The following is a 72,089-nucleotide window of genomic DNA, read 5'->3' on the forward strand; positions in this document are numbered from 1 at the left end:
GGAGCTGGCATCGGTAGTCATGGCAGGTAAGTGGTGGAGTTGATTGTAGCTGTGGGGAAGGAGGTAGCTAGATACCTGAGGCTAGGAATAGAATTAGCATGGCATGGTGGCAGGGGAGGTCACCGATCTTAGCTTGTAGGCATGGCCTTCCTCCTGAACCTACGTTGTACCAACTCCATTTCACTAGTACAGACCACACATTCAATCGAACATCGTTTGACATAGTTTAGCGTTTATTTAGAAGAGAGGAGGAACATGAAAAGGAATGATAGAAATGAGGTGCATGATGACATGCGTGCATATTGATATGCGTAGGATGGCCTTGGACTGTCCGTGGGGATGAGGGGGGAAGGGAGGAGGACGAGGGGTTGGGAATAGGGGAGGAAGGGGGGAGTGAGGACGAAGGGTAGTTTCCGAGGGGCTGGGTGACGGGTGAAAGGGGGGGGGGGGGAGGTTCGAGGGGTGAGGAAGACATGGATGATTTGGCGTTACAGGAGGGGGGAGGGGGTGAGGGGGAGGGATGAAGGAAGAGCCAGCTCGTTGCGAAGCTCTGTGAAGACTAAGCCCCTGGGGGAGGTGAAGGAAGAGCCAGCTCGTTGCGAAGCTCTGTGGGGGGGGGAGGTGGTGGACGAAGGCCGGGTTCCAGGGGGGGTAGGATACCCTGGGTGTTTGGCATGGGGTCTGAGTAGCGGGCGTCCTGATCGTACGAGGACACGCCCCCAATCCGAGACCCCAAAAGGATAGATGAGATCGAGAATCGATCGTGGAGCATTTACTGGACCGGAGATCCGTGAGCGGCTCTGAGGTCCTGAACGCTCGTTCGGAAGTAAGCGCGGTACGCTTGAGATGACCAGCGCCCTAGGAGTTGGGCGGTGTGGTCAGTGATACCTTGTCTGGAGGCCGTGGAGGCGGCGCCGATCCGGAATGAGTGGCCGGGGAAGTCGGATGCTGAGTATCCGGCCTTGGTCGGGATCTGGCGGAGATGGTAGAGGAACCTGCGTCTGGTGGCTGAGGTTCCGGTATCTGTAGTAAACGGAGGATCGAGAGGAGAGGCGCGGGAAGAGCGCCTGCTATGTAGACTCGGATGGTGGATGGAAGCATGACCCGTGATGAATGGCAGTGGCTAGCTGCTTGAATTATGAAGTTATGGGTGACCGAAATCCGTGTGAGGCGTCTGAGGAGAGCCATGGGGGGGTAGTGAGGTGGAGTGACCTTTATTGATTATTTGGACAGTGGCTTGGTTGTCTGAGTGGATGAGGACTGGGCGGCTGGTCCAATCGTGACCCCAAAAGAGGCCGCGACTATAACGGGGTACAATTCAAGACGGGATTTCGAGGAAGTTGGAGGTGAGGAGTGAAGTGCGGTCTAGTTTCTCTGGGGTAGTGAGGCTTGGAAGGTGGCTGAGTCTAGATTGGTGCCCAGGAATTCTATTTTTGTCAGAGGCCCCATGGTTTTTTAATTGGCGAGGGGGATGCCGAGCGCTGAGGAGGTAGCCTTGAGGCGTGTTAGGCTGCGAGCGGGGGGGGGGGGGGGGGGGGGGGCTGATGGCGAGGAATCATCCGGGAGGTGGACTAGGTGGGGGATGTGGTTGGTGATGGGGAGGAACCAGCATTGGCTATTTTGGGGGGGTTGTGGGGGCAGCTGGGCCGATTATGTGCTCCGCCGCAATAGGAGCAAACGTGTAGCATTTTGCAGTTGTTCATGCTGCAACCCAGCGCATTAAAATTGTTGCAGAGCATGCGGGAGCCGATAAACATTATTTTTCGGCCCCGTTTGTCCAGGGCTTGGGAGGAAGAGGGGAAGGTGGTCGGGCCGGTGGGGTGGTTGGTTTTTTGCTTTTTTGCGGGGGATTGTTGGGAGTGCGGCGTGTACGTGTGAGCTGGGGCGGATGAGGCGGGTTTGGGTGGTGGTTTGGTGGCTGAGAGGACGCACTCGGTGGTGGGGTGGGAGGGGCAACCGCAGATGGTGCAGGCGAGAGCTCTACTGCCGGCGAAGAGCCGGCAGTAGAGCTCTACGTCGAGGGCGCCCCAGTACGTGGAGACATTCCATTGCTGGAGGCGGGCTGCTGCTCTCGCCGCAAACTGTCGGTGGTATTCGTAGAATAGAGATCCGCTGAAGCGCGCTGCGAGGTCCGTGATGAGGTAGAGATAATGATTTAACTCTTGCCTCCTGTGTGGGTACTGGGAACATATGACGTCAGTGAATATGGAAAATGCTAGGGTGAATTCTGTGTGGGTGAGGGGTGAGTGGGCTGATGAGGAGGATGTGAGATCGCGGAGGGTTATTGAAAACCCTCCGCAGTCAATAGCTCGTGGCTGGAAGGAGTGAGAGGAGGGTTTGAGGATGGAGGAGAGGTCAATATCGTTACCCAGTAGGATCTGCTGACGGAGGTGGGTTGACACGGGAGGTGGGTTGAGGGCGAGTGCGTTTGGAGGCATTACGGCAGCGGCTGCGGAGGAGAGAGAAAAGGGGGGGGGGAGAGACATGGGGGAGGGGGGGGGAGGGAGGGGGAGGGAGGGGGGAAGGGTGCTCTGGGGCAGCTGGGCACCCAGAGGTGGGGGAGGTGCTAGCCAGCTTGGGTCGGTGGCCCTGGGAGCGTGGGGCTGGCTAGCGGCCTGGGGGACTGAGGGGGAGAAGGAGAGAGCTGGGGGGGGGGGTGAGAGAAGTGTGCAGGGGGGTTGGATGACAGTGCAGCCTGCAGAGACGGGGATGTAAGCCTTCAGAGGAAGGCTTGGGAGGGGGGGGGGGGGGTTGAAAGAGGGGAAAGAGGGGGGAGCAGGCACGGGGGGGTGAGAGGTATGCTGGGGGGGAGGCAAAGGTAGTCTGACCTGGGTGGCTGGAGGTCCGAGGCGGCTTTGGATAGACCGGCCTGGAGGTACAGGTGGGAGGTGTTGACCGGTGATGATGTGATAAGCAGTATTGTGATTATCATCATTATTAATATTATTGCGGATGGTTTGCTCACCTAGAGAGTAATGGACAGGCAGCGCAGGGACCTCTCTCCTGGTGACGCGTCGTCTGGTGGAAGGACCCGGGATGACGTCATCGGGACGCGCCGCTGTTGTTGTTGCTGGTCGTGCTGGAGTGGAGCACTGGATGAGTAAAGTAAAAAGCTGGCCTTTGTTGGCCTTTCTACAATGGGGCTCGTTCCGCTCGAGGAGAGCCCTTCTGAGCCCGGCGATGGTCCACTCATTAAATGGGCGGATGGTCGGCCTGGTTGGCGTGGCGGAGGAAGGTAGAGCCGAAGCGGCGGCCGCTGTCAGGGACTCGAGACGAGGAGGGGGTGGAGGTGGGGGATCGATGCGAGACCGGCGTTGGTGAGGCGGAGGGAGAGGGGGGAAGACGCGGCGGCGAGAAGACGAGTACCGGGGGGGGCTTGGTTCCAGCCGGGTTGCCTCCGATGCCCTGAGGAAGCTGGGGGCGGACCGAAGCGGGACGCCGGCAGGCAGGAACCTCTGGACGGGCGGCGCCGGCGTCTCGGGAAGGTCCTGGAAGTCATCGTCAGAGTCGGGGGGATGGAGGTCGAGACGATCCATTGCGAGTAACGAGTTGCTGCAGCGAGTCGTTAGTTGTGCTGTGTATGGTACGAGTTGTACGAGATACGGTGCACGAGTGACAAGTGGAACAGGCTGGCATATATACTCTTCCCTTTAATGGAGCGAGGGTGGTGATAGGGCAGAGCGCCAGAAAGTTGCCATGGCAGCAGGGCCTCGGTGAGTGGCGAGGGTGGAGCTGGCATCGGTAGTCATGGCAGGTAAGTGGTGGAGTTGATTGTAGCTGTGGGGAAGGAGGTAGCTAGATACCTGAGGCTAGGAATAGAATTAGCATGGCATGGTGGCAGGGGAGGTCACCGATCTTAGCTTGTAGGCATGGCCTTCCTCCTGAACCTACGTTGTACCAACTCCATTTAAAGGTCACTTACTAGCAGTGTGTAGTGGCCTTTTTCACACACTACCCCCACGATGAGCTCCCATTCCAGGGCATCAATCTGCAAGTGATCATTTAATTTGTTAACATGGTGTGATTGTAAGCAACACTTTTAAAAGCAACCATTATCCTTACTTTTTTCACCCCTTTGATGGAACTGTTCCACATTGTTGTGGTCTCCTCCACCGACAGGACCTTTATTGGCCTGTTGGCCATTCGGGCCACCCACAGCAGATAAGCGTTCACAATCTACAAAAAACAAACAAAGAAACAATCACTTTAATATTACTTTAATATCAAAGAGAGCACTTTGCAAAACAAGACTTACTTCACTGTGCAATCTCTCTCCAGGTGGCAGGCTGTTTAGATCCAAGGTCAGGACCTTGAAGCTGGTGAATTTGGCCCACAAAATTTGGCCCGTTGTCCTCCCCGTTCATATCGCTGTGAGTACTGGAAATATAGAACATTTCAGTCATTCAAAGTTGTACATTGGGCATCATTATTCTTGATGTTGCATTATTAAATGGGATTTAACATCCCCATGGCCCAATTTGGAAGGGGGGGGGGGTAAGTGGAGGGGCCTGCGGCTGGTGGGTGGTGTAGGGCAGGTGGGGGGGGGGTCAGTGGAGGGGCCTGCGGCTGGTGGGTGGTGTAGGGCAGGTGGGGGGGGTCAGTGGAGGGGCCTGCGGCTGGTGGGTGGTGTAGGGCAGGTGGGGGGTCAGTGGAGGGGCCTGCGGCTGGTGGGTGGTGTAGGGCAGGTGGGGGGGGGGTCAGTGGAGGGGCCTGCGGCTGGTGTAGGGCAGGAGGGGGGTCAGTCGAGGGGCCTGCGGCTGGTGGGTGGTGTAGGGCAGGTGGGGGGGGTCAGTCGAGGGGCCTGCGGCTGGTGGAGGGCAGGAGGAGGCCCAGAGGGGCTGAATGAAGGCTGTGCAGGGCCCAGGTCAGGAAGAGGGCTGGAGGGACTGGGTGACAGTTGGGGAGGGTGAGGACCAGGAGGAGGAGATAAAGGACAAAGTGGTGGAGGGGGGCGAGCCAGAGGAAAGGTTCCAGCTGGCTTTAGCATTGCTGGAATAATTAGCAAATTGCTTCTCTCCTTTGTTCCCAACCAAGTACACCGCTTTCCCCTTTATCTCAGTGATGGTGTATGGCCCCAGCATCTCTGGGGCCATTTTCCCACCCTTCCTCTGATCCTCCCTCATGTTCTTTTTGAGGACCCTATCCCCAACTGCCATGTCGTCATCCCAGCCCTGCTCCAGCTTCCTCTTCCTGACCTTGTCCTGTTGCTTTTGGACATATGCCCTGCACAGCCTCATAAATAGCAGGTTGCTTTTTCAGCCCCTCCGAGACCTCCTCTCGCATCATGAGGCCCTCCACTTCTTCTGGACTCACCTATAGTACAAAAATCACACCCGTGTGAACTGAGTGGTGTAAGGTCTGTCTGACGTAATGAAATCATGTCTGACGTAATGAAATCACACCCGGGTGTGATTTCATTACCTGGCTTTGTTTGTGCAGAAAAAATGAGCATGGTTGCTATGTTCACCCTGTTCACCCGGGTGTGATTTCATTACGTCATTACAACAGGGTGAACATAGCAACCATGCTCATTTTTTCTGCACAAAAAAGCCAGTTGTAGGAGTGGTTTACACCACTCAAAAACACCAGGTGGGGTTATTGACAGTATATGTTCAACATATTTGCATTTAAGTTCATAAAGTTAAGTATAACTAAATGCATTTGAAATAAAATAAGTTACTTTTCAGGATTCCAATTAAATAGCAAAAAAATAATTCAGGATTTAAATTCAAATATAGCAAAATAGCTGGCCTCCCTGCCAAACATCAGAAAGTATGGGGAGAAGTTTGTGGTCAGTTGCTTTTTTGTCCTCAGGGCGAACATGGTGGCCTTTAAATGTTTGTCCCACAGTGTGGGGTGCTGGTTGCACAGTGCTGTCAGAGACCTGAAAATATCCACATAACATAAGAGCAGACATTCAGACGCTTCTAATGTACACCAGTCATGTTGTGGAGGTGTATCTGACAAGTTGACAGTATGCAACGTACCTCTGGATGGTCCCATTCATTTTTTCCACCAGCCCATTGGTTTGGGGGTGGTATGGGGCAGAAAAGCTCCTCTTGATTTTTAGGGCTTCGCACAGCCCATAATTCACCTTAAATTACATTTCCCATTAAAGGACCACTTCACCACTTTTCAACTTCTCTTCCTATAATTGGTCCTCACTAATGTTCATGATAAAACACCACCATTTTTTCCTACTCAGTCTGTGTCTCATAGGAGGGTTTTGGGCAGTTCGGACACCTGTCCACCAGTGACATCATCATTAGGCAGATTTTTTTTTAAACAAGATTTGTTTTAAAATATATTTAGATTTTTAATATCATGAGAATGATGGCTTCAACTTTTGCATTGCAACTTTTCAGGAAAAGAAAGCCTGCCGTTTCTATTAGCTTGGATTCACCATCGATGATGTCACTGGTGGACGGGTTTCTGAACTGCCCACAGCCTTCCTATGAGACACAGACTGAGTAGAAAAAAATTGTGGTATTTTATCATGAACATTAGTTAGGACCAATTATAGGAAGATAAGTTGAAAAGTGGTGAAGTGGTCCTTTAAGAATAAATGGGGATTCGCATTTGACACAATATTTAAATACATAACACTGAAATTAACAACATTCCGATCAACGGTTTGAGTCCCTCCCCAACTATACACAGAATTTTTTTTATAGTTTACCAATACAAATGTAAAGTAGCTATAAACATTTTGATGCCATTTTATTTTTAGTATTCAGACAGCGAGCAATGGATGAGCAATGGATTAACGCAGGCACTAGGATGGCATCACAATAATAGAAACTGTAATAGTGGAATAGTGAAATAGTGTAATAAGTGCAATAGTGTAATAGTGTAATTAGTAGAATAGTGTAATAGCCCCAATAGCGTAATGTGCCAAATTTGGCACATACCTAAATTTATATCTATTGTTTGTGCTAAATTGCTTTAATGCTTTGATTGTTGTACCTGGTTCCGGAATTCGGTCCCCTGGTCTGTTAACAGCCGCTGGGGGGCCCCAAACTTGTAAAACCAGTCTAATATGCAGTCTGTCACCACCTGATTGATAGAAAATTGGATTAACAGTTTGTAGAATGGGTGCAGTTCAACAAAAGTACAGGAGAGACAGAGACTCCGAGATACAATTGCCGACTGACATGGTTGGTTAGGTCAGGGATTTTTCTCTTTTAACATGCTAGTAGCCTACAGCAGCAACTGAAAATGCCCTAACCCTTGTCCACAACACAGCTTTCTCCACAAAATAGAGAAATGCCACCTTCTTTAAGCCTTTCCCACAAATGTCGAAACATTAAAAACAGTTTGAACACTTATTCTGCATACCATCCGATGGCAATTGGATCTCGCCCCTCCTGGAGAACAGGTCAATACGACATTTGCTAAGACGATAAGAGTAGTAAGACTTGTTTACATAAGAGTCCTCCATTTTCAATTCATCAGAACATTTAAAGACATACAGAAGCAGATACTTGGGGAAAGAAAAAATAAAAAACATTTTATTTATGCATTTATTTTACCTCAGCCTTTTTTTTTGGAAGGGGATAAGCCTCCGACCACTTGGTGAAGTAGTCCACCATGACACAAATGTATGTGTTGCCCGATGTTGTGGTCTTCAGCTTTATGAGGTCCATACCGACCAGCTCAAATGGCTCCTTAACCTGAAAAATAAAGGCAATTAGACATATGTTGGTAGCCCATCTCAGCAAATGTAGATGCATGCTATATTCAGTTGAACACTCACAGAGATTTGCTGGTATTGCACCTTCTCTTTAAGGTTCCCCCGCTTGACCTGGCACTCCTTGATCTTAAATCAAATGATATGAACATTAATGTATATCACAGGCCATATTGGTCAAGCACAAACTTTAAGTGAAGGTGATCTACAAGCACATGAATTTGACATTGTTTTCCTAAATTGGCCAGCATGTACAAAGAATATTAATTTGGATGAACCTTGACCCTTCCAACTTACCCATTTGCGGATGTCATTTTGCATCCCAGGCCAGTAATATCGGCGGATCACTGCGTCATGGGTCTTCTCCACACCGCAGTGACCACCGATATCACTGGCATGGAACTCCCTAAATATGTGACCAGATTTGACTGAGAGACTGCCATCGCGCAAATTACAGCTTTTCACCAGAGGAGAAAAACTTTTTTTTTTTTCCAAAAATGAGTTAATATCACAGGCAGACTCTTCACATACTAGAGCATGTCTGAAATAAGTGTCAGAGCTGAAATCGACATGTAAATATGAAATAAATGCTTAAACATGTAGCTAGGTGTAATGTTAGAGACCACAGAAGTGAACGCGAATCGCGTATCAATACGTTATCAATTAATCAAACGTCGGGTGCGAATCACGTATCAATACGTTTCAATCACTTTTTTATAGCATACTTTCATTCATCTTTTTACCCACCCGGACAATGAAGAACCATCACCCTATCATTGCTGCTTAGTCCCGCTCACGTGATCAGAAAAAAAAAAAAAAAAAAACCCTCCCCTCCTGAAAACAGGAGGTCGGGCCGCTTTACGTGTAGAAGCCATTGTAAAATGGACGCGCCCATGCCGATCTAGTCTGTGTGTGAAAAGAATCAAATTTCACCTAACCTCGCCTCACCAGGCTTTCCTCCACCTATTGGCTTTTACCCAACACTATAGTACTCGATTCCCCCCTCCCCTCCTGTTTCTCCAGAAGGAGGATCTTGCGAGATGGCTCTCTGAAAAAAACATAATCAACGGAACGCTGCCCTAAACACATATGCACCGGATCCGATCGGCATTGCATTGCATATCGTCTGCAACACACATGGACAGATGCATGTTTCCTTCTTCATACTGTAGCGACCAAACGATCCCCGAGCCTACAATACTACGAACTAACAAACAAACTACAGTATCGAGAGGGGCCGCCATGACAAAAGACAGTCTACCGTTGGTGGATCACGTATCGCCATGCAGAGCCGTCATAATCGGAGATCGCTCGGACGTGTGGTTGTAACGCTTTTTTATTCATTATAATTGTAGTGATAAGACCGCAATGAACGCATCGGGGACGTAATCGACCCGGGTGTAATGTATAACGAACTTTTCCGCGTCCTAAACCGTGGTGTTGTGATCCGAAGCTTTTTTTTCTCCATCGCCCCCAACGTGCATGCCCAGGCATGTTTCCCTATACTAGCTTGAAAAACAAAATCAGCTGATGACAACGCGTCTCACCGTTAGACTTTTTATAGCCGTACGGATCAAGACTTTTGCTGCCCAATGTGCCCATGAACCCCCCCCCCCCCCCCCCAATGTTTTGCGATCAAGACAATGAGGCAATCATCATCATCATCTAAAAGCAGAGTTATGAAGGTTTATAGTCAGACATTGACAGGCAGATATAACAATAAACACAATAAATATGCTATACATCCTATACACCGAATGAAAGCCCTGAATGTGTACTTTTACGAGGAAAAGAGTAAACATTGATCCCATGTACAGTTTGTCATAAATTGGTTACATTGCACATTGCGCCCACCAGATATAACTGCAGAGAAGACATGGACCCGAACTCAATATTCACAAAATAAGGCCTATAGCGACATATAAATACTATATACCGTATGAAACAGAAGACTCTCTGCTTTCATAAGAAAAAAACTTCTACTGTAGTAATAATAAAAATCACACCCATGTGAAGTGAGTGGTGCAACTCTGTCCCATATTCTGTTCTCTGCTTATTCAATACAGCTCGCTATATACGGACTGAGGCAGAAAGTCATGTAAACATTTTATTTACAGTTTGGTCTGTAAACTTCTACTGTAATAATAAAAATCACACCCCTGTGAAGTGAGCGTTGCAACTGTTCTGTACTTATTCACTACAGCTCGCTATATACGGACTGAGACAGAAAGTCATGTAAACCTTTTATTTACAGTTTGGTCTGTAAACTTCTACTGTAATAATAAAAATCACACCCCTGTGAAGTGAGCGGTGCAACTGTTCTCTACCATTGCACCACTCACTTCACAGGGGTGTGATTTTTATTATTACAGTAGAAGTTTACAGACCAAACTGTAAATAAAAGGTTTACATGACTTTCTGTCTCAGTCCGTATATAGCGAGCTGTAGTGAATAAGTACAGAACAGTTGCAACGCTCACTTCACAGGGGTGTGATTTTTATTATTACAGTAGAAGTTTACAGACCAAACTGTAAATAAAAGGTTTACATGACTTTCTGCCTCAGTCCGTATATAGCGAGCTGTATTGAATAAGCAGAGAACAGAATATGGGACAGAGTTGCACCACTCACTTCACATGGGTGTGATTTTTATTATTACTACAGTAGAAGTTTTTTTCTTATGAAAGCAGAGAGTCTTCTGTTTCATACGGTATATAGTATTTATATGTCGCTATAGGCCTTATTTTGTGAATATTGAGGAGTTCACGTCCATGTCTTCTCTGAAGTTATCTGGTGGGCACAAGCTGCATTCAATAACCAATTACTGTCTAACTGTACATGGGATCAATGTTTACTCTTTTCCTCGTAAAAGTACACATTCAGGGCTTTCATTCGGTGTATAGGATGTATAGGATATTTATTGGGTTCAATTTTATATCTGCCTGTCAATGTCTCTGACTTTAAACCATCCATAACTCTGCTCGCTGTTCAAGATAACCACTTCCAGGCAAATGCAGGTGTTGCAAAAAGGTCAATATCTCCAGAATGGAACATGGTAAAATCAAAATGTATTTTTTAAATTGAAGTGGACAAGTTCAGCTTTCTTTTGATGTATGCGTGTGATTCTCGCTATAAGAGAACATTTTGCTGTGGGCCCCCGAACAAGGCCTTTGTGCAATGTTAAACGGTAGCAACATCCAAATAGGCCTGTTGAGATCTTGTAGCAATCAAAGGGTTAACCGTCCTGCCGCCGGGCACGAGGAAAACGAGAATCTACTTTATTGTCCTTTTACGCCAAGTACGAGAAAGCTGTGAACTAGCTTTTAAATTAATTATAGCTTAATTAAACTCTTGCGCACCTTCTGTGTTAATCCCAGACTCTCTCGGTCACACACCGACCTACGGTGAACTATATAACTCATTTCGGTCACACACTGCAGTAAGGTCGAAGCATAGTTCTGTTTCAAAGGGGCTAGAAACACCCCTCTCCACCCCTCTCCTCGGCGAGATGAAACAGCCTCAGGCAGCATGCAATCCACATTCCAATCCACATTCCACACTCGAGAGTGCACGACACACACACACACACACACAGTGACACACACACACACCTCTCTCTCACCGTCGTATCTCTATTTCTAAAGAAACGAAACACTCACAGCTGCGATCCACGCAAGCACACACGCAAGCACACACCACACACACACAGAGAGAGAGAGAAACAACAGAGCTTACAGTTTGGCTAGTAGCCTAAGATGGGGGCCGATCCCCCCCCCCCCCCCCCCACACACACACACACACACACACACACACACACACACAGAGAGAGAGAGAGACGGAGCTTACAGTTTGGCTAGTAGCCTACGATGGGAGCCTACGATCCCCCCCCCTCCCCACACACGTTCCGACCTACCTGATACATCTTGTAAACAAGTAAAACAACAGTCCAATGTATTATGTCCATCATAATGTCCTGCAGCATTCTCCACTGGGAAAAGTATGCATTGTATTCTCCAGCATTCTCCCTTGCGACAATAATCGATCGATCTAGACGACATCTCCAAGCGACAAACATAAGGGAATTAACTAACTGGACGCGCAGCTCAAAGCCACAAAGACTCATCAATTAGGAGCCTGGTATGTAGTGGACACTGGACATCGAATTTAAAAGCTGTATAGGAAAACAGCAATAGCTATTGGAGTTATTTTATTTTCGTGTTTTTCCACTGCTTAACTTTTATTGGTGACTTGTTTTGCTGGCCATTTGCTGCACTGCCGTCTGTTATTATTCTTGTTTTTGTCACTGCCGGACTTTTACTAGTGACACACCTGTTGTTTTTGCACTGCCTTTATTTATTTGGGCATTTGCGCTGCTGCACTTTCTTGGAAGTTTACACTGCACTGCACTTTTACGTGTGGCAAAAAAGGGAATTACAATGTCTGACTCGGATGTCACGAGAGCAGTGAGTGATGTTGCTCTACAACCTGTAGAAGACTGGTGGGAAGACCCTCCAGAGCTCAGTCGTAAGGAGATTGAAATTATCGTGCAAAAGTGGATGGCACGAGAGATGGAGAGGGAGCACAGAGAAAGCATATTGGCCACATACGACGTGGTGGAAGAAGATACACCCCCAGGAGAGGATGGCAGAGAGACATGGCATGAAGGAGAGGAGGTGACCAGTGTCTCCGAGCCAAATATCCCTCAGGCTCTGGAGGAGAACATTCTGCAGCTGAAATATTTCCAACAGGAACAGCTGACTGACCCTGCAGAAGAGGATGGAGAGGACGGCGGTGAGATGGCTGTGGAGACGGGCGGCTCCTCAGCTCTCAACGTCACATCTGAAGCTGGAGATCACTATGGACAGATGTGTGAGGGAGATGAAAACGGCAAGCAGGATGCCATGATCAGCAGCGCCAGCTTGGTTGAATCAGCTGACACAAAGAGGCTGAACAGATTTGTCTCAGTGGTGAAAGAGCCATGGATCCGTGGAGAAGGGCATCCTTCACCATCACAGAAAACCAGTGGTGGAAAGAAAAATGGGGCCATAAATGAAACTACATTTGAACATGAACAAGGTGACATAGGAACCGAAAGGAGGACAAAGGGCCTGTCCAGGAGAAGAGGGAGCAGAAGGAGAACGAGGAGGGTGATGTGCCGGAGGAAAGGGACAACCACCTGCTCCGCTTCCTGTGGTGGCTTGAGGGCTACATCAAGCCTTCTCCAGACCACTGAGAGCTTTAACTTTTCTTTTCTCCGTCTTTCCCTTTCTTTTTTTTTTGCAGTTTCGACCAAAAGAAGATTCAGTCAAGCCTAAATACAACACACATACCACATACCTTTTTGAATAATGTTTTTTGTGTTTATGTATGGCTTCTTGAAATGTGTTTTGTAATTGTGTCCATACTGTGCACAATTAGGGGGGAGTGTAGAAGCCATCCTCACTGTTTTGTATGTCTATTTAGTATTATCACAATTGTTGTAGTTATCATGTGGCATTATTGGGTATTGGTTTGGTGGGTTATTATGTAATTGAATCACTGTTTGGACACCAGGGGCACGCCTCCCCAGGCCTAATTGATTGATGGAGAGCATATGTAGGCCTGGGTGATTGGGGAGCGGCATGCACCTGGTGGACAAACCAGTTTTTACCAGACAGACAACACAGAAGAGACAAATGCCAGAAGGAGCTGTTTGTAATGTACCATCACTGCACTTTAAAGGAAAGTAAATACAAACAAAAATGACATTGAACCTGTGGACAATCTGTTTCTATGATCTGCGTACATCCATAGTCCCTAGGTGCATCAGTGGGTTTGTTGGCTATAAGGTAGAAATGTTTGGAACCAACAAAGAGCCACAACACATGCCATATATCAAATGAAACCTTAGGATGTTAAGTGTAATTTAGAAAAATAAAAATGTTTCTAGCATGTACCATTGTGAAAATATTAGGCTCTGAAAGCAGCACTGTCTTTGTGACACCAATCTGGTTTGACCGCTTATATTTATGATTATATAATATATTGGTACATGCTAGAAACTTATTTTCTTTTTTAAAGTTGACAAAATTATCTTGAATTTTATATATGGCAAGGGTATGTAGCCATAATATAACCTAGCCTATATAGCTAACTGAAACTAACTGAAACTTCAAACGCCTGTAACTTGAAAAGTACATTTTAATTGAATTAAAAATATATTTTTTGTTTAGTACACTTTAACAAATGTGCTACATGACAACTTAATTTATGTTGACATTCAATGTACTTTCTAGAAATATATATTGAATGCACTCTGATTATATTTGGGGAAAAAAAGTATTGGAAAAAAATGTACTGTTAACATGCTTTGACAAAAGTACCAACATACTTTTAGTACAAAAGTATACCTTCAGTATAATAAATGTACTAAAAGTATACTTATAAGCTATAAGCTATACTTAATATATTAAAATACATTACTTTTTCACCTGGATTGAAACATAAAATTGGCCCTAAGCAGCTGTACTTTTATTCATAAACTCCTTTATGAACATAATCAGTGTGTGCTGTAGCCTCTGCCTCAGCTCACAGCTTCACGTTGCGGCGTTCAGAGTATGAGTCTTATGCCGTTCAGACTATGGGTTTTATGGGTAAGTCTCCTATTGGCTTAGGTAGCCAATGATAGACATCCAATGATGAAAAAGTGTGTAGTATGGTCGCTAGTAGAGATAAGTGTCCAGACGCTTTTCAAGCAGCTGGCAAAAAAGAACATCAACCAACCAACACCTCTGTACACAACAGTTACACAGGCATCCGATGTGCTTTTGTTACATTTTACTGTGTGTGTGTGTGTGTGTGTGTGTGTGTGTGTGTGTGTGTGTGTGTGTGTGTGTGTGTGTGTGTGTGTGTGTGTGTGTGTGTGTGTGTGTGTGTGTGTGTGTGTGTGTGTGTGTGTGTGTGTGTGTGTGTGTGTGTGTGTGTGACCACAGGAGGAGATCTCACGCCATCAGGAGAGATGGCCTCCAAAAGATATTTAGCACGGTCAGAGGAACAGCGGGAGATGGACCAGGGACATGGACTGTTTGATGCAACGCTGCAACCCGTAGTAAAGTTGTACAGGATGGGTATGTACCGTTTTATTTACAACTAGTTAAAACATGTGCTCCTCTGTGACTGTCCTGTTGTACCTTGGATTCAAAAAGTGCTGAAATCTTTGCCGCTGAGCTAATAGGGCCTGGCAACGTGATGTCAGCAAGGGGGGCGTGTGATATGGTAGTTGTTGTTGAAATAAAAAAGCTTCATATAACTCTAATCTCTCAAGCCAATGGGTTCCCAGACCTAGCGCGCCGCCTTCAGCACACCCCTGCTTGTAGATCTGCTATTTGCGACATGCGGCCGTGTCCTACGACTAGTATACATTCGGCTGTAACACATGTGCCAGTTTCAGGTTACTTACTGTCAGAGGCATCTGGGAGAAATGCGAGGCCCTGTGCGATATGTGGGAGGGAACACCCGAACAATTTTTTTTAATTAATTAATTGATGAATCCTTACTTTTGCCTTCAATTTCCTACGAATATTAAGCCAGGTTCTCATCTCCAATGAGTAAGAAATTGACATGCACTGCCCAGTGTGAATGCAGAGATTGTGGTCCACATTATGTTAAAAAAAGGCTTAATGTGAAGAAATAATATATATACTGCACGTTTCACACTTTTAGTTTATGTTTGATCATTATTATAAATAATGAAGCCTTAACATGACATGAGTTTTTATAGTAATGCTTGTTTATTATACAACATCGTTCACACGCAATAATCACCCATTGTCATTCCACACAAAAAAAAGAAGATAATTATGTGAGGATGTTCGTCCTCGCTTTCCTTGCCGCAAATTCTGAAATAATGTCTTTATATTCTAGTGTAGCGACAACGTCCTTCTCTATTGCTATGATGGAAAGTCCACACAGGCGCTCCTGGGACATTGTGGTGCGCAAATAGTTCTTTATTAGTTTTAACTTGCTGAAGCTCTCCCCAGATGCCACTGTGACAGGGGTTGTTAACAAGATACGAAGGGCAACTTCGCAGTTAGGGAATGTCTCGTTCCTTTTTTTTTTAGATACTGCAGCATTTCCAACGCAGTCTTGGCTTCTTTGGGCCAAATATTCCGTTTCGAATAGGCGCTCTGCAGATAGTGGGATACCAAGCGCGTCTCTTTTTCGCGCACATGTCTCCCTGAAAACTGCCTCAACATTCATCTCTGCAGCAATCTCTTTTGCTGTTACTTTTGCAGAGGTAAATCCAGTTGCTTTGTATTTCGTCATGAATTGAATCAGTCCCTTAATATCAGACAAAGCCACGTCCTGCATATCCTTCGACTGCATATTCTTACTCGCAGTGCTTACAGCAAACAAAATGTCATACCATATAATCATGCCAAGAATGAATTCTTGCAGCTCATAGTTAATCAGCGACTGGGCCTCACTTTTAATTTTAGGGTCATTAGAGCTCTCTGCCACTTCAAGCAACGCAGCCTTAATGTCATTAAGTTGGTACTGTATTGCTTTCACGCTCTGAACCCGACATTCCCACCTAGTTTCGGATAACTTTTTAACGCTGAAAGAAACATGCTTGTTCAATATTTCCCAACGTTTAACCGAAGCGGAAAATAATGTATATACACGTTGTTGGCTACAGTACCAAATAATGTCATTGCTTTTGCACAACATTTTGCCATGTCTCCAAGCATCAAGTTCAAGCTGTGACCACCGCAGGGCATGAAATAAGCACGGGGGTTGAGACAGAGTATGTGAGCCTGGATGCCATTATTCTGACCTTTCATATTTTAACCATTTTCATAGCCCTGTCCTCTGCAGTCGCTTATATTGAGACCAAGCTGCTGTAGTTTAGCCAGGATAGAATTTGTCAGTCCTTGTCCAGTTCTGTCAGTTGTCACAAAAAAATCAACAAAATGTTCCTCCACAGTCACTTCATGTGCATATTAACAAAACGCAATACCAGCGACATCCGCTCTCGGCTCATATCTGGTGTGCAGTCTAGAATCATGGAAAAATATGTGTCTTTCTTTGTATCATTAAGGATGGAGTTTTTAACGTTTGCAGCCATGATACCAATTATTTCGTTTTGGATTTCCGATCCCAAATAATGTTGATGTGTTACTTTGTTTTAAATTTGTCTGACATGTTCTTGTATAGTTGGATCAAATTTGGCGAACATTTCTATGAGGCCTAAAAAGTTACCATTGCTTTGTTCATAAAGCTTATTATTCATTCCTCTAAATGCCAAATTATGCTTGCCAGAAATTTAACTGCTGCGACAATACGGGTTAACACGGCCTGCCAATGCGCTTTCTCTCTGTCCATTTCCCTTTGTTGCAACGCATCTATGCCGTATTTGTTTCCAGTCGCGTTTTTGCTTCTCTCCATTTGAATGCGCTTGAGATATGATCTGGGGATGTTTCATGTGATTTCAGTTTACCAGTTATATGAACCCAATCGTTGACGCCCTTATCAGCTAGTTGTGATTTTATTGCACTCTTCTTCAAGCCGAAGAGTTTGCAGCAAAAGCAAAATGCTTTGTCCAATTTCTGAGAGTAGGCAAGCCACTTTCTGTCATATTCTTTCTCCATTTGGCAGTTCTCGGATATACAAAGCCTCACTAGTGTCTTTTGTTGTCTTTGTTTTTCGGATAACAAAATCCTGGTTTCATCTTTTGAGGACCTTCTAATAATCATAATGTCGACCTTTAGTGTCCAAATATTCTGGCCAATTACCAACATCATACATTGCGTCTGACACAACCTCGACTTGCCTTGCTTCATCATCATTATCATCATCGACACCACCTGCTGTGTCTGTGTGACTGTCCATCTTTTTCACGACACCCGTGAGAAAGTAGAGGCCAAAGAAGTTCTTGAGCTTGTGCACTGTAGTGCTTTTCCATGCTCTTGCTCTTGAATGTGGAGGGAGATGATCCTCGCCGACCTAGATAGATAAGTGTAATCAATTCGGTTTTTTTTAGTGTCATCAATTTGGAGAAAAAAAATGTCTTTTTTTACAGTGTCATCAATTTGGAAAGAAAATGTCATTATTTTTGCAGTGCAATCAATTTGGGAAAACATTGTCAGTTTTTTTACAGTGTCATCAATTTGGAAAGAAAATGTATTGAGTTCTAATGGAACTCTTATAACCCGCAGCGCTACGGTTTTGGCTATCAGAGGGTGCAAATCTATACCCGCGACCCGACGGGTCCGGCTTTAAGAGTGTTAATTGCATCTTCGTCCTGTAATGTACGGTAATTGTATTAATAAAGTGTCTTTCAAAACAATTGCTAACTAAGGTGCAATTGTCGTCTGCAGGTGCACTGAAAATGTCTGACGAGCCGAAATCATTTCGGCACTACAGCGCCGAAATAGCGGTAAAATAGGAGTATGAATCGGCCCTTAGGCTACTGGCTACCTGAGAGGGGGCGGCCTCACCTTCCTCCTCATTTTCACTGCTGCTCGTCGTTCTGACCGGGCGGCCGTGGGCAGCTCTGCTTGTGCTGCTGCCGGCGGCGGAGCTGCTGCTACCTTCCCCTGCCTCCAAAACATAATTGTCGACGTGAGGCCCCACGGCTGGTTGGGGCTCGGTCGGGGTGATTTTGGTGATGAATCTGTCAAATGAACCTCTCAGCGAGGCATTGAATGCTTCCTTTTTCTTAGCTTTTTTCTCTTTTTCGGATCCTGAGGCGGATTTCCTCCATTTATCGCGTTCTCTCGACATTATTTGTGTGTTAACTGTTCCCTCCAAACTGGCACACCGCAATGAACCATGGTACATCGGTACCACCTGACATGATATCATGTGCCTGATTGATCACTAAGGCCAAACGGAATCTGCAGGCTTTTTTCTGTTTTTCTGCGGTGACTCCGGAGGAAAATCTGCGGGATTCTGCAGAGTGTTTTTTTTTCTTTTAAGGTTTTGGACTGTTATCCAGGACTATAATCAATGTGTTTAGAGCAAAAATAACTCTAAATATGCTAAATAAACCTTAAAGTACCACAACAAAGTAATTAAGATCTATTAGTCATCTATTTTTATTCAATAATAATTCACTCCTTCATGAACATTCTTTAGTACAATTCAAATAACAAATGTGAAATGAAATTACAATGGGTCCAACATGAACATACAAGCCAGCCAGCCAGCCAGTGGCTTTCCGCCAGTCAGCCAGCCAGTCCGTTAGCCAGTCAGTCTGTCAGCCAGCCAGTCAGTCCATTAGCCAGCCAGCCAGCCAGCCAGCAACTCAGTCCGTTAACCAGCCAGCCAGCCAGCCAGTCAGTTAGCCAGTCAGTTATAGCCAGCTATTCAGTCAGTCAGTCAGTCAGCCTGCCTGCCTGCCTGCCTGCCAGCCAGATAGCCAGGGGCCAGCTTGGGGGCTTCCTCGAGAGGAATATCTGCCTCAACCAGAGCCTTTGTAATCCAACCCAAACTTCTTCCTCTCAGCAGTACATGGGTCTTGGAGAGGCAGGCAGCCAGGGTTTCAGTCCTAGATCGTACTGCAAAACAAAGACAATGTGTTAAAACCCTAGCATCCCTATTCTGAGGGTAACATTAGTCGAAAATAGCAGATCTACAAGTTCCCAAACGATGCCTCATGCTGCGACTAAGTGGGTGTCTAAAAATACTGAACATGGATCCAACACAACACTGCACTGTTTGACATGGTGCTGTCAAACAAATCTATGAAGGCACTAGGGAGGGCACCAAAACAGACCGGTGGGAACGGTGGCAAGACTGGGCAAAAGGCATAGGTGGGCACCAAAACGGAGTGGGCACTAGGGAACGGTGGGCAGACTGGGCACCAGGGATAGGTGGGCACCAAAACAGAGTGGGCACTAGGGAACGGTGGGCAGACTGGGCACCAGGGATAGGTGGGCACCAAAACAGAGTAGGCACCAGGGATAGGTGGGCACCAAAACAGATTGGGCACTAGGGAAAGGTGGGCAGACTGGGCAGTGGGCACCAGGGAAAGGTGGGCATCAAAATAGAGTGGGCACTAGGGAAAGGTGGGCATCAAAACAGAATTGGCACTAGGGAAAGGTGGGCATCAAACAGAGTGGGCAGCAGGGAAAGGTGGGCATCAAAACAGTTGGCACTAGGGAAAGGTGGGCATCAAAACAGAGTGGGCACCAGGGAAAGGTGGGCAGACTGGGCACCAGGGAAAGCTGGGCAGACTGGGCACCAGGGAAAGGTGGGCACCAAAACAGAGTGGGCACTAGGGAAAGGTGGGCAGACTGGGCACCAGGGAAAGCTAGGCACCAAAACAGAGTGGGCAAGCTATCTATGAAATTGCAACATAGGTATAGCAATGACTTGGGCACCAGAAGGGAAATGAAGAAAATAAAGACCAAAGATGTGCACAGCGGTGCAGGTACGTTCCTCCTCTTGCTGTTTAAACGATCATCTGCATTTCCAATCCAATCCAATCCACTTTATTTAAATATAGCACATTTCACAAAGTGCTGTACAGAAAGTTAAAAGCTAAATAGCCTACACTATCAAGCTGAAACAAAAGACACCAACAAACCACACAGTAGAAAAAGGACACATTATTATTTATTTATTTATTTTTGTTTTTGTTCTTGAACTTGACCGACTCTTGTCTCTTTAGCCTCGGGGCTACTGACTCGACCTACTCACTCCTTTTGGAGCCCGGTGTTGGCATGCGGTGACACTTCACCACGCCACACAGGTATGTTGACAGCCCTCCTTATCCACAGTACCTGTTCATTTGGTGTCTTTGACGCCACAGGCATATAAATAGTTCTCTCCTTACCTGGTCTACCGCTGTGGGCATCACGACGGTGCGTGTCACACTAATTAAAGCGGTATAGGTCTCACTGTACACCTTTTGTTTTTGCCTACATTGAAATGATAGTTTAACATGGCCACCTGTGCTTTCAGGGCCGGCAGTACACTGCTGCTTTGCGGGGTGGTTACCCTTTGGATCAAAGAACATGTCTATACTGTGTAGCCCACACTCTTCTCCATCTACAACCCGACCACCGCCTGTGTGCAAGTGCAACCATATGACCACGGGTTGTTTCCACTGTTTGGCCGATTGTCGCCTTAGCCTGGGGTTATTGTGAAGCAGTATTGGTTTCATTCATAGTCCTGTTAGTCAACCTTCACCATGTATATAGGCCCTTAGACTGGCCCCTGGTAATCTGAAGAGAATACTATTTTAATATATCCCATTGGACAGCCTATATGCATTCTACTGGTTGACGGTTGTATTATATTCATGGTGGTATTAACCCCCTTTTATTCCCCTTTCATATGCATCTATTCGTATTGTGGAATCTAAATTGTCTTGATGATCATCGATTAAATGTTTTAACTAAATAATTGCCAATTAAACCTTTTTCGTATTTTTGGTAAACACGTTTCTGCCTGCCTTTTATCTATCGTATGACGAATCTGTGTTGGGGAGTCATTAAGTGCTCCGGGTGTTATTTCTTACTAAAAATATATCCTGGGGTGCAATTCCCCAGGTGGCGTAGTTGGCTATAGAGTAATCCATATCACCCTGTCACATATGCATATAACACAGAGTAGGACACAAATATGTATGTAGTTAAAGTTAAAGATAAAAATACGATAATAATTAAAAGTTTGACTAGATGCTAATGATAATATTTTCTCCATTCTAGAACCTGTGTCCACGTCTCCACCACTAACGCCGGGGCTCCACCAGGCGTGTCAGCGTTGCGTCTCCGTCACAGTCAGGGAATATTCCCTTTTTAATCAATGAAGGGTGGCTCCACTGCCCGCGTTGCTTGACTGCATTAAAATTGCCCCGGTTCGTTTTTTGACGCACGCACGCGTGACACGGTGAAGCCCCGGCGTAAGGCACCAAAGCTCTTAATTTATCCCATCAGACCAAAGCACTTCATGCATCCCATCAGACCAAAGCACTTCAGTTTCAAGCATATCAAACTAGGGGGTTTTCATGATGCTGAATCCATTCCAAGCATTAGTTTTGCATAAAAACACTCATTGGGCTAAATTTGGCCATAGCAACTTGCCCAAATATGCTGACCTCATTACATTTTGGCAAGTTGCTATGGCCAAATTTAGCCCAATGAGTGTTTTTATGCAAAACTAATGCTTGGAATGGCTTCAGCATCATGACAACAACCTAGTTTGATATGTCACATGCTACTTAAAGCATAAGGAAATTTAGAATATATTGCCTTATAATAGGATGTCAATGGTGGCCATACTGTACAGGCCATTTTCAACACTTTCCCCTCAGACAATTCCAGGCAACTTTCTCTCTGTTATTCAGGATATATTGAAGATGCAAAATCAGTTGAGTTTGTTTTTTTTGCAATTAGTTAGAGGTCAAATTACATTATTACTGGACTACCTCCAGCATCATCTAATTTGCCATTGCGTACAACTGGCCTGAGAATTTTAAAGTAAATTGGGACAACATGCCCCCCAAACTATGCACAGCCCTCCAGAATGGAAAAAGGCCTGATCCAGCAGATCAGCGACAAATGGTCCGTATAATAAGATGGCATGCAAAAAATTGCAGTGAATCCATGCAGAGCTGAGTGCCTCATCATTGCAAAGAACACAGTGAACCAGTATCCCCAGTCATTTATTGATTTGCTGGATGACATAACAAAAAAGAAAATAAATCTGAAGGAAGCTGCTTACGAAACTCTTACAACTCAACACACGCTCACAGCATTTGGTCAGAAACAACACTCTTGCTCGTCACAGAAGGTCAAAGATAAATGCGACTAAACCATCACGAGGACCTGCAGACACTTACGGATGCACACAATGGAAACCTGAGCTTCCAACTGAGGAGACTGAAGAATCTCTGGAAGATAAGCATCCAGTAGGGTTCTTATTTACTAGCCGCAACACTAAACACAATCAAATAATTCAAGTGACACAAACCTGTCAGTAAATGATCGTATTGTTTTCAGTTTGACGGTTTTATTTTTTACCAGATAGGCTACTGTATGTGTGTATCATATACAAGTAACATCATTGTATCATACAGACTGAACTGTACGATGTCTTATTGTTTTAAGCATAAAGACATTTAATATCTGTAATGCAGGAAAAAATAACTGCAGCGGGAATTTTGTATCCTTTTAAATATCCATTTAGGTGGCCCCATGCAGTTGTACCTATTAGAGCATACAGTACTACAGTCATTGCCAGTATGCCACGTAACACAGGACGTCCAATCGACTTTGAAGTGCGTTATGCATACAACTTTTGGGATCCGCCGCCCTCCCATCATGAATTTTGGGATTGGTGTTATGGTGCCGAGTGTCACAAATTAGAGAAGGCAATTAGAGAACGTAGGCTAAAAATGTTCAGTTCATTTTTATATTATTATTTTTTGCCTTTACATAGTATGTTGCTGTGTGTGTGTGTGTGTGTGTGTGTGTGTGTGTGTGTGTGTGTGTGTGTGTGTGTGTGTGTGTGTGTGTGTGTGTGTGTGTGTGTGTGTGTGTGTGTGTGTGTGTGTGTGTGTGTGTGTGTGTGTGTGTGTGTGTGTGTGTGTGTGTGTGTGTGTGTGTGTGTGTGTGTGTGTGTGTGTGTGTGTGTGTGTGTGTGTGTGTGTGTGTGTGTGTGTGTGTGTGTGTGTGTGTGTGTGTGTGTGTGTGTGTGTGTGTGTGTGTGTGTGTGTGTGTGTGTGGCTGGAATAACAACCCCAATACCAGCCACTTAAAGTACATATTCCGTAAACTGATGTTGAGTTGTATAACCAAGCACGACACAGAGTCCTTACCAGCTGTACCAGTGTCATCTGCTGCCCAGTCCCACTCCTACATTATAAACACCTCATCGACAAGCCTGTCTGCCTGGCTGTAGAGCTGTCCTCCGCACAAGAAGATCTCCATCTCCGTTCGCTGATATTCCTGCCTTCGTCCATGACTACAGCTACCTTCCCACCCGCTACGATGGCCTTGTTGACAACGCTCTCGTGTACATTTCAGGTAGAGGTCGACTGATATTTTGATTATTGTGCATATAACCGATAACATATAAATCTGATGACAGATTAATCAGACAATGGTACAAAAAATAAATATCCACCTAATTTCCACAATCTTATTTGTGAAAAGGGCTCCTCCATTGGCTGTTGATTTTGTTAAATTTAGGTTAAAAAGATGATAAAAACACATAAAAACATGAAAATGTCGCACGCACGAGCGCTATGGGGGCCCTGCAAATATTACCGGCCCAGGGGCCCTCGTGGGGGTTAATCCGTACCTGCTCATATCCCCGGGTTCAAGAGCACCAGCATTCTATATACATGTGTTGCAGTAATTAAGTGTCTGAGTATCACCGCTCCAGTTTGGGGTTTGTTTTGATTTATAGAAATCTGGCTCCATGTATTATTTTGTGTACATTCTGAACGGAGTGTTGAAATGGTTTTGGGGAAATGGTTTTTCACCATGAATGTAAATAGATGAATTGGGTTCTGTTACTGTTTGTCCTTATGATGCTTTTTATATAAAATGCACTTTAGATGCAGGTTACAGTATTAGTCCAAAAACGGATTTGAAGTGGTAATGCAAATAAGAGTAACACTGTGACATAGGCCTATAGATGTGAAATGGTGTTTCTTTTGGAATGTATCTAGAACAGAATGATTAAAGACAATGGTTTATTGTATTTTCTTTTGATTCTGAATGTAATGTGGAATGTTCTATAAACAACAGTGAATCCTACCACTATAGGCTATAGCCTACCATAGACGGACACAAAATGAGCAGAAATTGTTTATGCTGAGTAAAACATGCAGTTGAGTAGGCCTATTATGCTGGGTAAATAATAACAAAATGGACAATTTATTGTGAACTGTGAATAAACATAACCAAGACGAAGTGGTGAACGAACGAATAATAGCAATTCAAAGCAGTTGTCCTCAAAACCACACCTACATTCGCTGTCAAGACTGTGAGGTGCGCTCATGATCACGGCAGCAGAGCCTGTTTGTCCATGGCTGCACGCGCACCTGCAGCCCATCAAGTATCATTTATGCTTCGTCCCGCGACGGTGTCGCGCACGCAGACCTCTACGCTCACAACAGTTGCATCCGCGATGCAATGATGCGAGTGAGCTTGTAGCTGTTTTCTGTGCGCAATACTGTTGCGCTTTGAAGTATAAATGTCTTCTATGGTGCACCTCACTAGCCAACACACAAGAGAGGTTGAAATTGAATGAATTGAAACCAGCGCTCCCCAAAACAACAGGTTTGGAGTCATCCGTGCGCCCATGCAGTCTCAATGTTGTTAAACAAATTGGTCTATAGTACAATTCCTAACGCTGCATAGTATTACACTGTACCATGGCTCCCCCTAGTGACCGGTTATGCTACGTGCACGCTCCAGCAGCAGCGCTAGTGCGCATGTGTACAACAACCCTATGTGTGTTCGCCGGTCCGTCCATTCCAAGTGAACAGACGTTTTGTATCTAAAGTTAAAGTTGAACCTGAACCAGTTGGTCGTTTTGAGGGACAGTCTGTCCTTTTCAACCTGAAGACACAAAGAGCCTGGACAACCCAGATAGAGCTTTGAGCAACCAGGGCTTCACTCAAACTTCTTATTTCTCTCACACAATCTGGCAACACTGTTCACAATCACAACAACAGTTGTGCTACTGTAGCTCTCTGTAGTGATGGGCCAAAGAAGCTTTTATGAACCTCTGAACCAGTTGAACCAATTGGTTCAAAAATGTGTTAAGCTTTGAAGCTTCAGTGAATAGTGACATCTGCTGGCGAAATGTTAGACTGCAGTCAAATATTAGTCAAATATTGTTCTTTATACAAATAAAGATGGATGTGTATTGTGTCATTATATAAATAAAATATACAAAGAGTGAATATCTTGTTCTTTATACAAATAAAGATGGATGTGTATTGTGTTATGGCAAAGTGTGCTTGGGAAACAGGATGTGGTGGGGGAACAAATGGCATAGGGTATGCTTGTGTAAGTCAAAGATTTTTATTTAGAAAAATATTTTTTTCAACAGTTTTTGGCTTTAGCCGTTTTTTTTTTTTTTCCTCCACATTTTGAGAAGACACGCTCACTGGGTACAGATGTGGCTGGAATGCACAGATATCTCATTGCCAGTACATATAAGTTCGGATACACATTTTTATGGCCAGTCCAGTAAACCATGGGATCGTCTTTTCTTTCCAGTGGTGGATCTGTCATGTATCTTTGCACCTCGACTGTTGCATCTGCTGTGACATTCCTCGACATCCTTGCTTCAGAAGCATCCCGGTCCATAAGTGCCCACAGGTCCACATCTGAAAGACAAAACATAACACTAATTACTGACTGAAAGTTTACAATGTCTACATTTTATCAATACCTATTCATGAGTCTGCTAATAAAGTTGAATTGAATATTACCTGTGGCTGCGGATGATGGATTTCCTGCATCTGCTGGTTGTGTTGATGTAGATGGCTGTTCTTCTGTGGTGGTGCTGCTGATGCTCCCCTTATGACGGATGCACATTCTCCTGTCAGTTTTCTGACTGCTTGCTGGGCAAGACCCTGACTAATGAACCCTAGGGATTTGAACCTAGGGTCCAGCAGTGTAGCCAGGGTCGTTTGTGATTGAGTCTCCAGGCCTTCAAACTTGGATTTCATCTTAAGCATCAGGTTGTCTCCCAGTTGTTTTGCTGTGACCTGCTGTGGTCTGCTGAAGTCCACAGCTGAAGTGATTTGAAACAGATTGTGAAGCAACATTTTTACCATTGGGATTATCATTGATCCGGAGACTCTCTTTTCTGTAGACATTTGAACTGTTGCCATATAAAATGGGGCAAGGACTTTGATGCATGCAGCCATGTTTTCGTAATCATCCGAGGACAGCGGTGGCACATCATTTGGGATAGTGGAAAGAGTTGCCCCCACTGCCTGCCTCTCATTATACAGACGCTGGAACATGAGGTAGGTGCTGTTCCAGCGAGTGTCCACCTCCTGCATCAGCTTCATGACTGGTTTGTTATTTGTCTTCTGCACAAGTTCCAGCATCTCTTTAGCTCTAGTGCTGGTCTTGAAGTAAGTAACCACTCTTCGTGACCTTGTGCGCAGGTCTTCCAGGCCAGGCGTTGTCACTAGTGCCTTCTTCACAACTAAGTTCAGTCCATGTGCAAAGCAAATAGTATTCCGTTTCCCTAACAGTCTGACAGCTGCAACCATGTTAGACCCTGCATCTGTCACAATGGCTGTCACCTTATCAAAGATGCCCCATTCCATCATGAGAATCCTGAACTCACTGCAGATATTCTCATGTGTATGAGCTTCTGGGAATGGCACCACTCCCAAAACCACTGTGGCCAGCTTAGCAGAGTCATCCACATAATGGGCTGTCACTGCCAGATAGGCATCCAGATTCATGGAGGTCCACATGTCACTGGTCAGGCTCACAGCCGCTACGCTCTTCATCACAGCCGTGGCCTTGGCCTTCTCCTCCTCATATATGGCCACCACCATCTGCTTCAGAGCCTTTCTGGATGGAAGAATATATGTGGGATCAAGCAATCCCACAAACTCCTTGAATCCAGAGTCCTCCACGATGGAAAAAGGCTGGGAGTCTTTCACCACCATGTTCACAAGAGCCTCATCCAGCTCTTGCTTCCGGTTAGTTACTAAGACAGAAATAAATATATATTACAATATGTAAAAGGATTTATCAGAAATTTCATTTAAATGAAGCAGGGCTTGTGTCATGGAATATAGTCAATGTATAACAAGTGCAGTGTGATAAATCAATTATAATATAATAGCCTACCTCGACTACCCTCCTGGTTAACAGGAGCTCCATGATTCGCATGCTTCACAGTGAAGTGCCTCTTCATGGAGGAAGTACTCCCATGATACTTCAGCTCCATAGCACACACCAAGCACCGAACCTGAAGAGAAAGGCATTTGATACAAATTAAACCCAATCCATAGTTACTGGCTGTTCACCATTTAACAACTTTACTTCTATGCTTGCATAGCTCTGCTGTCAGGAAGATACCACCTAACTCCAAAATGTCCATAGTTCAGGAAATGAAAAATAAACATGCAGGAAATTAAGAAAACCTTATATTTTTTGAAAAACACACATACCAGACTTAAGGGTGTTCAATAGCACTGATTTTTGCAAAAAGTAATAATCAAAAACCTCAAAAATGAAGCTAGATGGTTTCCTCCAAACAGCAACGATATTACACAGCCATGATGAGTATGAGTAATAATAACACACTATAGCGGCGCCTACCTTATCCTGAGAGATAATATCAAAATGTTGCCACATGTCAGATCGAGCAGAAGCTGGCTTCTTCCTCGCTGGCTGAGCTGGCTCCATGACGACGATGACGATGATGATGATCAATACAAGCAAACGCAATGTAATGATATAACAACAACTCAACAACTACTATGCAAACACCTACTACTGCAACCCACAAATTGTGCATAGTTTGAGGCGGTTATAAAGACAGAAAGGCGCTAAAAATCAAACTGTCTCGACCTGTCAGAATCGAGAGGTGGGCTCAGACCCATCAGGTGATTCATTCACAGAACGAAACGGTATGACGTGGGCGTGAACCATGCATGAACCCGTGAACCAGTCTGCTGATTCGGTGGGAGGAGTGAAACAGTTACTGGTTCGGACGTCATGGTCACGTGATTTTTTCCCCCAGTGAAGCAAGCTCCGAAGCACTGGTTCATATGCAAATTAAGTTCCGTTTCGAAGCGTGTGCCGACGCTTCAGTGCCAGACGCCCATCACTAGCTCTCTGCTAAATTAAGTTATACTTTTGTATAGTAGCCTAAAACTAACGTAAGATCTGTTTAAATGCACACTGTCACGTGACAGTGGTCAACATGCTAATTGTGTGGATTGTCGTTTTTTATCAGTTGTGTCAGACTTTAGTTTTACCGTTTGACCGTATTTTGTAACGCAGATCAATGTCATGTTTACTTAGACGTCTGAAAAGCCAGCGCAGAACACTGACTACATGTAGGCCTATAGTATGTCCTGAACTGATCATTGCAGGCAATGTTTGATACATAGGCCTACACTACACGTTTTGAATGCTCAGTCTGCTGAGCGTTGTACTGTAGCCTATGTACAATAGACAGCAAAGCAAAACATACCAGCACATCAGTAACAACAGTGGGCTATATGCAGCATCATTGATCTATTGATTGATTGAAATGATATTGAATTGTGTGGTTATTATTGAATTCCGGAATATGCTAACATGCTGTCTCTAGTTATAGTTATAGTTAATTTCCAAAGTGATCAAATTATTTTGTGCAATTAAATGGTCAGCTAGATGGTGATAAAAAGGTGAGTATGTGAATACCAATGATAAGTAGGCCTACCATTTCAAGAATTGTTTACTAATGAATTAGCCTACATTGTTTCGGTACTTTGGTGTTTAAACTTTTAGCATTCCACCAAACCTAATATATGGACTACCAAACCTAAAATAGCTGATCTACAAGCTCCCAATACGTCACAACTTGATGTGTTGTGAGCTTGTGGATCTGCTATTTTTTGGAATGTTGTCACTTTAGCTCCAGTGGACACGTTCTTGAAACATCAAATTGGCTCTAAGCTGTACTATTTATTCATAAACTCTCCTTTATGAACATGTATAATCAGTGTGTGTGCTGCAGCCTCTGCCTCAGCTCCACGTTGCAGTGTTCAGAGTATGGGTTTTATGGGTAAGTCTCCTATTGGCTTAGGCAGCCAATGATGAAAAAGTGTCTAGTATGGTCGCTAGTAGAGGTAAGCGAACATGTTGTCCACACACTTTACAAGCAGCTGGCAAAAAAGAACCTCATCAACTAGGGATGCCAAACGACTCATATTTGGCAAATCGATAAGTCGAGGCCGCAAATCGACGTGTCGATCGTTTTTTCCCCATTTTTTTTGTTGCTGCGCAGCATTTGAGGACAGCGCAACTAACTGTGCATTCCTTTAAAGCGCCACAACTTCTTCAGCTGTATTATTATCATTAGTATTTAGAATGTGCATCAAATCAATCAATACAAATTAAACTTTATTTTGTAACCAATAAACATGTGTTTATTAAACACGGAACAGTAATCCGTAGGCAGCAGCAGCCTATAAGAAAGCCGACGATTGACAAAATAATTTGAATAATGTCAGACTCTGGGTGCCAATTAACAACAGTCAGTAAACATGGCAAATTAAACAATATATTGTAGCTATTGTGGTGTTAGCTGTAATGCCTTTACTCTGATACTCGGGTAGCTATAACAGGATGTGGTCCAACCGGATGTAACCAGATTATGCTTGCCATCATAACACAGCAGTTGTACTACACGGAGATCTTATCTGAATAAATATATTGCATTGCCATAAACCGTCTGCATCTTATTACCCATACTTCCACATGGTGCCAGAAGTTGGGCAGCGGTAAAGAGCAACTTTTGGAGCGGAAAAAAAGGAGAGTTTAACGTCAGCGAGGGACGAGATGTCTCAAGGCGGCGGCGGCGGCGAGGCTGCACATGCAGCACAGCAGCAACAACCTCCACAGCTACCGGCTAATGCTAACGCTCCTCCGGGCGCTACGTTCTCCATACAACCACCTGAAGCGTTCGACTTTTCAAAGCCTCAGGATTGGGAACGGTGGATACGCAGGTTCGAGAGATTCCGACTGGCCAGCAACCTCAATCTTAGCACAGAAGCTAACCAGGCGAACACTCTTATCTACTGCATGGGGGATGAAGCAGACGACATCCTGCGCGGTCATGATTTAACCGACGCACAAAGACAGCAGTACACCTCGGTAAGAGCCACCTTGGAAACATACTTTGTGCCCAGAAAGAACGTGATATATGAGAGAGCAAGATTTAATCAGAGAGTGCAGCAACCAAACGAGGCCGTTGATGTTTTTATTACTGCATTGCATGCCCTGGCTGAACATTGCACATATGGAGCACTCCACGACGAGTTAATAAGAGATTGCATCGTGGTGGGGCTGAGAGACAACAGTCTAGCTGAGAGGATGGAGTTAGACAGGGATTTGACGCTGGAAAAAGCAGTCAACATGGCAAGGCAGTCAGACAGACCTCAGAGGAGGGGGTAGAATGGACATTGATGCTATAACAAAAGGCAGAAGACAAAAGCCATTCACACCAAAGACCCCTCATTACCAAAAGCACTCATCAGCAAAGCCACATCCATCATCTGACCGCAAGACATGCTACAGATGTGGAAAGTCCCCTGGTCATGCCATAGCACAGTGCCCAGCCAGAGATGTCACATGTCACACATGTGGAAAGAGAGGCCATTACAGTAAAGTATGTAGATCTACCAAAACAGTACATGTTGTAGAGACAGAACGTAATGCTGACGCTCCCTTGTTCCTAGGCTCAGTAGATGCAGGCTTAGACCCATGGTATGCTGATTTGACTGTGAGAAACCATATAGTCAGATTTAAGATCGACACAGGAGCCGATGTCTCAGTTATCCCAGCCCAGATCTACTATGCCATTACAGAGGGCGACACACAGTTAGCCAAACCTGACAGACCACTGTTTGGCCCAGGTCGCATGCCTCTATCTGTTTTAGGCAGGTACAGAGAGTCACTATGCAAAGGAGAGCAAGTGATACAGGAAGATATTTATGTTGTCAATGACTTAAATGTAGCCTTGTTAAGCAGACCAGCAAGTGTTAAGCTTAAACTAGTCTACAGAGCAGACAGCATAGACAAGTCTGACATGCAAGAGTCCTACCCAAAATTGTGTCAGGGTTTAGGAATGATGCAGCAGCCATACACTATTAAGCTCAGGCCAGACGCCAATCCTTATTCCCTGGCCACACCAAGACGAGTCCCCATCCCTTTACTAGGCAAAGTAAAAGAGGAACTCAAGAAAATGGAGGACATGGGAGTCATATCCAGAGTGGAAGAGCCAACTGACTGGTGTTCAGGCATGGTTCCAGTGCCTACAAAAAACGGCTCAGTACGCATCTGCGTCGACCTCACCCGCCTCAACGAAGCGGTCTGCAGAGAGAAATACATACTGCCTTCAGTGGAGCAGACAATTGGTTCTCTGGCAGGGGCGAAGATCTTCAGCAAGTTAGATGCTAACAGAGGATTTTGGCAGATCCCATTGTCCCCTGAGTCGTCACTGTACACCACGTTCATAACCCCATTTGGGGTTATGAACCTTTTACTTTAACAGACTGCCCTTCGGCATAGCGTCGGCCCCAGAACATTTTCAGCGGTGCATGTCTATGATTATCGATGGGCTGCAGGGAGTCGTATGCCACATGGATGATGTTCTTATATGGGGAGGAGACCAACTCGAGCACGACATCAGACTACATACTGTCCTCAACAAACTCCAGGAAGCCGGGGTCACACTAAACATGGAGAAGTGTGAGCTGGGCAAAAGTGAAGTCAAGTTCTTAGGCCACATTCTGTCAGCTGACGGTGTGCAGCCAGACCCAGACAAGGTCAAGGCTGTCATGTCCATGAGAGAGCCGTCTGACACAGGAGAAGTTTGCAGTTTCCTGGGAATGTTAAACCAGCTGGGAAAGTACATTCCAGGTCTAGCTGAGAAAGACAAGCCGTTGAGAGACCTTCTCTCGAAGAAGTATCAGTGGGTCTGGGGATGTGCACAACAGAGAGCATTTGATCAGCTGAAAAATGATCTCACATCTCCTCCAGTGCTGACACTGTACGACCCCAACAAAGAGCTGAAACTGTCGGCGGATGCCTCTTCATACGGATTGGGCGCAGTCCTCCTACAGAAGGAGGGAGAGCGGTGGAAACCAGTCGCGTACGCATCACGCTCCATGACAGAGACAGAACAGAGATACGCCCAGGTGGAGAAGGAGGCGCTAGGATTGACATGGGGGTGCGAGCGTTTCCGGGACTTCCTTATTGGGAGACATTTTGCCATGGAGACTGACCACAAGCCGCTTATCAGCCTGCTAGGTCACAAGGCACTCACAGAGCTTCCTCCCAGAATCCAGCGGTTTCTACTCAGACTTATGAGGTACAGTTACACTATCTCACACACCCCTGGCAAAGAACTGTTTACAGCCGACACACTCTCACGCTCACCTGTCAGTCAAAACCCAAGTTCGAAACTGACAGACAGAGACTTGATGGAAGACACAAACATCTACGTGGATGAAGTTGTCACAAGCATGCCTGCCAGCTCAACATACATGGCACAACTGAGAGATCAACTGCAGGAAGACAGCGTCTGCTCAGAGGTCATGTCATACTGTCAGAAAAGATGGCCTGACCGCAGCAAGCTCACAGGTCCAGTGAAGGCTTACTGGCCTAATAGAGCCATACTTACAGTACACAATGGACTACTGCTCAAGGGCTCCAGACTAGTTATTCCCACAGCAATGCGCAACTCTGTCCTCGACGCACTACACGAGGGACATCAGGGGATGACCAGATGCCGAGAGCGGGCCAGAGAGGCTGTATGGTGGCCTGGCTTGAGCGGCCAACTGAACGAGCTGGTGAGAAATTGCAACACATGCATCAAGGAACGTGCCAACCCTGTGGAGCCATTAATGTCCACAGAGCTCCCAGAGAGACCATGGCAAAAAGTAGGTTCCGATTTATTCTCACTCAACCAAGACACCTACCTACTAGTAGTGGACTACTACTCTAGGTTTGTAGAGATTGCCAAGCTAACTCCCACACGATCTCAGGATGTTATTGTGCATCTCAAATCATTCTTCTCTAGGCACGGAGTCCCGGACAACTTTTTTAGCGATAACGCCCCTCAGTACTCCAGTCAAGAGTTTAAGGACTTTGCAGCAGCTTACGGGTTCACTCATACCACTAGCAGCCCTAGGTTCGCTCAGAGTAACGGAGAGGCGGAACGTCACGTGCAGACTGTGAAAAGGCTGCTAAAGAAGGCTAAGGATCCATATCTGGCTCTGTTGGCCTATAGAGCTACACCACTCGCAAATGGCTACAGTCCTGCTCAACTCCTCATGGGCAGGAGACTGCGCACTCCGGTGCCCCAGCATCCATCTCTTCTCACTCCAGAGCTTCCAGACAGCACCGTCGTTGCAACTAGGGAAAGGGAGAGGAGAGAAAAGGACACTGCAAGTTTCAACAACAGACACCATGTGAGAGATCTGAGTCAACTCACTCCAGGTCAACCAGTGTGGATTACAGATACAAAGTCTCAAGGCACAGTGGTTTCGTCCCACTCAGCTCCACGTTCATACATTGTGGACGGCCCTACCGGCACTATTCGGAGGAATAGACACCATCTTGTCCCTTTTACAGAGACTGTTCCACACACACCTCACACACCAACACCAGGCACACCACCCCGACCAGGTGAGCCTACACTGGATTATCCAGACCGCCCCGAGTCACCTCAAACACAGGCTCCCAAGGCACACACACCCGTCCATACACACACACATGGTCCTACCACTAGGTGTGGCAGAAGGGTGAGAAAACCTCACAGACTGGACTTGTGAACTGTGTGAAAAAAAGAAAGAAAAAAAAAGAAAAGAGAAACTAACCTGATAAATGTGAAATGTGAAAAAGAGAGAAAATAACCTGAAAAGAAGATGTGAAAAAGAAGATGAAAGTTGAATGTTTTGTGTTCTGATGTTCACACTATTTGCCTCCACAGATATTGCCTGACAGTGTTTATTTTTGTTATTTTTCTTGAGAAGCCTTAGGAGTGCATTATTCTATTTTGAGTGAATATATATATGTGTTCAGTTTCATGCAAGGGTTTTCAGAGGATTCCAGATTCTGCATTATCTGAGTTAGAGCTGTAATTGTTACAGTCTGTTATAGCTTGCTAGAAAGGGAGATGTGGTGTTAGCTGTAATGCCTTTACTCTGATACTCGGGTAACAGGATGTGGTCCAACCGGATGTAACCAGATTATGCTTGCCATCATAACACAGCAGTTGTACTACACGGAGATCTTATCTGAATAAATATATTGCATTGCCATAAACCGTCTGCATCTTATTACCCATACTTCCACAGCTATGGCCTGGAACATTTATTACAAAAGTAAGTAAGTACACTTGCAGCTGTTCCAAAATACATGGACACATAGCGCCCTAAAATAGGCCTATTAGGCTTAAAATAAAATAGCAGGCATGTAAAATATGCCGTGGAACTATAGGCCTATTCGTAACGAACTTGTAGCAGCAAAACATTACAATTTTAAACCCAAAACCTTATTATTCTAGGCCTAACAGTTAAAAAAAAAAAATACAAAAAAATCATTTGGCCATCATTAGCCCTAAATCCCGGACATAAAACAAATAGCCTTCAAAATATAAAATAAATCATTAGACCAATAGGTAGACTACTAAACTACACAAACAGTAACACTGTACAAAAAAAATGAAATGATTCAGTCATCCCTAAGGCCAACACTTGTTTACATTTAACAATTTAAATGAACATATATGGCCTGGAGATTAACAAATTAAAACAAATAGCAGCTTTGTTGTGTCAAACTCAAAATAATATCCTAGGCATTCCACATTTTAGAGTAGACTAGCTTAAACCACTGACTTACTCTTGTTCAAAAACACAAGCTTGTTTTTTTTTTCGGTGGGTGCAGCAGCGACCAACTCCGCCACATCTTCGTCCGACTCCCCCTCAGCAGTAGTAGCTGGCCCAGCAGCATGGTCCGTGTATTTTACGGCCATTTGAATTCTAATTTCGTATTTGATAAACAGTATTCAGAATACGGTTTGGTGTTCTGAATACTGTTTGTCAAATATAGAAATGGTAAATTAAAACACAGAATACGGTTCGTTTTCTGAATACTGTTTAGAAATGGTTCACTAAAAACTTAGAAATAGGTATTTAAAACGAAAATATAACCCGATTCTAGATTTTCGTTGGTGTCGTTCGAAACAGAACTCGAATTCAGAACAAGACGCATCGGGATGCTGTACGGAATACTGTGATTCATTTCTTGCTCTGTAACCCGGAAGTCCCGCCCTCCTCCCCGATAAAAACAGAGCGGGTGCACTGCCCTGGGCGGCGCCATCTTTCTTTCGTCACTGAGTCAGAAGCACAGCAGTTAGCGGCAGCAGTTAGAATGGAAGAGTATTACGGTAACGGTGGTTTAAGCTACGTCCTTTTCAGGGGGGACATCAGGCGTACAGTAATGGACATGGACATGTGCGTGGAGAATATAGGCATGATCTTCAAGGTACTGTAATGTTTAATTAATACGTTTGAGCGTACTGTTTACCTGTGTAGCATGTAGCTATTTACCTGTGTAGCATGTAGCTAGATAGGTACTAGGTCAGTGGTTCCCAAACTATTTCATGTCAAGGACCCCCAAAATGACACTTAACAGCCCGCGGACCCCCATTTAAAAACATATGCCAGGGACCCCCATAAGAAGATTTCTACGGCTCTATAGCAGAGATTCTCAACCTGTTTAATTTCAAGGACCCCCAGTTTGACATGCATATTAGTCTAGTACGGACCCCCATTTAATGCCATTTATATCTCAGGGACCCCCAATTTATATTGTAAAATCAATGTTAATTTAACTCTGAGTGTACAAATGGAACCAAATGGAACCGGTCTGCTGAGTTACAGACCCACAAGGGTCCATTTGGTTCCTAATGGTCATTTAGCTGGGGACCCCCTGGAACTCCCTCAGGTACCCCTGGGGGTCCCCGGTCCCCATGGTAGCAAGTGATTCCATCATATTTACAACGATGCTTTGCGTTGTGAGGTCGTAGATTGGCTTTATCAGAAGACAGAACTCATGCAGGATACACAAGTGATATTGGAAGCGATGACAAAGAAATGAGCAGACAAAATTGGACATGAGTTTTAAGCTAATACATGGAGGAATTTGTCAACAATGAATATATTTTTTCCACTAATTGTATTGATGATAACGTGCATGTTATTGCATCTTTAGAGATTCTTTAAACACTTATGGTATTTTTCATTCTGTCCACTTAAACAGGTCAGCTCCAGGAATCTGTACATTACAGATGAGGCAGACGCTGTAATATTTCCAGTGTCATCAGGATATTTTGCCACCATCCATCTTGCAAATCGTGGTCACTACGAGGTCCATGGCGATCCAGATCAGAGTCCGCTCCCTGCAAGCAGAGTCACACCCACACCAAACTCTTCGGTTGGAACTCCACGAGCCAGGGCCAAGTTCCCAGTGAAAGCCTCCCATAGGTTAGTTTTTTTTTATGCTGTAAAATCTTATCTCTCATTCATATAAGCTTTATGTGTAACTGTAATTCTAAATTTATGATTTGATGTCCAGGTCAATCACTGTGACCGAGGTCAAGGTTCAAGGTTCAAGGTCACGGAACATTACCTTTGTGGAGGCTGATGCAAATGTCAAAGGAATGACGGCAAAGGCGATGGCTGCGTTAGGCAGCAATGCGCCACTTACTCTATTGGAGTGCAAAGGAAATAAAATCCTGGACTCTGAGTACTCAAGAGGCAAGTTGTATGATCAGACACTTGCTTATAATTTGTGGTTTCAAATTAAAATTAATGCTGTTTTTTTTTAAATCGAGGTCAATAAATACTTTCTTGACCCCCAAAGGGCTGGCGTAATCTATGCCATGCCTGATGAGGACTTTGTAGAGTTCCAGAATGGCAGAAGAGCTAATCCTAAAAGGTAATACATTTGATGTTAAGGCAAAAACATATGAATACATGTTTAGTTTAAAAAATTGAGTTTAATTTGTGTAAATTAACTTTTTGTTCTGATTTGGTTTTCTCAGCATAATTATGCAGAGAAAAAAAACGGATTCTAAACAAAGTTGTTCAGGTGCACTAATTTGAAAAATCTTGAATCCTTTCTTAATCTTTTCCCCTCATGTCTTACAGTGCAACCGTCCAAGCCATCATTGGTGAAATTGGCCAACTGAAACAAGCAGCGGAGGGACTCCAAGAAATCACCTCAACATTAAACCAGCTGTCTGATCTTGCGAACATCAAAAGCACAGCAGCCAGTCTGCAGGACCCTATGCAGGAAGCCTTTGCCTGTCTCATTTGTAAAGGTATGTAACGGTATACACTATGTGACAAAACGGATTTAAGTTTTCTTTATGATTAAAGTTGTGATTATTGTTTTTCTGAAACCATGTATTTTAATCCTTGCAGATACAATGGAAGTGCCCATGTATTCTACATGCTGCTATTCTCTGCTTGGATGCCAAGCATGTGTGCGACAGTGGCAGTTAACTTCAGATCGGTGTCTGAAATGCAGAGCAGAAGAACTTCACTCCAATCTACACAAAGTTGAAGGTCTCAATAGGCACGTTTACATGTCACGTTCTAATCGGGTTAAAACAAGGTTTTAAATACACCCGATTTAAAATATCCATGTATACACCTAAATAAACCCGATCAAGTCCGACCCGATTTAAATTCTAATCGGGTGCAGAGGGGTGGTCTAGACTTTTTTTAGACCCGATCAAGAGGACATTTCTTCCATGTATACCTTAACCCGATTAGAATCTGATATGTTCTTTCTGCACATCAAATCGTCGGCAATTTCTGTTGCTTAACCGCCTTGTTTTTGGCAGTGCGATGAGGCGGTATTCCTCTCTCTCGTTCCCTCTCCCCCCTCTCTCTCTGCAAGCGCATGTGCGCGCACACACACATGGCACTATTGCCGAAAATCTCCCATGCAAATAAAAAGTATAAATAAATAAAAGTGTTGCAGCCACTGAGATAATGGATGATGAGAATCACTCGTAGGCTACCTGAAGTTGCATGCGTTGCAACTTCAGGTATGAAGGCTCTACCATTCAGTAGCCTACCATTGCTAAACAGACACAGTCCAAGTAGGCTAGTTGCATTCTCGACAGAGATGAGAGAGGAGAGATGGAACCCAGCCAGCACGCCCACTTGGGTCCCATGTGGTTTAAATGCGGGATACATGGGTACAAGTGGGAATGGGCTTGAACTGGGAACATGTAGTTCCAACATGGTCTACATGTGGGCTAACTTGCATGGGTTGGAAGTGGGCAAGCCTATATACTGTAGGTCCCACGTGGTCTACACAAGGGCTAACTGGCATGGGTTGGAAGTAGGCAAGCCCATATTGGTCCAACATGGTCTACATGTGGGCTAACTTGCATGGGTTGGAAGTGGGCAAGCCCATGTGGTGCACCCGCTTCGAATGGGATCAGTGTATTGAAACGGGGAAAATCAGGTGCAATCAGGCCTTTCAATAGACTGAGTAGACGTCTACCCGTCTACTCAGGTGCTCAGTAGGTTGATTCCTTCCTATTGTGTAGGTTGATCTGTGCAGTTTAATGCATCGCATGCAGCTACTGGAGCTCAGTAGGTGATCATTCCTTTCAATGCAGCCGTGGCGTCTACCGCGTCTCGTCACGTGACCATTGGCTTTCTTTTCAGCGCAATAAACATTACTCAACTGAATTAATAAAGTTCCTGCATTATAAACCTTGTTTTGATTATTTTCCTAGTGAGAATGTATTTTATGCCTTCAGACTTATTTCTGTAAATGTATGATGTCTAGATTTGTCGTTATTTATTGGTTATTCATTCATAATTTTTAACAGAAGTGCACCGAGGTTACTATTAGCAACGCTCCCATACTCCGCAGGGATGATCCCATTGTTGAATTGACCAAATGTCGCAATTAGGTCCCAAATGGTATCGCATCACAATTAAACCAACACAATCCACGACCTTTTCTACGCACATACGCTTCCAGCCTAGCCTCGGTCCCAGGCTTACTTATCTGTGAAAAGAAAAGCTTCCAGCCATATCCTTCTAATTTAGACAGTAGACAGGATATCTGCAATATCATTTTTTTTAGAACCAAAACATAGATGGATGGATGGATGGATAGATATTTCTATGGGAACTGAATTATGTAATAAATAAACATTGTTACATGATTATTGTGAGATCTATCTATTTTTATTTCATTATTTAGTTCACATAGCAACATCTACATTATCATGCTAGAATGATGGAATCTATAACTACCACTATGGTGAAGTCAATATTAATTTCATATTATGATGACCTACATCGCATGTTCAGTGTCATGGTTGTGAGCCATAGACGGAATAGCCTCTTAAAAAATGTAATAGTTTATTATGAATGTCATTGCAAACATCAGATTCGGTCATAATGATTAAGCCTCAAACTTAATGATAAATTAATAATGAAAGATATTCTATGGAAATTAACTAAGTGCTTGCTTTGTGGTTAAATGTTTTACATGGATACCTGAAATGACAGGAGTGATAGATGTTCAAAATTGTTTGATTGAGTCCAAGATATGTATAAATTAAATTTAAAATATGATTGAACTGGTATATTTGGTTCCCTTTCAGTCAGTTATTGATCTTGCTACTTTAACTCGATTTTATTCTTCAGCTATTTAAAATGCAGATCTGATTCTGTACATTGTAAAGTGTGTACAGCAGTATTTCTAAAGTATTAGTTAAATCCAGATTCATTTCACATTACAGGTAGTTTACAGCTGCAAAGTGGTGATATTCAGCTCTGCCAGTGTATTTAATACATTTATGCAAATATTTTCATCAATGTAGTCAGTGTAGAGAAACACACGCTATGGTCTAAACTGTGAGGCATCGGAGCCCATGTGGCCATGTGCCATAACTATCGAATATCAGAGTTGATGCCAATATCACAGCAAAATCTTAATGCCTTGTTACTAGCACTCCTAATGATACATTTGATGAAAAAATAAAGTGTAAATTGAATCCGTGTGTCTTTTTGAAAAGAATACATCTGACTTAACATCACAAACCAATGTACTGTACAACCATTCATTTACAAAGTGGTGTATAGATCATTATGCGTTTATCAAAGTATTCATAATAGATGAGGGGAAGAGCAATGGAATGCATAGACAGACAGACACTCAAAATTGTATTTATTAAGAGTTGGTATGTATTTTTGTATATTTGCCGTCATGGCCATACCAAGTTTGTAGTAGAGCTACATACATAATGGCAAAAGATACAACTAGAACTGCACTCTGTCAAGTGCCTACTTGCTTGTTGCACACAAGGAGGTCATAAATGGCCTACTAGTGCGCAAGTACTGTCGACCGCTACAAACTGTCAAATCTCAGCTTCTCTGTGAAAGAACGTTTGAAATATTGAATTATTAGGTGTAGCTATTTGCTACGTACCTAGTTTTTGGAGGTAAAAAGGGCATAACTGGAATAACTAGCTCTCAATGATGACGTAATAAAGATGTGGATTAAAGGACCCAATGCCAGGGTGTAATTGGTTTTCGATGGTGACGTAATGACGATATATGTTTTAGTGTCGGGAGGATTAAAGGTAATGCCCATATGTATACATGTATGTAATCTGACACCACTGCCATATCAAGCACAAGTAATCATTACGTCATACGCTGGCACGGCGCATACGCATCAAACAGCGACATGGACGAAAACTATTACTTGCACGATCACAGAATCACAAAACAGTTGTGATGTTCACATCATCACATCATCACATCATCATCATCGTCGTCGTCGTCGTCGTCATCATCATCATCACCGTCGTCGTCGTCGTCATCATCATCGTCATCATCGTCATCATCCAGAGGTGAGTACACCTCAGACATTAGTTCTCTTGTGGGAGGTATGCAAGATGTGTCACCTATGATATGCTGGAACAGTGACATCGCATTCTGCAGTTTCCTCTCTAACTGCATCATGCTGCCAGAAAGAACAGCATTGACACCAGGGTGATTGTTATCATGAATGGATGCCTGTAGGGACACGTGCTGCTGTTGAAGGTGTTGGATCATGGTGCTCATCTCACGCTGAAGCAAGACCTTTTCCTCAGTAGCCCGGTTCATAAGGTGCAGTGCATCTATGGCAGGTCTTTTTATGGCTCTTGGAACGTCACCCTCTTCCGTCTATAAAGAAACATGGTAAAATAGCTTTAGTACAACAAAGCAGCACCAATAACACTATGAACTATTCTTATTAACCACATGAATCCTAGTATCCCTTTTCTGGGAATAACATTCTGTGCTGAAAATAACCAATCTACAAAGTCATGACAACAGAGCTTGTTATTCTAGTCTTTCCTTTGCCAAAACAATGATTGTCAATAATTTTTTGGCAAAGGAAAGACTAGAATAATTTGGAAACCAAATGTGAAATATACGCACATTGTCATCAAGGACCAAATATACAGGAAAGGAGACATCGCATGCTTCCTGAAACTCCAGCTTTGATGGATAGTATGTCATCTGTGGTGGCCACTGCAGACTGTTGTACTCAGCAATGGCTTTCCTCAGTCTCCTGTTACAGGTGTTGATCTGTTTGGAAAGCCGCACAGCAATGCCTTGCCCGTCTGCAATAGGACATTATAAACAATGAGAATCCAAAAACCCACAGTGTATGTAGTAAATATAGACAAACTAATCAATCTCTGAAATAACACCCAGCTTACTTTGAAAATCCTGATAAACTTTACAGACCTGAATAACAGTACATTAAATTAACCATATGAACCCCTGCATCCCTATTCTGGGGAAACATTTGGCAAAAATAGCTGTTCAACAAGTTGAAAACAGCGTACCATGACACAGTAGGTGCGTTTACATGGACACCTTTCTTCCAATCTGATTAAAATAAACCCGATTGAAGGTTTTGGATCAAGTGTTTACATGGGGCAAGTTCAATCCGATCAGGTGTTTACATGTGCCCACTTTTAATCAGATTAGCTGCTGTTTGAATAATGAAATCAGACCCATCTGAACAGAGTGGTGATGTACTCAGGGGCGGCCTTAGAGATCGGGAGGCCCCGTTCATGACGTCATAATTTTAATAATTCATAATTATTATTAAAAAATATATATATATTATTTTTTTATTTCTTTTGATTTATTTTTTGTCAGTGTCTCAGCGCTGCTAGTGCAGTGAGTGCACGCGGGAGGCCCCGTTCATGAAGTCATAATTTTAATAATTATTATTTTTAAAAAAGAAATCTTTTTTTTTTTCAGTGCGCTGCTAGTGCAGTGCTGTACTGTACTGTACTGTAGCCTACTACATTGTACTGTACTGTACTCGTACTGTAATGCACTTGTACTGTAGTCGTACTGTACTTACTTGTACTATACTGTACTACATTGTACTGTAGGGCATTCACTTCTAGTAATTTTTACTAGTTGACTAGTTGCCTAGTTTACTAGTCGACTAGTTGATTAACTACCTATTATGTAAAAGTACAGTACAGTAGGCTAGTAAAATCTCAACTTCCCATCATGCACCTGTGCACGGTGTGAAGCTCGACAGCGCCACTTTGTCACCTGTTGGTACCCTAAACGGACGGACAGACAGACATAGGGACACACATTGCCGTTCCTTAAGTGGCTGCACCACTCAATAATACATTATTATTATTATACACACAGCTAACCCTATTATTATTAATAGGCTTATTATTACTATAAAATGGGTCACCACATGTGTTTTCCCACTTTTACCCATTCTTCTCCCGCCTTTACACACACTGAACTGTTTTTTTTGGGGGGGGGGTTTTAATCGGGAGGCCCCCGATGCTCGAGGCCCGTTTCAATTGAAACGATTGAAACATATATAAGGCCGCCACTGGATGTATTTGGATTTGTTTCGTTAATGAAGCAGCAGAGCAGTTTGACTTCAACTTTTCTGATGGGGGAAATGAATGGAGAAGATGAGCAGAAGAACAAAGGGATTGTAATGGTAGGCCTACCTAGTACCTATAGGCTATAGAGCGTCGCAGTCCCGCCCCCTACCATGGCCCAAGAAATGAATCCCAATGCATTTTTCCCATAGACATTTCAAAAAGTATTTATTTAAAGACGGTTACGCCGCGGACAAAGCCAACTCGAGTCGTGACAACTCATGACAACACAAACAATATTTTGGACCAAACAAATAATTACAAAGAAGAAAAACAACAAAAAGTGTTGTAACCTGCCGTTTTTTTCTTCTTTCTAATTATTTGTTCGGCCCAAAAAATTGTGTTTGTTGTCATGATTTGTCACGACTCGAGTTGGCTTTGTCCGCGGCGTAAACGTCTTTAAATAAATACTTTCTGAAATGTCTATGAGATGAATGAACGGAGAATCATTTCCCGGGCCATGGTAGGGGGCGGGACTGCAACGCTCTATAGGCCTACTGTTACAACACTGCTGTTTGTGTAGGCCTACAGGCTACAGCCCTACTTGTAGATGGGCTTGCCCACTTCCAACCCATGCCAGTTAGCCCACATGTAGACCATGTTGGAACTACATGGGCTTGCCCACTTCCAACCCATGCAAGTTAGCCCACATGTAGACCATGTTGGACCAATATGGGCTTGCCTACTTCCAACCCATGCCAGTTAGCCCTTGTGTAGACCACGTGGGACCTATATAGGCTTGCCCACTTCCAACCCATGCAAGTTAGCCCACATGTAGACCATGTTGGAACAACATGTTCCCAGTTCAAGCCCATTCCCACTTGTACCCATGTATACCGCATTGAAACCACATGGGACCCAAGTGGGCGTGCTGGCTGGGTTCCATCTCTCCTCTCTCATCTCTGTCGAGAATGCAATTAGCCTACTTGGACTGTGTCTGTTTAGCAATGGTAGGCTACTGAATGATAGAGCCTTCAGAAGTCGGAGTTGATTGATTTCCAGCTTATTTTGTGGCTAGTAATTAATAACCCTTATGGTCTGAGTCGTCTCATCTTTATACTATTTATTATTAATTCAGCTTTCACATTTTACCCTACCCTATAGTTGCAATGGAAAGAATATTATATTAAATATCTATATACAATGAAAAATATTAAGAGTACATGGCATGCAAGCCATTTAAAATGTCAAATAGGCTAATGTGGAATTTTACGCAGGTGGTTCCAAATGATGAATTGATTACATCACTAGCAAAAGACGTGAAACTAGGTCAAATCAATTACTGTAGCTGCAGCGGAGCTGTTCCAACTCTGACTTGAAGCAGCGGAGCTGGTCCGACTCTGACTACACTAAACTGACCAGCACGGCTTCAAGTTTAAACCATAATGGCATGTAGGCATAGTATTGGATATCAACTTTCTTCAGCCAAACAGAAACAGATCTGCGATCACAGAGGCGGGGGGCAGCGCATGCAACTTCAGGTAGCCTACGAGTGATTCTCATCATCCATTATCTCAGTGGCTACAACACTTTTATTTATTTATACATGCATGGGAGATTTTCGGCAATAGTGCCGTGTGCGCGCACGTGCGCTTGCAGAGAGAGGGGGGAGAGGGAACGAGAGAGGAATACCGCGCCTCATCGCACTGCCAAAAACAAGGAGGTTAAGCAACAGAAATTGCCGACGATTTGATGTGCAGAAAGAACATATCAGATTCTAATCGGGTTAAGGTGTATACATGGAAGAAATGTCCTCTTGATCGGGTTTAAAAAAAGTCTAGACCACCCCTCTGCACCCGATTAGAATTTAAATCGGGTCGGACTTGATCGGGTTTATTTAGGTGTATACATGGATATTTTAAATCGGGTGTATTTAAAACCTTGTTTTAACCCGATTAGAACGTGACATGTAAACGTGCCTATTGTGAGCTTGTGGATCAGCAATTTAAAAAACAAAGACTAACAGAAGTATCTGCCAAGACAATTTTTCAGTTAGTCCTAAAGCAACGGTTTGAGATTGAATGTGTGCAACAGATGTTCTTTACATGTATGGATGCGAGGCTGAAAGCTTGTGATGTACAGTCTACACCAATGTGTCATATAGGCTACCTTAAAGGACCACTTATCTTCCTATAATAGGTCCTCACTAATAATCATGATAAAATGGGCACAATTCTTTCCTACTCAGTCTGTGTCTCATACGAGGGCTGTGGGCAGTTTAGAAACCGTCCTCCAGTGACATCATCGTTAGGCAAACAAGATTTTTTTTTACAAACATTTTTAGATTTGTATTATCGTGAGAACGATGGCTTCCATTTTCGCATTGCAACTTTTCAGGACTAGAAAGCCTGCAGTTTCTATTAGCTTGGATTCCCCATCGATGATGTCACTGGAGGACGGGTCTCTGAACTGCCAACAGCCCTCCTATGAGACACAGACATTTTATCATGATTATTACTGAGGACCTATTATATGAAGATAGGTTGAAAAGTTGTTCTTTAATACCATGCCCAATTCATGTTTATAAGAGTTATAGGCCAAAATGTAAAGTGGCCTGTTATAGCACTACTGTGAGGCAAATATTTGCAATTACTTTATGTAATCTGTACCACATGTGGTATAGCCCTTAATCTCCCAGAGAGAAAAATATTTGGAAGGGAGATTTCCCCTATTCGCATTAAAGTCAATGTGTAATTTTAATCAATTCATAATAATATAAAGTATAAAAAGAAAGTTCATTGCTCTTGGGGCAACAACACTAATAAACTTCTCCAAGGGACACAATCAAACTGATGTTCCATTATGAAAAGCACATTTTAAGTACATAACTTATTTTTCAAGTCAATTTGAATTATTTATCTACCTGGGTATTTGCGTTTGAGCTGGAGTAGTGTGGCTCTCTCCCTTGCCTCAGTGCGTGCTCTCTGAAGCAGTGCAGCCCTGACATCCTGGTCAAGCTTTCCCAGTGTTGACTGGAACACCTCATCGGACTGACACCACCTCTTTCTTATATGGTGTTGTCTTTCAATTGCCTGAAGACAACTCTCAACCCTAAACACAAGAAACAGTTTGTGTTAAATCTTCATTGTACAATAGCACACACATGTTAGATTTGAAATTTTATACCATGGCTTGCTTATGTCGAGTATTTTGGACACGAGACCCTACAAAAATACTTAACCAAAACGGGAGAGCACGAAGATAATTGTGTGAGACACGGCAGACAGATTGATGTTCCTCAGAGATGTTTTATTTCGACAACACAGCAAACAGCAAAGCATGGCATAGGCTCCTCCGGCGGCCTTACGCCGTCCCAGACTGACTGACTGACTGACATAGAAATCAACTAGTCTTAAGTACAGTTTTACACAATACACATAGCTCCAGACAGCTGGCATTTGGCCACCCTATAGATAGGTAGAATCAGGATCACTGTGGCCCTTTGATCCACTGTTTTAGCATTTGATGGCCCTAGGTGTGAACCAGGATCTCAGACTATAGTATAAACAGGCGCCACATCGACACCCCTGTTCTTGAATATCAAAGACAGACCCTGCAGACTAGGGCAATTAACTATACCTGCTGAATAAACAGGATCACCCATATGCTAGGCCCACGAACATGAGATATTGTAAGAATTATTGATTCTCAGATTCCACACTTACTTACTGTATTTCATCTGCATTTGATGACTCCTCAGTACGCAATCTGCATAGGAAAATGTTTGTTAAAACTGATAAAGGTTTTGTCATATCATGGGTATAACATGTTTAAATGCTATTCTGCATAATGTTAAATGTTGAGATCTAACTGCTGTGAATGGAATTTCCACTAGTAAAGGCTACAATGTGAAGTTTTGGCGATGTCTGTGGCAGGCGCACAGATGTGCCCATACATAGACTAATTGTGTCTTCGTAGGTCCTTGTATAAGCCCTTTTTGCCTCATCCTAGCACTTTCCCTTTTCTCTCTCATTCATATATATATATATATATATATATATATATATATATATATATATAAATACATAAATAATTGTATTGTTAAAAATACTGTGCTAAATAAATAAATAAATATAAACATGACAGTATTTGTAGTATAGGGTTTAAAGCAGTAGCGTTGTGGTTAAACCAAAGTCCACATGGGGGTGCTGTTGGCTCAGCTTTTGCACCAGTGGAATGGGTAACTATTTGTACACTATGTTGTAAATATAGAAATATTAATAGACCTATTTTTACACTATGCTGTAAATATATACATATTAATAGACCTATTTGTACACTGTTGTAAATATAGAAATATTAATAGACCTATTTTTACACTATGTATAAATATTAGACCTTAATTGTCGAATATTAAAGCGTGTTCTCATCATGTATTGTGTACATCAGTGGTTCCCAAAGTGCAGGGGTCCGGCTGACCCCCAGGGGTCCTTGAGGGAGTTCCAGGGGGTCCCCAGCTAAATGATAGTTTGGAACCAAGTCGACCCTTATGGGTCTGTAACTCTGAGAGTGTATAACTGGATCCATTTGTACACACTCAGAGTTCAATTGACATTGATTTTACAATATAAATTGGGGGTCCCAGAGATGGAAATGCCATTAAATGGGGGTCTGTAGACGAATGCATGTCAAACTGGTGGGTCCTTGAAATTAAACGGGTTGAGAATCACTTTTTTTTTTTTTTTTTTTTTTGACCAGTGGTGGTGTGACAGAAGCAGCTGAGATTCGATCTGCTGCCATTTGAAATTGGACACAGTAGGAACTTTCTATCCAGTTTTTCTGCACTATCTGTACTTCTGACTTTATACTATTTCTGTCTCTATACTATTTCTGTCTTTCCTACTATTTCTGTGTTTCTTTGTCTGTTCCTAAACCCTGGACCAATCTGTCCTCTTTGATCTGGAACAAGGGGCTAGCAGGATATATACAATCACCAGTAGGCTAATCATTCAGCCCCTTTCTGGACTTTGCATAATCCTGTGTTGATAGCTCCTAGACATATAAATAGCACTGCTGTATATATGCCTCAGATCAAACAACACTCTGACCAGCGGTGTGACACCTTTTTCGGTCACTCACTCTCTGTCTGTCTCTCTCTTGTAATAACATCTACATCTGTTTATTGTTCATTTTCTTCGGACACTCTCTTTTAATAACATCTACATCTGTTTATCGTTCACTCCTTCGGTCACTCACTCTTTCTGTCTGTCTGTCTCTTTAAAACTTCTCTGAGCTCTCTTAGTTCCTTTCCTCTCCTCCCGTCTGTCTTCCCTGTGCCCCCACGCTATACTCTGGCTCACGACTGGTTAAATCTCCATCCTCATCGAACAAACTCTCACAGGCTATCTAGCATAGCCTAGTGCCAAAGCAAAAAGACCCGGACATCCAGAGACACATCAAGCGAAGAAAAACCACCTCCCAGGGTTTTGTATCAACCTTTTGTATCATCCTTTTTCACTACATATTATTGTCATTTATTGTTATTATTATTATTATTATTTGTAATTATTAGTATTATTATTATTATTATCATTATTACTACGGTTTTTGTTCTATTATTATTACTACCACTATATATATATATATTACCTATTTTTCTCTGTACAATGTGTTTTCCCACCATCCCCATACTTTCCCCCTCATGCCGTCCTAGTCACTACTTCCCCCGTCTCAGAAATCCCTCAAATCTCATCTATCCAGCTCGTTCACCCAGTCACCACATGGTGGTGGAGGGAGGCCTCTGGAACTGCCATGCAGCTACCAAAAAGAAAATGCCTGAATTCATTTCAGGCCACGCCTCCCTCAAGTCTCTGCATTTCCTTGCTCTGACTGAAACCTGGATTTCCCCAGACAACTCTGCAACCCCGGCTGCCCTCTCTGTTTCCCACAAGTTTACCCACACCCCTCGCCCAACAGGTGCAGGGGGTGGCACAGGACTACTAATGTCCCCCAAATGGAATTTCCGTGTCTTAAATCTCTCTCACCTTTCTCTGTCCACATTTGAATTCCATGCTATCTCAATATCACAACCAGTCCCCCTCACCCTCATTGTGCTCTATCGCCCCCCAGGAACTCTTGGGAACTTCCTGGAAGAACTAGATTCCCTGATTAGTTCATTTCCGGAAGATGGCACCCCCCTGATCCTACTGGGCGATTTCAACCTACCTACAGCAGAGAAGTATCTTCCCGTTACATCCCTTCTGGCCTCATTTGACCTCTCACTATCTCCCTCCCCTCCCACTCACAAGGCTGGTAATGTTTTGGACCTTGTGTTCTCCAGAGCCTGCTCTCCCTCTACACTCTCTGTTACTCCGTTAATTAGGTCTGACCACCACTTCATAGCCTTCTCCCTCTCTCTCTCCACCCTCCCGCCTAAACCCACTAACCCTCCTAACGTCACCACCCGACGCAATCTCAAATCCCTAAACCCCTCCTCCCTCTCATCCTCTATTCTCTCCTCTCTACCCTCCCTGGAGTCCTTCCTCTCTCTCTCACCTGACTCTGCAACCTCATCCTTCTTCTCCTCTATCTCATCTGCATTCGACCAACACTGCCCGCTCTCATCCAGGCCAGCTCGCTCATGTCCACCGGCTCCCTGGTTATCTGAAACTCTCAGATCTGAACGAACACCTCTAAGGGCAGCCGAAAGGAAATGGCGCAAGACAAAGCTACCTGATGACCTATCCCACTTTCACTCACTCCTCTCTGCCTTCTCCCTCTCACTAACCACTGCTAAAACCTCTTTCTACCACACCAAAATCCAATCCTGTACTTCTAACCCAAGGAAGCTCTTCTCCACTTTCTCCTCCCTCCTTAAGCCCCCTCCCCCCACCCAACCTTCATCCCTCACTGCTGATGTTTTTGTCAACTACTTCGAGAAGAAGGTTGACGATATCAGCAGCTCCTTCCCCCCCCTCCCCCATAAAGTGGCATCTGACTCAACCAACACTAACCCCAACACACCATGCATGTCCTCCTTCTCTCCTCTTTCCCCAGACGAGGTCCTACAACTAGTGACTTCCACTAGACCTACCACCTGTCCTCTCGACCCTGTCCCGTCTCCAATCTTCCAGACCATCGCACCTGATCTGCTCCCCTTCATCACCTCCATCATCAACACCTCAGTAACCTCAGGCTGCGTCCCATCTGCCCTCAAGTCAGCCAGAGTAACACCACTCCTCAAGAAACCAACCCTTGACCCCTCAGATGTCAAGAACTACAGACCGGTATCACTCCTTTCATTTCTATCAAAAAGCATTGAACGTGTTGTCTCCAACCAGCTCTCTCTCCATCTCTCACATAACAACCTGCTAGATCCCAACCAGTCCGGATTCAAAAAAGCCCACTCCACAGAAACTGCCCTGCTGGCAGTCACAGAAGCACTACATGCTGCCCAGGCTGCTTCCCACTCTGCAGTCCTGATTCTCCTAGACCTATCAGCAGCATTTGACACAGTGAACCACCAGCTGCTCCTAGACACCCTAGCGGATCTAGGCATCGGCGGGACGGCACTAAAGTGGTTCTCCTCTTACCTCACCGACCGGACCTACCAGGTCTCCTGGAAAGGTCTGTTATCATCCCCCCGAACCCTCCAAACTGGGGTCCCACAGGGATCTGTACTTGGTCCCCTCCTTTTCTCACTGTACACTAAATCCCTTGGCACTATCATCTCTGCTCACAATATATCCTATCACTGTTATGCCGATGACACACAACTGTTTCTATCCTTCCCCCCCTCTGCCACCCAGGTGGAAGAGCGCTTCACTGCTTGCCTGGCTGACATCTCACAGTGGATGTCCTCCAACCACCTCAAGCTGAACCCAGACAAGACTGAGCTTCTCTTCTTCCCAGCTAAGTCCTGCCCGATGCGGGAGCTAACTATTTCCGTAGACAACGCCCTGGTAACGTCTGTCCCAACAGCCAGGAACCTTGGTGTTGTCCTGGACAGTCAGCTCTCGTTCAAAACTCACATCACAGCTGTCACTCGATCCTGTAGGTTCACACTCTATAACATACGACGAATTAGACCGTTCCTCACCCAGGAATCATCCCAGCTCCTAATCCAGACAACAGTCCTGTCAAAACTTGACTATTGTAACTCTCTCCTTACTGGCCTACCGGCATGTGCACTGAAGCCTCTCCAACTGATCCAAAATGCCGCAGCTCGCTTGGTCTTCAACCAGCCAAAATTCTCACATGTCTCCCCCCTGCTCCGCTCCCTGCACTGGCTCCCGGTCGCTGCCCGCACAGAATACAAAACTCTGATGTTGGCATTTAAAGCAACCAAAGGTATGGCTCCCCCATATCTTGCCAGCATGATTGAACCCTACAAACCCTCCCGCGCACTCAGATCAGCCAACGCAGGGAAGCTGGAAGTACCCTCACTAAAAACGCCGGGACAACGCTCCACACGTCCCAAACTCTTCTCCCTTCTGGCCCCAAAACTGTGGAATGCACTTCCCGTTGCAATCAGAACTGCAGCATCACTCCCGATCTTCCGCCGTAGTCTGAAAACCCACCTTTTCAGACTCCATCATGGCCCATAGCACTTACCCTACCCCCTTAGACAGCACTTCTTAGACTTATATAGCATTTGAAACAGACTTATAGCATGTCATGTAGACAGCACAATAAGTGCATTGTATGTAGTCATAGCACTTCATAGTATATATGTACAGCATAGTATAGCATATATGTGTAGTTTATATGTATAGTGTCATTATATAGATATGTTCTAGTTATAGTTTATATGTATAGTGTCATTATATAGATATGTTCTAGTCACGGTCTTAGCTTACGCATGTTTCGCGATAAATGCATTTTTTTTTTTTACATATGTGATGTATTCCCATGCTTTTTGTTCTTGCCTATTGTAAGTCGCTCTGGATTAAGAGCGTCTGCTAAATGCCTAAATTGTAAATTGTAAATTGTAAAGATCTTCTCTTATGGGGGTCCCCATGGCTGGATAATTAGTGTCAATTTGGGGGTCCTTGAAGTGAAAAGGTTTGGGAACCACAGCTTTACATTACCTAAGACCATTTTCTGTCTATCTGTCTGTCTGTCTGTCTGTCTGTATACTAGGGCATTAAGCAACTAGTCGACTAGTAAATCCACTAGTCAACCTTGTTGGTACTAGTTGACTAGTTGATAAGAAAAAAAAAAGTTTATTTTTTATTTATTTTTTCCCCGATTTTGTAGGCCTCAAGACCAGGTAGATTATAGTTATAGTCACAGTTTTTAAATGTAAAAATATGTATTTCAATTTTTTTTTTTTTCATTTTTTAATAATAATAATAGGTAGTTAAATAACTAGTCAACTAGTCGACTAGGCAACTAGTCAACTAGTAAAAATGACTAGAAGTGAATGCCCTACTGTATACATACATATCTTTTACACTTTGGAACAAAATAGCCAAATAGTCAATTTCCCCACCCATCCTCTGTGCCCCCTGTGCGTCCTTCCTCGGTGCCCCACGCAGCCTCTTTTGGGGGTCGTTTTAATACTTGTTGATGCCAAAGATCCGCACCCGGTGCAGCTGGGGCAGCTTGGGGATGAGGACGCTGAGCAGGGACGCCGTGTTGATCACGAAGTGCGTCGTGTCGTATTTGGTGTAGAAGCTGGCCAGGAAGTATCTGGAGGAGGAGACAAAACAATCACCTCAGACTAGGGTATTCATATATATTTTTTTAAATGTATTATTCACAATTTGTTGTTAATTTAACCCATTTTGACCTGAGATCAGATTCTAAAAATGTCTTCTACATCCTGACAGTTTTCTGAAAAAGCTATGTTTCTGTCAGTCGTTATTCGATTTTTCAAAAATAGCAGACCTACAAGCTCGTAGCGCGCCACTCGCTATGAGCTTGTAGATCTGCTATTTTTCAATAGCTAAAGCATAACATAATGCTAACACCAACACCGATTTTTACGTTATGTTTAATTGTTATAATCATTACTATATTTTTCTCTTTTTTTTGTCAAAGGTGGTTGGTGCTGGGGTTTGGGGGGTGGGATTTTTAAAAATGAGGCAAGGGGCAAGCCACTGATTGTAGTTGACAAAGAATTTGAATTATGTTTTATGTGCATTTCTTTTTGTATGCCTGCACCTGTGACTTTCATCCAAAAATGAAATAAAAATGTATAAAAATTAAAAAAATACTAGAGCATTCAGTTTAGTCATTTCTACTAGTCGACTAGTTGCCTAGTTTACTAGTCGACTAGTCGTTTAACTACCCCGTTATGTTAAAAAAGAAACACACACATCGGTACATTGGTGACTATAACTGTAATCTACCTGATCTTGAGGACTACAAAATCGAACCCCCCTTTTTTTTTCTTATCAACTAGTAAACTAGTACCAACAAGGTCGACTAGTGGATTTACTAGTCGACTAGTTGAATAGTCGACTAGTTGCTTAAAGGAGAATTCCATGCTAGAAAGCTTTCTTACCTTTATTTGTAGTTGTTACGTCCCCACCAAAGAGGTCCAGGTGTTATTTTGTGCAAAAGCGCATTATTGGCTATTTCCCCTAATATAAGCCCTCAATACATTGAATTGAATTGCATTGAATTGAATGGGGCATTGGGGTGTTGTGCTAATTCTCTTATTTCCATCGCTCAAAAATATATTTTTTAAATATATATCCTCTCTTCATAATGTAAATAGTATCCCAAGCGGCACACTTTACTACTTATTTCGATGGAAATAAGCGAATTAGCACAAAAACCCAACCCCCATTGAGGGCTTATGGTAGGGGAAATAGCCAATAATGCACTTTTGCACAAAATAACACCTGGAGCTCTTTGGTGGGGACGTAACAACTACAAATAAAGGTAAGAGAGCCTTCTAGTATGGAACTCTCCTTTAAAGCCCTACCTCAGACGCCACATTCTAAGTTCTACATGCAGGTACGTGTAGAGAGTGTTAGAGGGCCAGGGGCTGAAATCCCGTTAAAACTGGCTTATTGCCAGCCTAATTAACAGTGGATTGTGCCTTCTGCCTGCACTATTCATATCATATGTTTAATTTGTCATTTTAATGCCAATAGAGGGTATGCGTGTGACATCATCATCAAACCAGGAAGTTATACAGGAATGCCTACTGAGTGGCTAAAAACTACTTTCTGGCCTTGACAGCCCATACATCCACACAGAAAAGTCTTATCTGATTGCATTAAACAACAACAATGTCTAACTCACTTTGCCTGTTGCTTTGCCACTCGATTTGCCACTCGATGTCCCATTCACTTTAAGCATGCGCATACTCTCTATAGAAAAATCCGCGATATACACACTAGATCTCATTTTCACGGGGCAAGACTATAGTATATATTGGGAAAATCAGTCCTGATGGTGGCGGTAACGTCACCATTATGCCGATTTTGACCAAATAGAGCGAGTGAGCGGTGACCACTTCCTATCAGATGTCCGGAATGCTAAGCTATCATCGTAATTTTTTATAACTAAGTCAAATTAAGATCTAATCAAGCCCAAAATATCGCATTTTACGCAGCGATGCATGCGCGATCACACGCGTGCGTGATCGACCGTGCACGCGCGGATTTCAGCCGGTTTTAGATAGATTACATCGGCCGTTAGCCAAACAAGCTAATAGTTGCTACATTTTGTTATATTAAGCTCCCGATTACAGGGGATTAAACGATTACGTCAATTACGTCAGTGGCCATAAGGTATTATTGATTAATTACGTCAATAATACGTCATGGCCATAAGGGGGTTAAGAGGGCACTTTTGGACAAAAATAGCGAAAATAGCAGATCTAGATCAGCTATTTTCGCGGCGCAACCCAGCACTCTTTTAGCTATTGGAGATGCAGGTGTAACGACATGGATTTAGAAACAAATTCGCTCAAGTTCAGGAGACTTCGGAGGGGAAAAAAAGCAATTCTCCCGAATGCTGCCTTCTGGTATAAATGGCATGGAAAGGAGTGGCATTTGCATTTCTTTCACCGTGGTAAATGCTGCGGTTCATGGCAACCACACTTTTCTAGTTATTATTGTATACGTACAGGATGATGGGGGAGATGGTGAAGAACTTCCTGGACGAGGTGAACTGAACTCCGTAGTCCAGCTGTTCCCAGTGAGTCAGCAGTCTGGCTTTACCCTGGTCCGGAGTCTGGAAGGGAGTCCCTTTAACCGCATGCATGAACACATACATACCCTACGCACGCGCGCACGCACACACGCACACACACACGCACACACACACACACACACAAGCACACACAGTTAATCTTCTCTTAATTGTAGGTAAATCTTTTTTACCATCACTACTCTACTGTGAGGACAAGGAACAACATTGTCCTCACAATATCTATTTTTTAAAATTCTACTAGACTTGTGGACACGTTTCGCACACACGCTCGCACGCACACACGCTCGCACGCACGCACGCACGCACGCACGCACGCACGCACACGCGGCTTGCCTCTGGCAGAGCCACAAACGGCATTCTTGTTCGAATGCAATTAAATGCAAAATCCCGTGAATGTGTAGAAGTGATAAATTGCTCACGCCGATGCTAAAGCGAGCACACAGCCGTTGCATTGTGTGTGTGTGTGTGTGTGTGTGTGTGTGTGTGTGTGTGTGTGTGGAGGAAAATAAATGACACAATGGGACTGTTTTCATGCAGGCGTGAGACGTGAGCAGCCTTTTGTCAACAACAACGCCGGCCGCTCTCACGCCGCGCTAGTAAATCATGTCACGTGTGCGGATTTCTCTATTTAACCCTTTTAGGACTAAGGCCCATAGCGGATCTACATGCGTTGTGAGCTTGTAGATCTGCTATTTTCAGCACGCAGCCACGTGTAAAATCAGCCATTACGAAGCCACCATGATAGATAGTTCAGTTGGTGATGGAAGCATGACATTGATTTGGCACAGGTGACCTTCATTATGATCCTATTTGACAATCAACCTCGGGCAAAACACAGAACTCCACATCTATATGCTACGTACCAGGTTGTGTATTGTGTTGGTTGAGCGTCCATAGTATCTATATACTATGAACCAGGTTGTGAATGATGTTGGGTGAGCGTCCATAGCATCTATATGCTACGTACCAGGTTGTGAATGATGTTGGGTGAGCGTTCATAGCATCTATATGCTACGTACCAGGTTGTGTATTGTGTTGGTTGAGGGTCCATAGCATCTATATGCTACGTACCAGGTTGTGAATGACGTTGGTTGAGCGTCCATAGCATCTATATGCTACGTACCAGGTTGTGTTTGACGTTGGTTGAGCATCCACAGCATATATATACTACGTACCAGGTTGTGAATGCCGTTGGGTGAGCGTCCATAGCATCTATATGCTACGTACCAGGATGTGTATTGTGTTGGTTGAGCGTCCATAGCATCTATATTCTACGTACCAGGTTGTGAATGACGTTAGGTGAGCGTCCATAGCATCTATATGCTACGTACCAGGTTGTGTATTGTGTTGGTTGAGCGTCCATAGCATCTATATTCTACATACCAGGTTGTGCATGACGTTGGTGAGCGTCCACAGCATCTATATGCTACGTACCAGAGTGTGTATTGTGTTGGTTGAGGGTCCATAGCATCTAAATTCTACGTACCAGGTTGTGAATGACGTTGGTGAGCGTCCATAGCATCTATACTCTACGTACCAGGTTGTGAATGACGTTGGGTGAGCGTCCATAGCATCTATACTCTACGTACCAGGTTGTGAATGACGTTGGTGAGCGTCCATAGCATCTATACTCTACGTACCAGGTTGTGAATGACGTTGGGTGAGCGTCCATAGCATCTATACACTACGTACCAGGTTGTGAATGACGTTGGGTGAGCGTCCATAGCATCTATACTCTACGTACCAGGTTGTGAATGACGTTGGTGAGCGTCCATAGCATCTATACTCTACGTACCAGGTTGTGAATGACGTTGGGTGAGCGTCCATAGCATCTATACACTACGTACCAGGTTGTGAATGACGTTGGGTGAGCGTCCATAGCATCTATACTCTACGTACCAGGTTGTGAATGACGTTGGTGAGCGTCCATAGCATCTATACACTACGTACCAGGTTGTGAATGACATTGGGTGAGCGTCCATAGCATCTATACTATACGTACCAGGTTGTGAATGACGTTGGTGAGCGTCCATAGCATCTATATGCTACGTACGAGAGTGTGTATTGTGTTGGTTGAGGGTCCATAGCATCTATTTTCTACGTACCAGGTTGTGAATGACGTTGGGTGAGCGTCCATAGCATCTAAACTCTACGTACCAGGTTGTGAATGACGTTGGGCGAGCGTCCATAGCATCTATACTCTACGTACCAGGTTGTGAATGACGTTGGGCGAGCGTCCATAGCATCTATACTCTACGTACCAGGTTGTGAATGACGTTGGTGAGCGTCCATAGCATCTATACTCTACGTACCAGGTTGTGAATGACGTTGGGTGAGCGTCCATAGCATCTATACTCTACGTACCAGGTTGTGAATGACGTTGGTGAGCGTCCATAGCATCTATATCCCACGTTCATGATGCCGCCCCTGCACACGCACGCACACACACACACACGCCAAAATGCATTTTGAGAATTGTGCACGCTGTTGACTAGGGGTGTAACGATCCATTTGAACCCATTTAGGCCTGATCTCAAAATTTAAAAAGAAATCTTCTAAATCCTCCAGTTTTCTGAAATAAATATTTTCACGATTTTTCAAAAATAGCAGACCTACAAGCTCACTCGGTGGCGCGCTATGAGCTTGTAGATCTGCTATTTTTCAATAGCTAAATTATAACATAATGTTTAAAACACCAAAAGGGGTTCCCGCCCAAAATGGGTTAACAGCGATACGATACGTACCACGATACATGGTTGACGATACGATACATGGAGGATATTGGTTCATTATGACGATACGATACGATTCAATGATTTGAAATCGATACAGTAACCATTTAAAATACATTGACATTATTTTAAGTAATTAAACCCCTCTTTTTATTTTTTCTTCTAAAAATTGCTAAATACCACGCACAGAAATGTAGTATTGCTACAATCGATTAATTGCATAGCAAAACGATTCAATACCGATTATTTGCATTGCAAATCGATACGATTCGATACATATGTTGCCGTTTTCATTTCGATACACTTCGATTCATGAAATTAAAATCGATTTGTCGATGCAGTTACTATATCGTTACCCCTTTTGGTTTTTAAAGTATTATGTTATGCTTTAGCTATTGAAAAATAGCAGATCTACAAGCTCATAGCGGCGCTATGAACTTGTAGATCTGCTATTTCTTTTTTTTATCGTGAAAATGTGGCGCAAATCTTTGAATATATATTCTTTCGGAGCGTTTTTAACTCATATCTTTGCTTCTGGGGGGGTCCCTGGAACAACATATTTTGAGATGGGGTTCGGGCGGCCAAATACATATAATTCTAGGGGTCCTTGACATGAAATAGTTGGAGAACCACTGACATAGAAACATGAGGTTTTTCAGAAAACTGTCAGGATTTAGAAGGCATTTGTAGAATCGTCCTCAGGCCTAAATGGGTTAAAGTTAGGAATAAGGTTAGGTTTTTGTTCGTTTTAGAAGATGGTGTAGTGGTGACGCCGTGACGGTGGTACAAATGTAGGCGTTTAGCTTAATCCAGAGCGACTTAAGAGTAAGCAAGAACAAAACATGGCATCATGAATACATACTTACACATACAATACTTATGTATATACATCACATAAAAAATAGCTATCATGAATCATACGTAAGCTAATAACGTAACAGTGGAATATCTATATGATGAAACTATGCATATATACTACAGTATATAGTGCCATGTCTACATAAAATGCTATCTAAGTTACGTAAGTTGAGCCTTTGCATATATATACGCCATAATAGTGGAGCAGATTACTGAAACGATCGTTCACTTGATGGTACAAGCACCAAATTTGGCACACAAGTGCTTCAGAACTCTCTCAGAAAAGTACGTTGTCCACTTGAAAAAACTAAATGGCCACCATTTTTCAAGATGTCCGCCTTTCAAAATGGTTTTAAACAGTGTTTGAACTATAGTTTGATTGAATAATCCTATTGTGATGGCCTATACATCGAAATGTATGTTTCTGAGTATGATAAATCCAATTCTGCATTTAGCAAATCAAAATTATTGAATATTATGATGATACAATGGGAATTAAACAAAAAGCTGGGGCAGATTAAGTCAATATTCCATAAGAATCTTTCACTTGGTGGTACAAGCACCACATTTGGCACACATGATGTCCAGGATGTACTTTCTATGAAAAGCACGTTATCCAGCTGAAAATCCAAGATGGCTGCCAGTTTTCAAGATGGCCGCCTCGTCAAATGCAAAAAAACAAAACAACAAAAAGGTTTTCGAAGTAAAATTGTGTTAATGATCCAAACATCAACATGAATGTATTCTGATTGTAAGAACTCAATAGTGTTGGAATTGAATTCCAATATGGCCGCCAGTTTGCAAGATGCAGCTATTACGTGACTCAAAATTTGCGTTTTCGGAAGCTGTCTGATCATAGATATTGTTGAAGGGCAACATCATTCATTGATCATGCATTGAAATGCTGTGGTCAAGCTCTATTGGTTTGTATTTTTTTTATTATATAAGAGTGATGTCAAAGCACAACCAGGAACACACTGGTGACATCACTGCTGTTAGACTCAGCATGGGGTTCAGTGCTGTAGTTGTGGTTTACTAACTGTTGTAGTGTACTCACTGTAGTTTGTTGTATTCTTTAGTGTCCTAATGCTAATTAGCCCCTGTATATATCTCCACTAGAAGTTTAGTTAGTTGTAGTATTGTAGTTAGATAGCCGCACCTGAATTGACAAGATGTGCCACCGTGGGAGAGCTGAGACAAGGGTAACGGAACTTCAGTTACATGGATGGTGTACAGATCGTACAGGACTTAAAAGGAACTGGATGAACGGTCGTGCTAGGTGTAGGGCACCAGATGCTTGAACCTAGATCAAGGTTCAAGGTTGGACTTTATTGTTACTTTATTGTTACTGTCCTGTACACATCTTGTGTACAGGACAGGTACATAAGAGTAAAACTTATTTTAGTTTGGCTTCCTTACAGACAATGCAGCGGCATAGATGGCAAACAACAAAAAACACAGCAAGCACAGCAAACGAAGGGATAGAATAAAGAGTGCTAGAAAAATAGTAACATATACATGTGCATGTTTTCCCTGTTGTAGCAAAGTTAGGTAAACTTTCGCCCCGGTTCTTATCAGTTCGTTCATGTATCTGATTGTTTGGGGAAAGAAGCTTATTTGCAGTCTATTTCCAGTGGCTTTGAGACTGAAAACGTTTTCCATGTGGCAGCATCCGCAAGCATCTCTGCGGTTGGGATGGCTTGGGTCCCTCATAAGTCCACGAGCTTTGCTGACACAACGATCGTCATACAGGGCTTCGATGGGGGGAGATCACATCCACTGCACTCTTTGAATTTTTGCATGTCCATCACCAGGATCATTCTGAATTTCAGCTGCTCTCTTAGTGGAAAACTGGAGTTTCCGTTGCTAAACATTTGGCCGACAATTTTGGTACTTTTTGGTACTAACTAACTTTGTACTGTTTTGCTTCAATGTATCTTCACTGCCACCTCCATCATCCAATCTGGATGAGTCTAGCATGATGGGCACGACCGTTATCACTGTATCGGATAGGCAAAATCAACCGTTATCAGCACCTTGGAATACGGCCAATATGGCCATACTGGCATACTCACCCTTGGCTGAACGTGTCATTTCCAACTCTATTGTCGGCGCATGGAAACTAGGGGCTACTATACTATCCTCTGCCTATCGGGACGTAACTCGGACGGTGCTGAGTCGGGTCTGGTGGCCGTCGCAACGCTCAGCACGTTGTCTCACGTGGCTCAAGGCCACCAGACACAGCACGCCTCCGTCATTGACATCAGTGACACAAAAATACCATTATCACCCGTCACAATAGGTGATAATGACATACTGAAACAGTGAGTATGCCAGTATGGCCATATTGGCCGTATAAAGGTGCTGATAACGGAGGATTTCGCCTATCCAATACAGAGATAACGGTCGAATGGGGTGGAAATACGGGGAGACTTCAACTCCTCTTTCGTATCTGTTTGACACACTTCCTCCAATCAGTTTTAGTAGCGAACATCTTGTGTTATACGGTTAAAGGCTGAGGGTATATATCCTTTTACCACCCAACCGTACAAAGCACATTGAAATATGGGATGCATCTAGGTTCAAGCATCTGGTGCCCTACACCTAGCCCGACCATTCATCCAGTGCAAGTCCTGTGCGATCTGTACACCATCCAGGTAACTGAATCCCTGTTACCCTTGTCTCAGCTCTCCCATGCTGACACATATTAGATAGCATTTAGGACACTAAAGTATACTACAAACTACAGTGAGTACACCACTACAACAGTTAGTAAACCACAACTACCTCTAGTACGCTACAAGCATACACTGAACCCCATGCTCATGCTCCATGAGTCTCACAGCAGTGATGTCACCAGTGTGTCCTGGTTGTGCTTTGACATAACTCTTATATACAAAATTACAAACCAATAGAGCTTGATCACAGCATTTCAATGAATGATGTTGCCCTTCAACAATATCGGTGATCAGAAGGCTTCCAAAAACGCTAATTTTGAGTTGCGTAATAGCCGCCATCTTGAAAACTGGCGGCCATATTGGAATTAAATAATTGACACCATTGAGTTCTTCCAGTCAGAATACATTCATTTTGATGTTTGGATCAATGTGTGGATCACACATTTCTGTTCAGTAAAGTTATACGTATTTATTTGACGAGGTGGCCATCTTGAAAACTGGTGGCCATCTTGGATTTTCAGCTGGATAACGTACTTTTCTTAGAAAGTACATCCTGGACATCATTTGTGCCAAATCTGGTGCTTGTACCACCAAGTGAAGGATTATTATGGAATATGGACTTAATATGCCCCACTTTATCGTTTAATTCCCATTGTATCATCATAATATTAAATAGTTTTGATGTTCTAAATGCAGAATTGGATTTATCATGCTCAGAAACATATATTCCGATGTATAGGCCATCAAAATAGGATTTTATAGCTCAATATAGCTCAAACACGGTTTAAAACGACCTCGAATGGCGGCCATCTTGAAAAATGGTGTCTATTTTGTTTTTTTCAAGTGGACAACGTACTTTTCTGAGAGAGTAGGTTCCGAAGCACTTGTGTGCCAATTTTGGTGCTTGTACCATCAAGTGAACGATTCTTATGATATATTGACTTAATCTGCTCCACTATAAGATGGAGTCATGAAGAGGTGGGTTTTCAGACTCCGGCGGAAGATTGGGAGTGAGTCTGCAGTTCTGATTGTAACGGGAAGTGCATTCCATAGTTTTGGAGCCAGAAGGGAGAAGAGTTTGGGACGTGTGGAGAGTTGTCCAACTTGTCCCGGCGTTTTAAGTGAAGCTACTTCCAGCTTCCCTGCGTTGGCTGATCTGAGCTAGTGCACGGGAGGGTTTGTAGGGTTCGATCATACTTGCAAGATATGGGGGAGCCATACCTTTGGTTGCTTTGAATGCCAGCATCAGAGTTTTGTACTCTGTGCGGGCAGCGACCGGGAGCCAATGGAGGGAGCGGAGGAGGGGGGAGACGTGTGAAATCTTTGGCTGGTTGAAGACCAAGCGAGCTGCGGCATTTTTGGATCACTTTGGTGGTGTGGTGCGGTTGCACCTTAACCCTTACCGTGCCACTCCAGGAATGATAAGCTCAAACGCGGCTCCGCTGCTGGGGCTGTCCTGTCGTTGACCTTTGCCCTCTGGCACGCCACACTGCAGTGTGGACACAAAGACACGTTTATAGACCAACTTTACACTCAGGACAGAAACGGTGTTGTTTTTGGCATCACATTTTGATTTTAGTCATAGTCTCTTCAATAGTTTATATTTAGTTTCAGTCACCTGGAATGTTTTAGTATTGTTAGTGTAGTTTTCGTCGACTAAATATCATAAGAAAATGTATTTTGGCGGGCGTTGATGCCGTCGTAATGACTGTTTTTACACTTGCTGAAAATAGCCGATCTACAAGCTCACAACGAGTCACAGCGCGATGCGTTGTGAGCTTGTAGATAATAATAATAATAATAAACTTTATTTGTATAGCACCTTTCATACATAAATGCAGTTCAAAGTGCTTCACAGGGCAGGACACAAAAATAGAATACAATAAAACACAGTCAAGTAGTTAAAATGATAGAACAATGGCAAAGAACAAAATAAAAGTATAAAAACATAGAGAAAAAATAAATAAATAAAAACACAACATGCAGCAAATCAGTCAGGACAGAGTAGGAACGCAGATATTAAAACTCAACTAAAAGCAAGAGTGAAGAGGTGAGTCTTGAGTTGAGATTTAAAAATGTCTACAGAGGGTGCGTGTCTGAGCTGGAATGGTAATTTATTAGATAGCTTGTAGAATGCAGATAGTGTGCGCACACACACACACACACACACACACACACACACACACACACACACACACACACACACACACACACACACACAGGCTGGCTGGCTGGCTGGAGCATTCCCTACATGTCTGAGCAGATTGTCTTCTGTACGACAGACAATCTATCCAGATAACAGCTGGCTGCGTGCCAAAGAGTCCGACGACCCGCTGAGACCTGAGAGAAATGTCTTCTAAATAATCCATGACAGTTTCCCGAAAAAAACACATTAATGTGGTGCTCAGAACCGTTTCATGTCAAGGACCCCCAAAATTATTTGTAAATCGGCCGCCGACTCCCCCCCCCCCCCCCCCATATCTGAAAATATGTTCTTCCAGGGACCCCTCCCAGAAGCAAAGATATGAGTTTAGGCCATTTAGGCCTGACGTCGAAAGAAGCAAAGATTTGACTTCAAATGTTCACTCTGTAATAAGATTTGAGGCACATTTTCTTGCGCCCCTCCTCTCCTTTCCATGCCATGCCGGAATGCAGCATTCAGGAGAATAGCTTTTTTTCCCCCGAAGTCTCCTGAACTTGAACACAGCATTTTGGCAGTGAACTAATTTGTTTCAAAATCCATGACGTTACACCGAACATCTCCACTAGCTAAAAGAGTGCTGGGTTGCGGCCCGAAGAAAATAGCCGATCTACAAGCTCTCAACGCGTCGCGCTGCGACGCGTTGAGAGCTTGTAGATCGGCTATTAACCCTTACCGTGCCACTCCAGGAATGATAAGCTCAAACGCGGCTCCGCTGCTGGGGCTATCCTGTCGTTGACCTTTGCCCTCTGGCACGCCACACTGCAGTGTGGACACAAAGACACGTTTATAGACCAACTTTACACTCAGGACAGAAACGGTGTTGTTTTTGGCATCACATTTTGATTTTAGTCATAGTCTCTTCAATAGTTTATATTTAGTTTCAGTCACCTGGAATGTTTTAGTATTGTTAGTGTAGTTTTCGTCGACTAAATATAAGAAAATGTATTTTGGCGGGCGTTGATGCCGTCGTAATGACTGTTTTTACACTTGCTGAAAATAGCCGATCTACAAGCTCACAACGAGTCACAGCGCGATGCGTTGTGAGCTTGTAGATAATAATAATAATAATAAACTTTATTTGTATAGCACCTTTCATACATAAATGCAGTTCAAAGTGCTTCACAGGGCAGGACACAAAAATAGAATACAATAAAACACAGTCAAGTAGTTAAAATGATAGAACAATGGCAAAGAACAAAATAAAAGTATAAAAACATAGAGAAAAAATAAATAAATAAAAACACAACATGCAGCAAATCAGTCAGGACAGAGTAGGAACGCAGATATTAAAACTCAACTAAAAGCAAGAGTGAAGAGGTGAGTCTTGAGTTGAGATTTAAAAATGTCTACAGAGGGTGCGTGTCTGAGCTGGAATGGTAATTTATTAGATAGCTTGTAGAATGCAGATAGTGTGCGCACACACACACACACACACACACACACACACAGGCCCGCGGGAAGTACTTTACACTCGCAGGGGCTGAGCGTCTAGTAGGGGGTGCGCGCGCATAGCGCGCGCCGCAAAAATGCGCGTGCACGCGCATCATGCACGCGCATTTTAGCGCATTTTCACTCGCAAACGTGGCCTTTACTTTCCCTCTCCACACGCAAGTTATATGAACGAACTGACACAGGCAATTAACCAGGATAAGGTGCCAATACTGTGATACAGCATATTTATTTATCTTTTTTTTTTCTTCCCCTCCTGTTCGAGGGGGGGCTGTGCCTGGGGGGAGGGGGTGCTACAGCCCCCCCAGCACCCCTACTTCCCTCAGCCATGCACACACACACACACACACACACACACACACACACACACACACACACACACACACACACACACACACACACACACAGGCTGGCTGGCTGGCTGGAGCATTCCCTACATGTCTGAGCAGATTGTCTTCTGTACGACAGACAATCTGTCCAGATAACAGCTGGCTGCGTGCCAAAGAGTCCGACGACCCGCTGAGACCTGAGAGAAATGTCTTCTAAATAATCCATGACAGTTTCCCGAAAAAAACACATTAATGTGGTGCTCAGAACCGTTTCATGTCAAGGACCCCCAAAATTATTTGTAAATCGGCCGCCGACTCCCCCCCCCCCATATCTGAAAATATGTTCTTCCAGGGACCCCTCCCAGAAGCAAAGATATGAGTTTAGGCCATTTAGGCCTGACGTCGAAAGAAGCAAAGATTTGAGTTCAAATGTTCACTCTGTAATAAGATTTGAGGCACATTTTCTTGCGCCCCTCCTCTCCTTTCCATGCCATGCCGGAATGCAGCATTCAGGAGAATAGCTTTTTTTCCCCCGAAGTCTCCTGAACTTGAACACAGCATTTTGGCAGATCGGCTATTTTCGCTAGTTTTGTCCAAAAGTGCCCTCTCTTAATTAACAGGATCTCAGCCCCTGCCCCTCTAACACTCTCTGCACGTGCCTGTGCCAGAGTACAGTTCAAACTAAAGTATGAAACTATATGACCGTTGACGTGAAACCATATCCAATCACTAGTAGTATCGTCAGCTTGGTCAGAACATCACGGGCACCGATCTAATCTCGTGCACACATAGTTTAGCTGCCACCGCTGCTGCTAGTATGTATATGTTTACCACCAACCACAGTGCGATAGTGCTGCCAGAATTGGCCAAAAATGACATTCGAATATTCCTTTTAAAACACCACATGGATTCGAACGAATTTCGAATGATTTCGAACGTCGAACGTATATGATTTTAATATGAATATGATGTGAATATTGCAGCCTAATATGCTGTAAAACTTTCTCTTTCTTTATCTATATGGTCCGGTCCTGTATGGTGCGGAGAAATGCGCTCTCTTGAGTCTTCAAGAAGAAATACTTTCAAGAGATTTCATTTGAGTCTTCAAATGAAATGATTCAGAATTATCTTAATAGCCTAATTTTCGTATGATGTTCTAGTTTACGTGGCACAGAGTCTCGGCAGAACTCAGTGTCGAGACACAAGTGTCGATATGGATCAGCTGGCTATTTTAAGTATTCTAAAAGGTTTTTCCAACATAGTAGAAAGTTAGCCTTATGAGCCAACTGTCGATATGGATCACACAAGATCCCAATCGCAGACAGCTTCTCTCCCACCTCTGCACTTTGAATGTTTGGAAATATGAAGCTGTACATGCTGCTCTAGACCTATGCAGCCCATGCATAGGTATGCACCATGCATACCCCATATTTTAGTTTAGTTTAGTTATTTGTTTGCAATGAAAGATGAACACTAGGACACAGAGGCCTATATTAAACTAAGCAGTCACTGGAAAAGCCAGAAGCTCATAATGCATTTTTACTCAACATCAGTGTATAATGCTTCTGTACATAAACCAGTATAGGCATGTTAAATTACTTTTTAGGACTGACCATCCTCAGCGCTTTCCATATCTACAGACTTATAAGTACTTCATCTGCTTACAGCAGCAGATGCTTCGTTACACAGCAAAATGTTAACATAACTAAATCAAACATTCAACTTAGTATACTGTAGAGTAGACCATGATAAATCCCTACATAAAGACTGACCGTTGACAGGTGTGGGCACTGCCATAGGAGAATCAGGAGTCTCTATGGGCTCCTCTGCACACTGGTTTACTACAAAGACAAAATAAAAAGAATGTCCCCACTGCAATATAGGTTTAGACTTTTACCACTGATGCAGAAATAAGTCTTACACTGACACAAAAACAAGTCAACTAAAACACAACATACAAAATACTGAAATAGCAATGTCTCCTCAGCAGCTTTTTTCTTTTTTTAAAACCTACTTGACAAGTTCTTACTTTTTTCTAGTTTTGCAGCAGGACAGTACTGTATGCCCATGATAAACATTCTGTGAAATGTGTACCCTGAGGATATGGCAGTACTATAGTTTGTTTCAGGGTTGAAGTTTATGATGTCTAGAATTTTCAAGATGACTTACCTAGTTCAAAATAAATATCTTTGGCAGCATTTACAATTCCCCTCAGCTGTTCAACGCCATAATGGTTGGCCTTCCTGAGGTCTATGCCAGCAGGAAGCCCTTTCACAGCCAATATGTCCTTTGCTTTTTGGTAGGGTAGCAAGCCCTTACCCCCAGCGTCCTCTAAATGACACAGATACCATAAAAAAATGTAAACATACACAATATTTTGCATATAAACAATGGCAGATAATCACTCAGACGATGATATAATGGCTCTGTGATTGTTGACTGCATTCAAACAGTCTTCTCCATAAATAAATGAAATAAGTGAGGGACGCTCTTATCATCATGACATCATCATCACATTCCAGACAATCACTGTTGGCGTCCTCACTTTTTATCGTCACTTTTTAAGCCCTCAGCCAATAAAATCATCACTATGGGGTACACAGACACACAAAGCTGGGTATAGGAGGGCCCTTAAAAAACAATAACTAGCACCAAAATACAAAACAATACAGATTGGTTCAAATTCTTACTTTATAAAGGGGTACTCCACTGAGCTCTCCACTCAACGAGAGCTCAGTGCGTTCTTCGCTCATTAATCGCTGAACTAGTTTAGAGGAGCTATTTTCTTATGCTGTGGTTATTTTGAGATACTGTACTATATAATAATAATTATAAGCTGAATTTGGAGCTTTCACTTTCAACAAGTTTGATCCCTGATTGCTTGCAATGCATTAAACACATTAGACACCCATACATAAAGCCCATTAAGCCCATCTCAGGATAGGTAAAAGATTAATTCAAAGTCGTATTGAGACATACTTACTGTATTTTTGTCTGAAAAGTTCAGTCACTTTCTTAGTGAGCTCACTCTTCTGAGCTTTTGAGCTCGAAGGCTGTGGAGGAGCCGAAAATCTATCTCCTAGGAAATGCAATGGAGAAGAAAGACAAAAATAAGAAATGAACCAACTCACTCAACATTTTTGGTTAATATGTGTGAATGTATATCTCTACCAACCTTTACAATATACTGCAAAATCATCGCGTATGCCTGTTGAGTTGAGGAACGCCATGCCTCCCTTTGTAGTGCTCGTGTACACCTCCAGGGCTTTATTCTGCCGGTCAAAGGCCAGCACGACCACCTCCACACCCACAGCATTCAGCCCGGACACCTTTAATGAAATCACATGAAATCATAACAAAATATCAAATATAGCAAAATGGCTTAAAACATGTTACACAGATTGAGGTTACGGAGAACCTTAGCATGCGTTTGAAATAACCCCTGGCTTATAATACATTGTTTGTATTACGTGTAAGATTTAAACATTGGTAAAACTATTTTCTGCATAGGTTTTCACAGAATATGAATGGTGGGGTTTAAATGGTTAATCGATATCTGAAAACTACTTTCTGATTATATTCAACTATTGTCTATTATTTAGGGAGGAATTAATGTTAAAGTTAGTGATGGCATACAAAGTACAGCATAAATAAAAACTATTGGCTCTGTGCCTAACTACAGTACCACGTTTTCAGGTTACATATCCGTTTTATGCTCAGATGCATTTACCCATAATTTAGTTGCATTGACTCAGGAGCATATTTGAACTGGAAACACATATGACACTTTCATGTGTTTTCCAGTTCAAAACGCACACACAGAATTCTAAAAAGAGTTGATTGAGCCCACAGACATGGACGTGTGTTGACCTACGTCCCCGGCCTACGCCTCCCACAAACCATGTTAGCAGGTAATTAAATTCATAATGGTTAGAGTTAGGATTAAGATTAAGGGTATTAGTTATAGTTTCTGTGAGGTTAGGTTTCTGGTTTAAGGACTTCAGTGTTTAGTACGATACAAATGCATGTATAAGTACAGAACAAAGAATGTTTGCTTTCACCATATTTGTTGAATTAGAGTCTGGGCAATTATGTGTTAGTCCTACTAGGATTACAGAAAGTTTTAAATCTTATATTTAGATTTAGTCTGGCATTGAAGTGCCGGTCACAGTGTACTTGCCAACCACAGCGCGTATCGGTTAAAGCCTAGTAGTTAGGTAAAATTAGCTTAAGTTGTGGCAAATCTGCAAAAAGAAATGCTTACCACTAGCTTTCTTCACAGATGTGTTCATAAAGGTGTCTACTATCACAGAAAAATGTGTTCCAACGAAACTCCCTAGGGAAACTTTGTGACAGCTGCTGAAAGTTGGGGTACCTTTATAAACCAATATAAGGCAAATAATTACAAATTTCATTATACTTTAAGCAGCATGTGACATGTCAAACGAGGGGGTTTTCATGATGCTGAATCCATTCCAAGCATTCGTTTTGCACGAAAATACTCATTGGGCTAAATTCGGTCATAGCCACTTGCCCAAATGTACTGACCTCATCACATTTGTGATGACGGCATTTTTAGTGTTTTTTATGCAAAACTAATGCTTGCAATGGATTCAGAATCTTGAAACCCCCCTAGTTTGACATGTCACATGCTACTTGAAGTATAATGAAATTTGGATTTTTTTGCCCTATATTGGTTGATAATGGTACCCCAACTTTCAGCAGCTGTCACAAAGTTTCCCAAGGGAGTTGGGTTGGAACATTTTTGTCTGTGATAGTAGACACCTTTATGAACACATCTTTGAAGAAAGCTAGTGGTAAGCATTTCTTTTGCAGATTTGCCACAAGTTCACTTTAGTATATACCCCAACATTGTTTGTCAGATGTAATTACATCAACATGTCCAATTGAATAGTCAGACAGCAAAGATCTACACCTAGTGATTTGTCTGGTGACATACAAATTCAATGGAAATGTAAGGCCTAAAACAAAAAAATGCTTTGCAGAGCCAATATTAAATATTTCTGAAACCCAATGTTGCATGCATGATATTATTGTGATGATGTCATGATTTAGGACTTTTTTTTTCAAAGCAAGTCCTAGCCTATTCAAAGAATTTATATTTCCCCAGACGTATCAGTAAGCAGACATCTCTTATGTTCCTCCCAAACCTCTAAGTCGATCTGCTTCAGGTGTTTATTGATTTTCCGCTGCCTGTCTGCAGGGCTAAGGGGTATTCCGGGCTGTGCAGCATTTACAGCCACAGCCCTCTGCTGGTACAGACCCTTTGTGGCATCATCTGATGACCACTTAGACACTGCATCTATCATACTATTGCCTACGAATGGAGGGAAAGGGCACATTTTTGGATGATTATGGAGTGTTAGTTCACATGTTAGTACATGTTAGTTTGACATATAGAAGCACAACAGTAGAGTCTCAATATAATGTAGATTTGAACACAGACGAGGTAACTAAGAAATATAAGCAAGGCAACATTACAGGAAACAGTTCAATTTTCTTATCAATACAATGATTGAATGAAGTGCCTATGGCCTATGAGTTAAAGGCTGGGCAATTTACAGTGTCTCACTACAGTTACTCTAGATATAAAATTCTGAATACTGTAATATTCTAATATGGGATTGAATTTATTTACACAATTTATTTCATATATTAAGGTTCACATTAATAACAAATACTGACACATGATTTGGTTTTATTGCGCGGCCCTACAAGACCATGTATGCAAAATTGCAAGTTGTGCATCTTACATTTTCAACAAAGGAAAACTGACAACACACATAAGCAAGCAGTGCAATATGTGTACTAATACTAGTAATTAATACAAATTAAACAAGCATACTTCTTAATCAATTAAATAGTTCTGAAATGAAGAAGCATTATTTCTCCATCCCTACGAATAATCCCCAAAAAGTGAACAATAATTCTAAAAGGTTTATGCCATGATATGCTGCCTGCAATACACCCGACAGTTAAAAGGCTTATTGTCTCACCAGTGTGTAGTTCCTCCCCAACAAAAAGGTTGTAGCCGGAGCTGCCTTTTGTGAAAAGCAACTTGTGCTTTGGAGGCTTTGGGGAACCTGGTGTTGGAGGTCTTAGGACCCTTTTGTAATTTCGGATCCAGTTCTGAAAAGACACAAAACGTAATTAAATAAATGAATACTGATAATGACTCCAAATCAAAATACACCACAGGTGAAACGGTGAGGTTAAACAGAGTGAATCTGAAGAAAGTGGAGGATTTTAAGTATTTAGGGTCAATATTTGAGAACAATGGCGT

At 43.3% G+C, this 72,089-nt stretch overlaps 2 protein-coding genes and 2 long non-coding RNA genes across 4 annotated transcripts; 1 reads left to right on the top strand and 3 right to left on the bottom strand.

The window, feature by feature from the left end:
- The first annotated feature begins 13,324 nt into the window (after nt 1–13,324).
- On the top strand, nt 13,325–21,078 carry LOC306935387. Its single transcript, XR_013791387.1, has 4 exons — nt 13,325–13,414; nt 14,661–14,795; nt 20,345–20,425; nt 20,638–21,078. It is a non-coding gene; the product is annotated as an uncharacterized lncRNA (long non-coding RNA).
- A 19,931-nt stretch (nt 21,079–41,009) lies between these two features.
- LOC306935146 (uncharacterized protein) lies at nt 41,010–47,227 on the bottom strand. The gene is made up of 4 exons (XM_079518045.1): nt 47,092–47,227; nt 46,286–46,473; nt 41,924–42,108; nt 41,010–41,665 (listed from the first exon to the last, which is right to left on the bottom strand). The coding sequence occupies exons 1-4, from the start codon at nt 47,172–47,174 to the stop codon at nt 41,246–41,248; spliced, it is 876 nt and encodes a 291-aa protein (XP_079374171.1). The 5' UTR covers nt 47,175–47,227; the 3' UTR covers nt 41,010–41,245.
- A 5,541-nt stretch (nt 47,228–52,768) lies between these two features.
- LOC306935516 (ORM1-like protein 1) lies at nt 52,769–57,058 on the bottom strand (the record flags this gene model as incomplete). Its single annotated transcript, XM_079518617.1, has 3 exons — nt 52,769–53,055; nt 55,451–55,602; nt 57,023–57,058. The coding sequence occupies 3 exons, from the start codon at nt 57,056–57,058 to the stop codon at nt 52,920–52,922; spliced, it is 324 nt and encodes a 107-aa protein (XP_079374743.1). The 3' UTR covers nt 52,769–52,919.
- A 10,517-nt stretch (nt 57,059–67,575) lies between these two features.
- LOC306935877 lies at nt 67,576–71,933 on the bottom strand. Its single transcript, XR_013791433.1, has 5 exons — nt 71,803–71,933; nt 68,961–69,114; nt 68,769–68,864; nt 67,955–68,116; nt 67,576–67,626 (listed from the first exon to the last, which is right to left on the bottom strand). It is a non-coding gene; the product is annotated as an uncharacterized lncRNA (long non-coding RNA).
- Between the last annotated feature and the right edge of the window lie 156 nt (nt 71,934–72,089).

This window comes from Electrona antarctica (genome assembly GCF_951216825.1).
Source record: "Electrona antarctica genome assembly, chromosome: 13".
In the NCBI taxonomy this organism is placed as follows: domain Eukaryota; kingdom Metazoa; phylum Chordata; class Actinopteri; order Myctophiformes; family Myctophidae; genus Electrona; species Electrona antarctica.

Bases quoted from the DNA above. Each gene is read 5' to 3' on its own strand.
- LOC306935146 (XM_079518045.1), bottom strand. From the start codon at position 47,174: ATGACAAAACCTTTATCAGTTTTAACAAACATTTTCCTATGCAGATTG. The intron at 46,474-47,091 runs GTAAGTAAGTGT...TCTTGTGTTTAG, and splicing joins TCAAATGCAGATGAAATACA to GGTTGAGAGTTGTCTTCAGG. The intron at 42,109-46,285 runs GTAGATAAATAA...GTCCTATTGCAG, and splicing joins GCTCAAACGCAAATACCCAG to ACGGGCAAGGCATTGCTGTG.